This window comes from Microcebus murinus, chromosome 24 (assembly GCF_040939455.1).
Source record: "Microcebus murinus isolate Inina chromosome 24, M.murinus_Inina_mat1.0, whole genome shotgun sequence".
NCBI lineage: Eukaryota > Metazoa > Chordata > Mammalia > Primates > Cheirogaleidae > Microcebus > Microcebus murinus.
The window spans coordinates 2,276,362-2,337,523 of NC_134127.1; the positions used below are offsets into that span (position 1 = coordinate 2,276,362).

The 61,162-nt window shown below is 47.6% G+C and overlaps 1 protein-coding gene across 1 annotated transcript; it reads right to left on the reverse strand.

Annotated features, from left to right (window-relative positions):
* Positions 1-886: 886 nt before the first annotated feature.
* IDO2 (indoleamine 2,3-dioxygenase 2) lies at positions 887-51,087 on the reverse strand. The gene is made up of 10 exons (XM_012777432.3): positions 50,821-51,087; positions 41,213-41,308; positions 27,652-27,771; positions 24,650-24,768; positions 22,797-22,811; positions 21,322-21,421; positions 19,891-20,008; positions 7,407-7,458; positions 2,848-2,996; positions 887-1,592 (listed from the first exon to the last, which is right to left on the reverse strand). Exons 1-10 carry the CDS (start codon positions 50,920-50,922, stop codon positions 1,237-1,239), a joined length of 1,227 nt encoding a protein of 408 aa, XP_012632886.2. The 5' UTR covers positions 50,923-51,087; the 3' UTR covers positions 887-1,236.
* Between the last annotated feature and the right edge of the window lie 10,075 nt (positions 51,088-61,162).

A 61,162-nucleotide genomic window follows, 5' to 3' on the forward strand; every position in this document is an offset into this window, starting at 1 on the left:
GTGAAGACGGCTGCCGCGGGTGCTGGCCCGACGCCCGGAGCCAGTCTTGTGGTCCCCGAACACTCCTGGGAAGGTGGGAGCAGGTGGGGAGTAGCCGAACGGTTTTCTAAGTGGCGGGATAGGCCCCTGAGGGCTGCAGGGCATGAAAGGCCTTGCATGCAGGACAGACACATGCGAGTTCCACTCGACCGGCGCCCATGTGCACAGGAGGACTCCTCAGCAGACACCAACGTGGCCAGTGGCTGCCCGTGGTCAGGTGCCACTCCCTGAAGCCATGACGCTAGATGGGGTCCCTGGAATTTGGAGACGATTCCAGGTTACATGCCTGTGTCCATAGTGGAGGAGGGGAGGAACCTAATAGGATGCATTCGGAACTGGCCTGATTGAAGTTTCCTCATATTCTACTGTCACGCTGAACGAGAACTTGGACAGAAAGTGAGTCAGCAGAGGCGGTTACGTTTGCATGCACACTAAACGTGGGGATTTACCCTTCGTTCCCATTTTGCTCATTTACTTCGCAAAGGGTCAGTTGATTCATCTTACAAATGCAGACTTTCGGGGTAAGAAGAGATCACCATTCTTCCGAAACCAAAGAAAGGAATTACAGCCGACGTCGCAAGTCTGCGCGCCATGTGAAAAGTCTCATCCGTCCCCTACCGTTCACTATTTGAGTTCGCACTGGTGGCCCCCGAGTCTGTTGTCAGCGTCCTCCTCCTTCCGCTCGTCACCTGGGCGTTCCCAACCTCCCGCCACCACCATCCACACATTCAGGGACAAGAGGCCGGTCTGGGGCCACAGAAATCCCTGCTCTCATCTCAGAGGCAGTGCTCAGCAGGAACTTAATACGTTTTTTAAGTGAATTTGTTTTTTAAAGAAATCAACGAGGTTATCTGCACACAGGCCATTTTATTTGGTTTTGAAATTTAGAATGGTTTTCTATTGCTTGGCCGAGAGAGCGGGGCACCTTCCCTCCTCCGTGGGATTCCGAATGAGATCGTAGCCAACGCGGTTTGCTGCTGAGTGGGGATCCGGTAGGGAAGGGAAGTTTCTGGCCGAACCAACTGCCCTCTGTGAAGACAACAGCTCACGTGGAGGAGAATGTCGGGTGTGAAAGAGCAGAAACCTGAAAGAGGGCTGAGGTCCTCCTTGGAGGGCCCCAGGCAGAAATCTGACCCCCATTCCCCGGCCCACCTGCTCCCCAAAGGGGCTCTGCGTTGCTGGGGAGAGGACAGTCTCTTAAGCACGTGGGTGAAGAATAGTCTCCAGGGTCTTATCTCTGACACTCTTTAGGAACCTCAGAACAGCAGTCCCGCCCGTGCCCCTGTCTTCCAGAGCCTGAGGTGGCCCTGGGAGAGGGCTCAGCTTCCGGCTCTTTGCTTTGGCTGCAGCTGTGACGAGGTATTTGGTCACCATGGTGATGTGATAGCTGCGCAACTCTGCCAGGGCCTCCAGACACTGGTTGTAGGCTGTCCGTAGATGGCCGTGTCCCGAGGACAGGATGTAGCCCCTCAGTGGAGGGGCCGAGCGGATTTCCTCTACGAAGGCCTTATGGGAAGGAGGCATGTAGTCCCTCATTCTGTGCAGAAAGTCCGCTGCAAGAAACAGCCCAGAACAATGTCACAGCTCCACATGGAAACGCAGAGAGCCTGCCTGCTTCCCCAGACATGGAGCCACCAGACACTGCTGCTGGTGTCCTACCTCTGTCTGCTCTGCAGGCTCCTGCGCTGGTAGACTTCAAAACCTCAAATGCACATTGCTGACTGTTGACGGGAGGTGTGGAAGACAGAATGAAGCAAGCGCATCTCAGATAACTCAGCTGGAACCAGGTCTCCCAGCCAGTGTGTAAGTACTAATCATTTACGGGGTGGAAACAAAGCATCCAGCAGCTAGCTACCATGCGGAATGGCCACCAAGGCAGGACACGAATCCTTACACTGATTAGCTGAATACACTCGTGAATTTTGTTTCCTAATTCCTTGGGTTTGGAGGGAGTGTTAGGGAAGACGGAAGTTACGGGGCGTATAAGGGGGAAAAAAAATAAGGAATGAGCAACTGTTTTAGGAATAGGCTCTTGAAGCCAAGTTGTTTAAAAATCAAAACAATAGATATTTGTAGGAAATGCATTATGTGTCTAATACGATGCATGGTAAATCAACTATTAACATCACCAAATATAAATATCCATGAAAAATTGTCATACTTCTAGAGAACTGACTTTTGTGGAAGAGGCTGGACTCTACGACACCAAATTCTAGTCATTTTCTTCCTAATCCGACTGGAAAACCCGACAGTATGAAGTGGCTATTTTGCAGCCGTTCGCCAATGGCCTTGACGCTGGCAGGGAAGGAAAGGAGCGAGTTCACCCTCTGACATGATAAACCCTCTTCTGGTCTACAAACATCTGGCTGCAGGTTGCACCACCGTACGGGCAGGGCTTTCCCGTCGGGCTCAGGCCCCGCCAGCCAGCTCCAGGTTTGCCACCATAATGTCACGGCCTCCAAAACTGCACATCTCTCCCCCGTTTTAGAAAAGGGAAACTACCGCCTCAGGATCCAAGCCAAACAGTGAACAGTTGGAAATACAGCGATGTTTTAAGGTTTGGAAAATGAAACTCAAGATCCTGCCGAGATCTGATATTCTGATATTAACTGACTTGAAACGATGACATTTGGCAGGCATACGGTTTCCCGGCTGATTTAGAGAAGTATGGACTTCTTCGAATTTTAATTTATACTTGGTTTTATCAAGTGGTAAAAACAAAACAAAAGAAAAAAACGGTTCTTCCTCCTTCTCCTTTTCTTCTAAAAAAAACAAAAGGAGAAAAAGGAAAAAGAAAGTGTGACTTACCACTCTCCGCGCTGTGCTGAACGCCCAGGAACTCGTCGAAGGCGTGGAGCACCGTGCTCTGGGCCGCACTCCCGCCCGAGAACCTCAGCGGCTCCCGGGAGACGCCCTCGTAGGTCAGCCCTGCGGGCATCGCGGGGTTGTCTTTCCACCTAGGCGAGAGTCAAAGTCGGAGAGAAGAAAGGGGTGGCTGGAGCTGACAGCATGTTTTCTGATGTGGAAGCTGAGAGTGAGCCCCAAAGGGAACACGATGGCAGTGGTAACTTCAGGGCAAGGGATTGGGCATCTCCGTAGGATAAGTACTGAAGCCTCGGCGTAGGCCCAGCTTCGTAACGGGTCAGAAAATCGCAGCCCTTCTCTTCCTCACTGACAGGGTTCTTCCAGGCAAGGCCTGGTTGCTCACTCCTACAATCCCAATACTTTAGGCAGGAGGATTACAGGATGAAAGCAAAACATCGGCGTGAATCTGTCGTGTGAACTCATAGCAGAGCAGATTGCTTGCTCCTGGTCCTAGAAAGAAAAGATTCTTTTCCTTAGTGAAAACAGGAATCCCTCCACAAGCGCCTCCACTGTCGATTTCTCACTTGACCCCTTGTGACCAGGTCAGCGCAGGACTGTTGACCTCACTTTATGGACGAAGACACGAAGACTCAAAGCAATTGAGTCTCCAGTGTCACGCTGCAAAAAAATGATGGAGCCAGAACTTGAACCCCAAACTTGTAGTCCTCTATTTTCACTTTCCCAAGAAGCTCTTATGTGGATTTCTGTTTTCACTAAGGAAAAGAATCTTTTCTTTTTAGGACCAGGAGCAAGCAATCTGCTCTGCCATGAGATCACACGACAGATTTACGCCCATGTTCCGCTTTCTCCCTGTCATTCTAAAAGCCGTCTTGCTCAAGAGAAGGGACAGGCGCACCACACGCACAGACAGCAGGCACAGGGCACTGCCTTGCACGCAGTTCTCGACCCCGCACAAATACGGCCCTGCAGGTGCAAATGCCGCGGGACGGGCTGCGTGGGGCTGGCCGGTCTTTGCTGTCGCTGGACGAGCGGCAGCCAGGCTCTCAACAGTCGGGCAGCCTGGCTCTGACAGAGCCCGGTACAAAGGAGAGATTCCTGCCGCCAAGCCCTAACGCGCTGCCGCCTTGCTGTGTGTGACTGTGAGCCCCGCTCCACTCATTAGCTCTGCGAGCCTCAGTTTCCTCGTCCAAGTGATGCTAGCGTCCGCCTTACTGGGTCACGGGGAAAAGGAAACCAATACCTGCCCAGGGCGGGGAACACGCCGAGCAGTCGATCGGCATTAGCCACCTGCCGTGTCATTCAGAGTGAACTGGAATCCTTGCTCCACCCTTTTGTTATTGTGTAGCTTTGCAAATATTTTTCTGAGCCTCAGTTTCCAATTTGTATCCGCTTCCTACCGCTGTCGAGGTGCCATGTAGGTTCTAAAGAAGTTTTGTGACTTGTTAAGCATCAGGACACTGGTCCCATAAAAATTACTGAGCAACATTTGATGGGGAAGAGACAGAGAAGACATGGCTGCCGCTGGGTGACACACGGAGCCACTGCACGGGGGACACTTGCTGAGACCTTTCTCTGTCGCCTGCCTGACGCTCTTCCACAGCCGTCTCAGGCTCCGACACTGGCTCCTTCCTGTCCTGGCCACTGCTAAGTGTTGGACTCTCACAAGCGTCAGTCCTTGGGCTTCTCACGGCTGTCGCCTCCCAGGTGGTCTTATCTAGCCTCACGGATCTAACACCGGGGGTCTTCTGACTGTCTCCGCGTCTGCGCCTACAGCTGGCCCCCTGTCTTCAGAGGGTGTGGTGCCGCCACAGGAGGCTGGGGAATGGCACCGGCGCAGCTGTCCCGACAGACGACAGGAACACATCTGCTTTCAAAACCCGAGTTCTCCGGCTTGATACGGCCAGTCTGAGGAAGTGACATCGTCTTTCTTTGAGTAGCCCTGTGACGGCTCTCATGCATTCTGAGGTCCTCTGTTTGTGGAAAAAAGGAATTATTTTCCTGTCAAATCTCTGTAGGCAGGGTTATTTTTAGCCTTTTCTTGAAGCATATTTCTAGCAACCCTAAGAAAAGGGGAAGTTCAAACAGAAAAAAAAAAAGAGAGAGAGAGAGAGATGACATTTTTTCCCCTGAGGGGCCAACTTCCCTGAGAAATTTAATGAGAGTGGGAACTAAAGGGAATGTATTTCATCTACACATGAAATCGCCACTCTCTGAAATAAAAAATGATTTTAAAAAAGGAAACAAAAAATAATAATAAACCAAACATAGGATGAATAAAGAACAAACGAGCAAATTCACATTTTTTAAGACAAACTTAATGGAAATTCCCAATAATCCAGATGATTTTGGCCATCTGTACTTACAGAAGCATTTAGGATTAGTACTGGCCTCTTGGTGACAGGGGAAATCTTTTGAGGATCAGAAACAGAAGGGAGGCATTTACACAAATCACAGGTATAATGTGTCACTGACCCAGAACTTATATTTTAATAACAACAGAGTCACACTGTAGTGCTCATCTCATCATAAGGATCTCTGGATATAAAGTCCACTGACATAGGAAGAAAAGGAATTCACTTATTCCCTTGAAAGATACAGGGGTAGGTAGATTTCTAAAAATGGTTCCCCAAGATCCCATCCTAATCCCTGAGGCTGTTCGTGCCATGAGGTATCAGGGCTGTCCATACCACACATTCCGTGGCAAAAGGAACTTTGCAGATATAATTAAGGTTACTAATCAGTCGCCCTCAAGATGGGGTGTTATGCTGGATTTCCTAGGTAAACTGAATCTGGTTACATAAAACTTTTCAAAGCAGAGGGTTTTCTCCAGCTGGAGGCAGAAGGAGAAGTCAGAGAGATTCCAAGTCCTGGAAGGGGTGGAAGGACCATTGCTGGTCCAGACGCCACATGACCAGCAACGTGGGAGGCCTCTGGAGGCCGAGAGCAGCCCCCATGTGACAATCAGCAAGGACAGAGGTCTCAGGTCTAGGACACAAAGCCTGTGTTCTGGAAACAACCTAACCAAGACTTTTTTTTTTTTTTTTTAACCTAACCAGGTTTTGAAGCAGGTTCTTTCCCAGCCCAGACGAACACTTTGGCCTTTTCAGACCCTAAGCAGAGAGCCCAGCTGAGCCTGCCTGAGCTCTAATTTACAGGACCGTGAGATAAAAAACGTGCATGCTTTTAAGCTGCTCAATGTGTGGTCATTTGTTGTGAAACAATGGAAAACTAACAAATTTAGAGAGTAAAGTGAAGCAAGAAGAGACTTTGCAGGATTGGGTGCTTCCTCAGTCCTGGTCTACTTCTGTATTCAGCATGAGCTTGCTATATGGTAGCATGAGATTTTTTTTAAATGACCGTTTTCCCTCTCGTCTATTCCCACCCAAGGTGTGCACAGAGAGCCCAAGTTCTGAGATACGCCTTCGACTCCAGGTTGCCCCTTCTCCCCCTTTACTCAGCTCCTTCCTCCACAGCCCGTCCCCACCGCTCTCAAGTCTGGAAGCTGCCCTGCGCCTGCCCCACAGCGGAGACTCCCCACCCCGGCTGGACTCCCCCTAACGTGCCTCACACTTCAGATCTGCCCAGTCTGGAGCAAGTGCTGAGTTCCTGTGGCCACTCCGTCCCGGCACCAGAGGAACGAGTCCGTGCTGGGTCTTAGCACTTGGCACGTCTCGGGCTGCCTCCAGGCACAGCTTCAGTTCTTTCTATCGCTAGCACTCCCAGCATCTTCTAGCTAGCAAGACGATGTCCATTTCACACTTAGCCCCATCCCTCCACTGCCTCCGCCTTTTTCTTTTCATCCTTTAAAACCTGAAAAAGCTAGAGAGCAGGAAGAAGAGAAAGGCCGAGAGATTACATGCGATGGTAGAAAAGGGGAACTGGCCACATGGAGATGTTATGGTTTGGGCCTCATGTTAGAGATGCGCTTTCCCCCTCTCAGAAACAAAGAGACACAGACAAGAGTCTGGGTGTGATAAACATACACAAGGTCACAAAACTCACAGAGGCCCTGTTATGTGCAGAAGAGAGAGCAACCTTCGAAAGTTGGTGAAAAGAAATCCCTCCCCAGAGGCCCCACCCTTGACCCTTAGGGTCAACACATGCATTTTGGAGGGACACAGGCATTTAACCACAGCAGACGGGCCTTGCAGGAACTTTAAAGAGAAGCTTTCATGCCACTGTCCTGCTTTCCAGCTGCTTTGCCAACAGGGGCAACGATGGATATAAATTAGAGAACTATGTGGGTGACATATTGGGCTTTTTTTAAAACAAAATGTCAGCAAGATAGAATTCTAAGAAAAGTGAGCACAAACAGATCTCAGTGGCCTAAGGACAGTCCATCTGAGCTTACGTGTTCAGCCCTCCCTGTCATCTGTCATGGTGATGGTATCTCGCTTCTTTTAACCGGGAGCGGATTCAATAGGTGACGACTTGGCTAAGTGACCTGTTTCTTACTCTAGGAAGCTTCTGGTTCCTCCCCTCATAAATTTGGGCGATGCTACAGAGACCTCATGCAGACAAGCAATTTGAACTATACTTACCCAGAGAGAAAGATCCGGATGACTGCATAAAATATGTCTGGATCTACATAATCTGGAGAAGCAATCAAAATGTGAACTTTACTACAGGCGAAAGGGGGAAAAAAAAAAAAAGCAATTGGTTTCATGCGCAGGGCCCTGCCGCTCCCCCGGGGGCTGGCTCCTCTCCCTGATCCGCACGGAGGCCTGGAATGGGAGCAGCAGCAGCGGAGGGGGATGGAATGTTCTCCTCTGCGGCCCTCCCTGGCGTGCACGGGATGCTTAAACTCTTCCATGTGCCGCCCTTTTCTATCTGCGGTGCTTCCCCTCTGCGTACTTGATAACAACAACAGAAAAGATATCAAGGCCCTCCCTACAAATTTGATATTTTAAACAGATGATCACCGAGAGAACGTGGGAATGGAGAGCAGAAAAGCGGAATCTCCTCTCCCGACATTCCCTTCCCCACAGCCGCCGGAGCAGGTCGGGGTGGTCAGCCGAGGGCTGCCAGGCCAGGGCGGGTGGGGGCCATGCAGCTCCACGGTTGGCTGCATTCGTGAGTGCCTGGGAGTGTTTCTGAGGCCGTGCCAACGCCGGGAGATCGTCGATTCCACTAGCTTTGTCAGCTTATGTGTACGAGGAAGCGTGTCCTCTTACTTGTACCAGATTTCTTTTCATCAGCTTTTGAAGGCTGCCCTCTCTTCTTCCCATAACGGGGCCTCCGTGAATTTTGTGACCTGGTGTATGTTTGCCACGCCCAGATTCCTGTCCCTGTCTCTTTGTTTCTGAGAGGGAGAAAACATCCTTAATATAAAGGCTGAATAATAACATCTCCAGGCCGGGCGCAGCGGCTCACGCCTGTAATCCCAGCACTCTGGGAGGCCGAGGAGGGAGGATCGCTTGAGCTCAGGAGTTACAGACCAGCCTGAGCAAGAGCAAGGACACCGCCTCTACTAAAAATAGAAAAAAATCAGCCGGGCATAGTGGCGCATGCCTGTAGTCCCAGCTACTCGGGAGGCTGAGGCAGGAGGATTGCTTGAGCCCAGGAGTCTGAGGTTGCTGTGAGCTAGGCTGACGCCATGGCACTGTAGCCAGGGTGACAGAGTGAGATTCTGTCTCAAAAACAACAACAAAAAAAAAAATATATATATATATAACAACATCTCCACATGGTCCGTTTTCCTTTTCTGCTGCCACAGGTCTTCTCCGGTCCTTTCTCTCCTTCCTGCTCTCAGGTTTGCCCCACTGGTCCAGGTGACTTGTCCTCCTCCAGCCTCGAGGCTTCCACATACCCCTCGGTGGTGTCACGCTGTCTCTGCTCAGATGTGACAAAGGCTGTCTGCGGGGTTTTTTCTGGGCCTTTACTTCTGGGTTTTTCCCACGTGCTGCTTTGATCCCACCAAAACTGCTGTGGAGCTGCAGCTCTGTGCTGAAGCAGTAATAACTAGCAATCACTTAGTATCTTACCCAACTTAAACACGCTGAAGTAGGAAAAGCCAAATAATCGTTTCAACACGTGTAAAATATTCTTGACATAAAATATTTTCAATAGATGTAAAAAATTTTGTTCATGATTAAAATAAGCAAACAGGAAACTTCAGCTGATTAGGAACAGGAGGGAGTGTTCTTAAACTGACGCGAGGAACCCACGGGAAGCCTATGGTACGTGTCGTACTTAATGGCGAAATATTGAAAATAGTGTTTTCAATGTGAAACTAAACAAGGGTCAGCACTTCCACTCATTATTGTGTTAGAGGTCCTAGCCAGGAGAATAAGAAAAAAAAAATATTTTGAAAAGCAATAAGAGGCTAGGCGTGGTGGCTCAGGCCTATAATCCTAGCACTCTGGGAGCCCAAGGTGGGAGGATTGCTTGAGTTAGGGGTTCGAGACCAACCTGAGCAAGAGCGAGACCCTGTCTCTACTAAAAATAAAAAAAAATTAGCCAAACAACCAAAACTAGAAAAAAAAAAAAAATAGGTGGGCATGGTGGCTCGTGCCTGTAGCTCTAGCTACATGAGTGTACACGCACATACACACAATGAGGAAATAGTTAACTCACCCAGAATCAGGGAAATGTAAATTAAAATCACGATGAAACACTTACAGACACTGGGATAACGACTGGGTGTTAGCTAGTAAAAGGAAACGTGTACCTACGTTCCACTGACCACTTCAGCTCCTTAACATCTGTCCTAGAGAAATGCTTACACAGGTACACCATCAGCAGTGGCTCTGCTTTTAATAGCGAGACCAACAAAAACCCAAAACAAACAGAAATAAGCAGGAGAATGAATAAACTGCAGTCTATGTATACAAAAAGATGCTACTTAGCAATGAAACGTACTACATCTATGCAACCAATCTGGATGATCCTTAGTGAAATAGGTAAGTTGCAGGAAGAAACATACATTTTAATTCTTTTTATACAAGTTTCAAAAGCATAAAAAACAAATATACTATAATAACATAATTTTAGGAATTCTTTCTTTCTTTTCTTTTTTTTTTAGACAGAGTCTCGCTTTGTTGCTCAGGCTAGAGTGAGTGCCGTGGCGTCAGCCTAGCTCACAGCAACCTCAAACTCCTGGGCTTAAGCAATCCTTCTGCCTTAGCCTCCCGAGTAGCTGGGACTACAGGCACGTGCCACCATGCCCGGGTAATTTTATATATATATATATATTAGTTGGCCAATTAATTTCTTTCTCTTTATAGTAGAGACGGGGTCTCGCTCTTGCTCAGGCTGGTTTCGAACTCCTGACCTCGAGCAATCCGCCCGCCTCGGCCTCCCAGAGTGCTAGGATTACAGGCGTGAGCCACCGCGCCCGGCCTCTTTTTTTTTTTTTTTTTTTGAGACAGAGTCTCACTTTGTTGCCCAGGCTAGAGTGAGTGCCGTGGCATCAGCCTAGCTCACAGCAACCTCAGACTCCTGGGCTCAAGCAATCCTCCTGCCTTAGCCTCCCGAGTAGCTGGGACTACAGGCATGCGCCACCATGCCCGGCTAAGTTTTTGTATATATATATTTTAGTTGGTTGATTAATTTCTTTCTATTTTTGGTAGAGATGGGGTCTCGCTCTTGCTCAGGCTGGTTGCGAACTCCTGACCTCGAGCGATCTGCCCGCCTCAGCCTCCCAGAGTGCTGGGATTATAGGCGTGAGCCACCGCGCCCGGCCTAGGAATACTTTCTTAAATAGTGAAAGTACACAAAAGCGAAAGAGGAAATATGTGGGGGGCGACTCTGAGCACTGTTCCGAGAATTCCAGGAAGAAACTTCCTCCCCGGCCACCGTGGGGCAGGTGAGGGCTGAAGACCACGTGAGACTCTTGCTTTCGATTATTCACTGTGCACATTTCGGCTAAGAAGGATGGTTACTAAAAGCCAGTGACACTGTCCCACAGGGGACACAGTGTGATTAAAAGTCCTCTTTTTCTTTCCATGTGGCTTGCTAGTGACGGGGGAGAAATGGCATCATGGATTAAGGTTTCTGCCCAGCCGGCTGCACCGGCCCGCGTCCGTCTGCGCCTGGCTGGATGTCTTCCTGTTGTATGCGGTTCCGGTCTCTGCTCCCCAGGCTGCAGTGCAGAGGTGTGATCATAGCCCGCTGTAGCCTTGGACTCCTGGGCTCCAGCGATCTCCCTGCCTCAGCCTCTTAACCACTTGGGGACCGCACTTGCCGGCCGCGACACCTCGCTCACAGCCGGCGCTCCCGGTCCGCACGGCGGTCTGCACTGCGCGTTGACCACGCGTCCGTCTTGCTCTTGCGTGATGAGGAAAGCTCGAAAGCGCTGAGAGCTCGTTTCACTTGACAGGCAGCTTTCCTTGTCATGTAAATCAGAACAGGTGACATAGACATGTATGTTTTCATTATGTTATTTTTAACTGTTCACCATTTTATTTTGATAAATGAAAAATTAGAAAAGTCATATCGCGGCTGTTGGCTAAAGTCACTGTGCGCGTCCATCTGTGGCTGTCGGCTACAGTCCACGCTGGTCCCAAAGTGGTTAAGCAGCGGGGACTACGGGCGCACACCACCCCCGACCCGCGGCTTCATTTCCACTTTTAAAGCCCTGTATTTTTATTGGATGTCCCATCCTCACCTAAAAGTTAATAGGTCTTTAAAAAAAAATTCTCGCTTTTTATTTTAAAGAAATTATTTAAAGGAGTAAGACTAGGTAATACGTGTGTTTAGTACGTTTTTTACAATTTACAAAGGTACAACATAATGAAAACTCTGCTTTCCTGCCGTTCCTGCTCTCAAAGGCCACTAACCCTCACCAGAAGCAACCCACTGTCGTGGGGCATCTTCTGCGGAATATTTTTACGTAGGATATTCTTGGTTTGCTCATTAGACAAGACCTCCAAAGCTTATATTTGATGATTCTTCTCAACTTCTTGAGGAAGGATAAAGAAAGTAACATTTCTACAACTATCAAGACATTTTGAGTCATAATCTTCACACAAATTGTCCCTAAGATACCTACCGGGATTACGTTTACTTGCTCTTTCACTAAACCCCAACAACTTGGGATCTCTTGTCGGCATTGACCGGTGTTTTAAATCTGAGAACATTATTGCAAAATGTGACAAGTACCAAAGCAAATTCGGCACCCTTCCCACGTTCCCTATCTACTTTGAGACAGACCAAACAAGCAGAGCGAGATTCCATTACCAACCGACAGGTCTCTGCCAAAGCCGCCATGATCCTCTTCGCTCCTTCAAGCCCTCCTCTGCCTCTGAGCATTCACCCCTGCTCCGTCTCTTCCCTTGATGCGCCTTGTTCCTCTGTTCCCTTCACTGCTCCAGTCCCTCCCCTCCCCCGGGCATGGTGGCGGAGCTGGCATGTGTCCCTGGCTGAGACCCGCCTTCCCGAGGAGGAAGCAGCTCAGCTCGGGCTGAGATCTGGAGCAGGGCCGGGAGTCAGCCGGGCACGGGCTGAGTGGGAGGGAGTGTCTGAAGCAGGGGAAACAGCAGGCCTTGAAGTAAAGAAATAAGATTCCTTTCAGGAACTGAAAGCTAGTACCAGAAAGAGGGAAGGAAACATGGTTTCAAATGAAACTAATGCTGGCTCTGGCAGAACAGGTTTTCGCCTTGTCTCCAGAGTAAGGAACAAACCAGTGCTGCTCGGCAGAAATACCACGTGACTCGCACATGTCATTGCTGTGGTTTGGGCATTCGTCTCCTCTAAACCTCCCGCTGAAGTTGGATCCCCGTGTTGGAGGTGAGGCCCAGTGGGAGGCAGTGGGATCCCCACGCATAGATCAATGTTCTCCCAGCGGTGAGTGCGGGTGAGTGCGGTACTTCCGAGGGAGAGCTGGTTGTTACCCAGAGCCTGGCACTCTCCTCCCTCTCTCCTGCCCTTCTCCCAGGGGTGGGAGCAGCCTGAGCCCCGCTGGGTGCAGTCGCTCCATCTTGAACTTTCCAGCCATTGGAATCACAAGCCAAATAACCCTTTTTCTTTATACATTACTCAGTCTCAGGTATTCTGTGACTGTAACACAAACAAAGACAGTAATTTTAAATTTTCTAGAGTAACATTTTTTTTTTTTGAGACAGAGTCTCACTTTGTTGCCCAGGCTAGAGTGAGTGCCGTGGCGTCAGCCTCGCTCACAGCAACCTCAGACTCCTGGGCTCAAGCAATCCTCCTGCCTCAGCCTCCTGAGTAGCCGGGACTACAGGCATGTGCCACCATGCCCGGCTAATTTTTTCTCTATATATTAGTTGGCCAATTAATTTCTTTCTATTTATAGTAGAGACGGGGTCTTTTTGCTCAGGCTGGTTTCGAACTCCTGACCTCGAGCAATCTGCCCACCTCGGCCTCCTAGAGTGCTGGGATGACAGGCGTGAGCCACCTCGCCTGACCTTAGAGTAACATTTCAAAAAGAAAAAAAAATCAATTAATATTAATATCAATACTATATGTAATTTAACCCCAAATATCCAAAATATTAACCTTTCCATGTGCAATTACGCAAAAATTATTAATGAGATTTTTTTCTGTACTGCCTTTGAAATCCTGCGAGTATACTTACACACCTCTGTCTGGCACTTACAGTGCATTTTAATTTGGATGCTAAGTTTTCAACATTTAAGTGAAATATATTCTTTCCGATAATAAAGGTATATTTAACAAGACAACTATTTTACACTGATTCAGTTTTTAAATTTCAATTTAAATGAATTAAAAATAAGCGCAATCTTGAAAAGATGGATGGTTCCCCAGACACACGGGCCTGATTTCGGCAGCCACATGCGGGCAGTGGCAGGACAGACGCGGGAGAGTTTTAGAAGTGACGCAGCCTCATTCGCCCTTTGAAGAGTTCGTCCTGTGGGGAACGGAGGGAACCAGGCAGAAAGAGCCCGAGGGCCGGTGGCACTCGGGAGGCGACTGTCGCAGAGTCTGGGCCAGCCATGACGGCAGCCAGGCCCCGAGGCCGTGACTGCGGGGACAGAGAAAGGAACAGACGCAGACCATATGCAAGAAACAAAGTCTGTGGTGACGAGTCGCAAAACATTAGCTTTTGCCACGGAGGAAGAACACAGCCCGCTCGGGGACGGGTTCAGCAGCAGACTGGAAGCTGCTGAAGAGAAAAATGGATGAATTAGATCAGAGGAATCAATCGAGAACGGGACAGAGCAAGAAGGTCGTTCTCCTCACCGAAAGTCCCCGCAGGAGGGAAGAAGAGAACGAGCTCAGGTTGTGAAGACGTAATGGCTGAGAACTTCCTGGCGGCGGCGACAAGTGACATCCATTCGAGAAGCGCAAGGAAACCTGAGCGTAGCAAACCGAGCGACACGGAAAGGTAGACAGACACAGGGAACTCTCACGAGCAGTCAGGGAAGAAGATAAAATGGCAGCTAAGGTCTCAACAGTGACGATGGAAACCAGAAGATACTGTGCGACGCATTCAGTATCTAAAAGAATGTAAGTGATAGCAAAGATGCCCTTCAGGAATTGAAGTGAAATAGGGACATTTCTCGATGGGAGAGTTTACCACCCTAGTCGATCCCTGGAGACGATCCTAAGCGATGCCCTGAAGGAGTCCCAGAAGCAGTGAAGACAAACTTGAGACAGTCAACGTGGGCGGGAGGGGAGGTGCGCGCTGGAATCGGGTCCCTGCACGGCGACGCTTTCTCTAAGCCACTTTCTGCCCAGCCAAACGCAGATGGGAGACAGGAGCCGACCAGGGCCGCACCGGCTGGGCGGTGACAGGTCCTCACCCAGGAATTTCTGCAGACTCTCCTGGAGGGAGTCGCAGTGGTACAGACCCTCAAGGTGATGCTGAGAACCGTGTGAATGATCATGAAGACAAAAACGGTCCCCAGGAAGGGTTCAGAGAAGGAGATATATTAGCACTTAGCAAAAGTGGCTAAGATAACGAAAAGTGTCACACCTCAAAGGGAAAACATTGCAAAAGACGCCAAAGATGGCGTTGGAGCGTGTGCGAGTTCATCTGCTCTGTGTGGTCCGAAGCATGTGGACAATGAGGGCCAGGAAACAGTGGGCAGCGGGCGTGTTCTCTTTGCCACGCCCACCTCGGGCTCCGACACTTATGGGGAACCTCTGAAATTACAGCTTCAGAAATTCGGAGAGGCCAGGAAAGTGGAGAAGGGAATTGATGGTGCAGGCACAGCTACAGATGGGCCCGGTGACCAGTTTGCAGAGGAGGCCTTTACTAGGCAGTGGGCAGCTGGCGCGGTGACCTCAGATGGCCAACAGCACGATGCTGTGGTTTGCATGACATTGTATCGACAGGCCCCTGGTGTTCCACACATGCTGTCTTCATGATCGGAAGGAATGACGGCAGGTGTGTGTAGAGAAGGAAGAGTCCGTATGACTCCGGAACATACACACACATACACATACACACCTACACAGCTGCAACCTCTGAGGTGTTAATTCTGACTTGAGAATCTCTTTCGTGATCGATTTTTTTTAAAAAATTTGGATTTTAAAGGTATTAAAATACTTTTGTTTTGTACTGGAATGCGTTGCTCTGTATGCACTGTGTATTGCAATTTATAACTGCCAGGGATTTGTAGTTCCTTATTTTCATATTGGATCATGTTACTTTTATAATTCAAGTAAGCAGCTGAGTTAATTCATGATGCTTGCTCTTTTCATAGAATACAAAGGCAGAGTTCGTTTGGAATGCAAGTCGCCTTTATAATAAATTTGAGTTTGTCTTGGTTTTTTACATGCACGATAACCCAGCTAGATTTTTAGCATTTGCTATATTTATCCACATTAATTTTTGGTAAAACTTTAATAGCACGAGTAGCACCATTTTTTAAATAAAAACATATTTGAATAAGTATGAATGCAGAAGCAAATATCGTCTGCTCTATTAAACTCAGTGCCCATTAATGGTGTTTATACTATTCATTGTGCCTGTTACTGTTGTTTTAGTTACTGGAGCTTTTCAGACTAGATTGTTTTTGAGTTAGGTGATTATGACTGTGGGAATTCATCCAAGTTAGATGTGGGCCTAGTGTGCTTGGAAGGGTGCTCTTTTCAGCTGGTCTATGACTTTTTTGAAAGGACATCTTCAAGTATTACAGTATCTTCTTTGAGAAGAGGAATGTTACAGTCCGATGGTAAATGTCTCATTCTACCTTTTTAATTGAAATATCCAGTTTCCTATTATATTAATACTATGGGACGCAGGAAACATCAGACATTCTTGTATGTACCCACCTTTTGCACGGGTGAGAGAATGAAACAGAGAGCAGAGTGGGTGCTGTGGGTGGGGTGAAGAAGCTGCTGCCAACTCCTACCATACTGTGACAATAAGCTAAACTTAGGACATGTAGCTTTGTACAATTTAGCAGTGTGTACTTGGGTTCTTTATTAAAATGAAGGCTTGCGTTTTCTCACGTCTTAGATGAGAACAAGCAACAAGGCAACAAGCAAGACCCCCATCTCTACAAAAATTATCTAAAAATAAAAAAGTTATTTGAGCTGAGCACGGTGGTGTGCACCTGTAGCCCCAGCTACTCGGGAGGCTGAGGCAGGAGGATTGCTTGAGGCAGAAGTTTGAGGCCAGCCTGGGCAACGCAGCGAGACTTGTCTCTAAAAGTAATTAAGTAAGTAAAAGTAAGGCAAATAAAAAGAAGATTTGTATTTTCTCATCTCTTCTTTTTGGTATTAAGTTTTTTGTTTGTTTTATGTTTTAATGTCAAAAATCGCTATTGTATGGTGTGGCTGAAAAGAAGTCTGAGTGAATGTCATCTTTGAAGGACACTCAAATTCACAAGGCCATCGCCCAGAGACAGGCTGACAGAAACATTTACTTTGCCAGAAGGAGCCTTTGGGGGCACATTCGGGCTAATCTGAGTTTAGTAACTCCCTCACTGCCTACCCCTCGTTAAAAAATAATCTTCATTATAGAAAATTCAAATAGGAAGAAATGAGTGGACAGTTAAGCAAATATATGTATTTTTTATCAAAATGGGTGCATATTGTGCTGCTGTTCTTTTATTTATTTCAAAATGTGTATGGGGGCACGAACATTTAGGTTACACATACTGCATTTGCAGCGCCCTGGGCTCATGCTGTTCTGTAAGCTGCTTTGTTCACTTAGCAATATATCATGGACATCTTTTCTAGGCTAAAAACAACTTTAAAAAGAAACTTTAACCTGATTTTATTATCATAGGGAATTAAATAGAGAAGAATTCCATTCTTAATTACTTTCTAATTGAGTTTAGACAAAATAACCCCACAAGCTAAGATGGAAAATTCCTTCCACAAAATGCAGAGAACTCATCAGGAAGAACAGCAGCAGCAGTTCACAGTACAGTTCAGCTCCAATCTACTCGTAAGAAACCTGATTTAAACACATACACTAAATTGTCAGAAGGAAACATTTTGACTCCTCGTGGCTATTAAGAAAAAAAAAATGCTTAAAGCTGCCAGTGAGTCAGGCAGAAGCTGGAAATTCTGTTGATTCAGAAGGAAATAAAGGCAAACATTTCCCTGGCTTTCGGGAGAGAAAAACATCCCTCTGCTTTTCTGTGGAGAAACGAATGCTCAGGGCACACGCGCCGTCCTCACGCACACGCCATGAAATATGTCCGCCCCTCACCCGAACACTCGAGAACCCGAGAACTGCACAGCAAATGCAAGCAGAGGAACGCAGTTCAGCCAAGCTCTGGCGTGGGTCGTCTCGTCACAGAAGACAGCTCGAGACCATAACCAGAGACGGTCACTGGAGACTCTGTGCGATGCTTTAAAACTTGCAGTTTCTAGATTCCGTAATTATTTTTATAACCTTACTTTTGTGGATGCTATCGCTGCACAGAAACGACTGGAAACGCGGTAGTGGGGTAAAACCACCGCGACGTCCTGCTGGTCAGGAGTCTGCACAGGACAGAGGGCAGCCGGCTCTCTGCGCGCCAGCGTCTGGGACCCCAGCTGGGGGCCCTGAAAAACAGAAAGTGCCTGGGGGGGGGGCCGAGCTGTCCTGCTGCTGCTGCACTCTGTGAGTGACAAGCACGACACACGCAGGGACAGACCGCACCCCCGGATGCCAGGAGGGCCCAGGCCACGCTGAGGAGGGGTGTGTGGACGGCACAGGGGTGGGGGTGTCGCTGTAGCCACCTTTGGAAAACACCGTCCAATCCATTCATCTCTTTGCCACATCCGTGCATGCGACTAGCAGGGGAAAACATTCAAAACAAATCTTACGTGTGTGGGGAAATTTGCCCGTGGGGGAAACAAGGGACGTGGCCCTGGGGACCTCCTGCAGAGGGTGGTCAGGACAGCAGAGGCGTCGGCGGCCTGGGCTTACAAAGTGACTCTGGAAACGAGCCCCAGGAGAGCCCGTGCGGGTCCCATGCTCCGAGGCAGCGTGCTCTGACCGCAGCGGGCACCGTGGCGTCTCCCACCTTCAGAACTGTCCCCAGAGTGGCGCCTGCCTGCATCCCGAGTCGTCTCGGGACCCCGAGGAGTGAACTCGGAGCTTCTTGGCACAGCGAAAACACAGCTCATCTCTTGTTAGCATGGCAACGCCACAACGCAAACTCGGGGCAGCAGTTTGGCAGGAGCGCCACTGATGTGACGACCGTGAGGGCCCTAGAGTGAAAACTCAGGGCAGCGGAGAAAATGCTAATATAAAATAAACGGGGAAGTTGAATGTGAAAGATACACGACGCCGTGACGCCAGGTGGATTTCTGCTAGTGATGACAAATATATTTACTCTTCCAATGCAAGGTAATAAAGCTCTCAGCACCACCTGGCTCGTTCTCCTCCCATCCTGTTTCCTGTAAACGCTCTCTTTCCCCGAAATCTCGCTCTTTCTTTCAGGGAAGCAGGATTCGGGGAAATGGTACTAGACATTCTGCTTGTCTCCTGTTCACAGATCACACCCCTCTCCCCACGCCCTCCTTAAACACACACCAGCTACATTTTCCAGATTCCTCTGACGTGGAGGTTGAGCCTCCCAGATGCTGGAGACCGAGCACAGTGACCAGGGTCAGATATAACCATCCAGGGAGCACGAGCCTCCCCACTGGCCACACCCGTGCCAACCTCAATACCAAACAGAGACGGGCTCTCTGAAAGCAAATGGTATTTATTCCAGAGCAGGGCACTGCAATGGGACTACGCCTGCATGGTAAACTATGTGTGCATCTGGGGAGGTAAAGGAAGACAAAGGTTTTCAAAGGAAAAATGAGAAGGATGACATCATTTGTTAAGATAATTATCCTTGGCTACAAGGAACAATAACAAAGGCGATGCCAATCCGAGCTTGGACAGGCAGTTGCCAGGCAGACGTCCTTGCAAAAGCATTTGTGTGTGTGTGTGTGTGTGTAAGGTTTTGGTGGCTTTTGTACGAGGTTGTGGTTTTTGCAGAGTCTTTTCTGATAGTTTTTATTATCGGGCATGAGAATCCTCTCTTCATTGCCTTCCCTGGCTTTATTTTTTATTTGTCAGGTCTTTTTCTTCCTTTCTTTTCTTTTTTTTTAAACACAAGTGACTCCATTTTTTTTTTTTTCTTTTTTGGTTCAGTTTGGTTTTGTGAAGTGACTCCATTTTGATTGTGACAACTTTCTCATCCATGACACTTCATGCTTGCACTGGCCACAGAAAAGCAGCACAGGCCATCCAGTAGATCAGGCCTAAGGCCACAGGCAGTCATCTCAGGGGGAGGGAGAAGGAAAAACGGGGCATCAGTGCGTAAAGACAAACTGCATCGTCTTGAGTCTGCCCTGCAGCTGCCTAACTTTGCTGGGCGGAGCACACACCACCAATGTTACTGTGCACCCCAGGCCGCCTTCTAAGCTTCAGGCAGGACCACAAGATGCCACAGAAATACCTGGCCACAGAACCACAGAACACAAAGGACAAAACCAGCACAACAGCTCTGCCAAGGAGCAATGGTTCCCTGAGCAGGTGCAGGGCAAGTGCCTCAAAACCAGGACGGTGCACCGGCGCCATCTGGTGGGCAAACGTGTCATCGCCTGTGCAGCCGGGCACAGCCCTCCCTCCGGGGTCCTGCAGGGGCATCCTACCGTGCATTTGTCCCAAGGTTCTGGTGATGGCCTGAATGGAGAGTCTCAGCTGCTGCAGGGCCTGGAGCAGGGCATCCTGGCTGGGCTGCAAGACGGCATGCGTGGCCTGGACAAGGGCCTGCGGACGAGATTCCGCATTCAGTTCATTAGCTGCATCAAAGCACACAGGGTGGAGCGAGCTGGGGAGGGCACCCCCTGACTGCCCACCCTGGGTCCCCCTGAGGGCAGCCTAGCTAGCCCTAGGATTTTCTACACTTTCCACTGGCTGCTACTTCTGGCACCTCTCTGAACTCTTATTATTTTCCTGGTTTCCTCTCCCTGATTTATCACACATTATGATCACTTCTACTTCTGCATCTCCAACCAGGGCAACCTCGCTCCGAAGCCTGTGCTCCTGAGGTCAGGGCCCCTCTGCCACCAAGCCGCCCTTGTCCCAGGGGGGTCTCTGCACGTGGAAGGCCAGCGTTTGAACCTGTGCCTTCCAGCGACTAGACGCGTGAGCGAGAATGAAAGTGACCCTGGAGTTTCGCTTCTGAGAGTGAAAGAAGGTGCTGGAACAATGATGTCAGGACATAGCAGGCACTCCACATTTGCCCACTGGTGAAGGTGGGGAGGGAAGGCATAAATCTGCCTTAAATGTCCTGAGGCAAGGCACAAACACTCGGCCTGATTACGCTGTCTTCTGTCCTGTATCTGCCTTTCTGGCACCTGTCTGATCCCTGCAGAAATTCAAGTTTACAACCCCTGGGCTAGATCATCTGAACAATGCCTCCCAGCTCTAAATATTTTTCATTTATTTTTCCTTTGAGCCTTTTCATAGAAGTTTTCTCTGCCAGGAATAATACCAACCAACCAACCAACCAACCTCCCTCCCTTCCTCCCTCTCTGTCAGTCTGTCTGTCTGTCTGTCTCTCTCTAATAACAACCAACCAACCAACCTCCCTTTCCCTCTCTCTCTCTTTCTATACGTCACTCTTGTTTTCAGGTCATTTCTCTAGGGAAGCTTTGCCTGACCCTTCAAGTCTGGATTAGGTTTTGGCTGTCTTTTCGTGAAACCGCACACTTTTCCCGCTATTGCCCTATTCTAATCCATTTTCCTCCACTGGCTATTTGAAGGAGGCTCCCCCAGGTGGGCGCTGGAGCGGCTGAGACAGTGTCTGCCTGCCCACGGTGGTTTCCCATTGCCTAGAACAATCAATCCTGCGTGTAGGAGGGACCAACAGTGGATTCGAGTTTTACAGGAATTGAGAAAAAGGAGCCAACACTGCGGGCCAGAACCTAGAACTCCTCTCTCAGACTTGAGCTAAGTAGGACGAGGTCTGTGTCCCTCTGCACTGAGAAACCTACCGCAGGGACAGGGGCTGGGGGCGGAGCAGAGCGCAGACTGATTTCTCACTCGGGAGGCTACAGCGCCGTGCAGTGAGCGGATACCTTGATCCCAGGCACTGCGGCTTTCTCCACCAGGGCAGTCACCAGTACAAAACCACGCAGGCTCTCTCCCCCGGGAAACGAGACGATGATCTCCAAGTTCCTTGGGAAGGAGAGGGTCGCAGCGTGAGAGGTGTGTGGACCCGCGGTGAGCACACACTGCCTGCAGGTGGCCCCCTCGCCCGTCAGATGGCTGCCGGCCGGCCCAGCCCTGAGCACGGTCTCCCCTCCATCAGACAGCCCGGAGCATAGCGTCTGCCTTCAGCAACGTCCAGGCAGGAAAGAGAATAGACCGGTGCAAGCTCATCTTCACCCGACTAGAGGGTGCTCTAAGTCTAGCACTGACGGCCCTGACGGTCCTAGCTCATCCCCCAGTGGACCAGCAGAAACAGGGGCGGGCAGTTTTTACCCGATTCTTCACAGGGCTGCAGGGCCGGTTCTATGGCCATCACGAAAGCCACTGTCTTAGAGCCAGATCGACCCCAGGCAACAGCCAAGTCCATGCTCCCTTCTTACGGGTATGAAGCTACGGCCCAGAAAAGCAAAGCAGCTTGCCCGAAGTCACGTAGCTGGACCAGGTTGGGAATAGTTTAATAACGCAGGCTAGAGCTCTTTCTGATCTGTGATACATATATATATTTAACCACAGGCTGTGGAATAGAGTGGGAACTGCAAGGCTGTCACAGAGACATCATTTTTAAATGACTTGCTGTCGTTTTGCAGAGCCAGTCTACAAAACCTCAAAACTCAACTCCGTAGATCACTTTTGCCTTTAACATTTTAAGCATGAGAAAAGATGAAAAACAACCAAACACCAAAACCAAATAAAACAAACACAAGTCGGGATTTCTCTGGTTCCAGCAGGTGCATCAGCTTGGGAAGTGATGTCTCTATCTTCCACGGCCCCCTCTCTGAGCTATAGCTTTTCTCCCGGACCCCTTTATTTGATGGGTTTGCTTATGGGAGAGGTGATGTCATCTCCAGGGCTACTTTTTCTCTCCTCGGGAAGTGGAGCCTAAGGAGACATCTGGCCCAGCTCTGCCCGTGAGCCCCAGCCCGGGTAATCACAGATATCTCAAAGAGATTCTTCTGTACCTGCAGTTACCACTGCCTGCACGCTGGCCTTTCGTAGAAGTTACAGCGAAATGAGGAATCTTTTCCGACCACTAGACTTCAAAGAGTCACAGAAGTTTGATTAAGTTTTATTTTCTTGTATTGCATTTTATTTGTATTATTATGCACAAATTGGAAAATACAGTAAAGAAAATTAATCCCCTATGCCCTGCGAGGCAGAGGCAACCACTGTTAACTTTCGGACTGTTCATTTCGGGCACATTTTCTTCTAGTATTTTTTCATGCATTTCATTTATTGAATATCATACTGTATACAATCTGGTATGCTTTTCTTTTTGTTTTATTGTAAACTTTCTAAAGTTAGCATGGATTCTAAAGTGAGCAAAAGATTTCTGAGAACTTACCTGATTTCCAGGGGTCTGGTCCAATTTCAGTTATTGGAAATCGCCAAGAGAAAAAGAAAATAAAGGAACAATCAATTTGTAAACCAGATATGCCTTCTAGGGTCACATGGACACAGGCTTGCACACTCATGTGCGATGCACACGCAGACACACAAAATCCCCATGTACTCTGAGTGCCACCGGCTGTGCCTAGACTAGGGCCACTGTATGATAAGAACTGAGTCAAGTCTCAGCTGACATATCGGCCCCAGAATATCTGACCTGTGGCCATTAGATTAACTATTTCACTCCCCTTATGTTTTCGTAATTCCCACAGCCCTCATTTTGGTTCTAGTTATTTTACGCCCATTTATCTCTTAGGTCTTGCCTTAGATCGAGTTCTGCCCCCTCACCAAGGCTTTCGCTGATTTGCAAAGCCTGTGCTTGTTATTTCTCCGAAATCCTAAAGGGCATATTGTTTGAGTCACTCTGACATTTGCACACTGCTTTGTCTTGTTATCTGCCCATTTGGACGGGGCTTTGCTTCTATTTCTTTCATTTCTTCGTAGCACTTAGCTCTGTGCTGGGCATAGCATTCATAAGAGATTGCAAAGGATAATTACCAAGAACATCTGGTGAGACCCGGGAGTGTGTCTGCGTCTCTGGGGCTGCACTCGCCTGCACCCTCACCTCCTAGGGCACCAGCTTTTGTCGTGGCATTTTCGACGTTACCCTCCCAGGACGGCTATTTCCCCCTCCATCTTCCTTTCTTCTCTTCGAATCGTAACTCCAACTTGACCAGACTCATGCACATGCATTTACCATTTATTTTTTCATCCGAATTCTAAGCCAGATTCAGCCTATTTTGTCATTAAAGCAGAACTGGTCAAAGATCACAATTAATAATTATAGAAAGCATGAGTTCCCAGGGCTCAGAAATGTGTAGAGAGATGAGGTGGCCCAATCTCATTTCTTCCAAGGGGCACATAAATTAGTCCGAAAGTCTAAGCTCACTATTAAAATGTTTATTCCTTTAAAACAGATTCCCCATCATCTCCTCTGGCAACCCCGAGGCTTCCCACGACCTTTATGCTAAGGACGTTCTTCCTAAGATCTAGCCTCGATGTCCCCTCATCCAGTCACAAAGAAAGCGCTATCTCTTCCATCTACAGCCTCAAATAAACTTGGCTGTGATGGTAAAGTTCAAACGGAAATTTAACATTTCCTCTCTTCCACCTAATTCTGTTTACCAGATTTCTTAGCTGTTAAAAACTCACATGTTGTGCAGGAGACGATTGGAAGCAAAAACAAAACCCGTGCTGTTTCTTCTATAAACAAATGCCCCTATTCTCAGCCCAACTGACAGAAGATGGATGTGAGCTCAGCGGAATGATGGCTTTATTAACCCAAATTTCAAGCCAGTGCACCTAGAGCACTTGCTCTTCATTCGCCCATAATCACTCATTCATAATCACTCTGTAACAACCACTTGCTGAAGCTCCAGGTTCTCCCTTGACTTCACTGGGAGGCATGTCAGGGAACAAACGACTAGTGGAGAAGAACAAATGTAGTCTGAGGGTGCAGGAGCTCAAAGGTCACACTGAGTGAGAAACTCAGAAGCAAACAAGAAACATGGTCTGGGCCAATGTGTTCAGAGTGTGTTGGGAGGAAACATCTGGGGCCTGTGATTTCCCAACTTGTCTTCAAGCTCACCCCTTCTTTGGCATTACGAAAGCAGACAATAAACACGAACATCCCCAAACATCAAATAGCTGAAAAGGCCTGGGCTTGCTGTGGGAAGAGTTGCCCTGGTCAGACGGCCTGCTACCGAGTGCCAGCCGTTAAAGAGTCAAAGCACCCTCTCCCTTCCTTACCCTGCTGGGTCCCTTTTGGTCCAGTTCGTCAGCACCAAGTCTGCGTGGACCAGGATAGGAGGGAGCCCCAAGTTCCTGGAGACTTCCACAAGAGGAAGGGCAAGATTTCTCGGCAGAACCTTTCAGATATAAATCCAGACAGTCAGCATATCCCAGAAAGAATGTGCCTGAGCAAACGGCCGCGGTGGTCTTTCATTCCGTCAGTCCTGTGGCAGAGAAATGACCTGGAGACCAACTGGAATTGCCCGAGTGACCCGTACCTGTACACCTCCCTCACACACACACACACACACACACACACACACACACACACCTTTCTGTCAACAGCCCAGTGGAAACAGTGTTTACCAGCACACAGTGTGATACATGTGGGAACTGCCAATTGGGCCACACACACACACAGAGACCATAAAATAACCTCTGAGAGCTGCCCGGGCAAAGAAGGGCACCACCAAAACGTGCAAAGGACTGAGGAGATTAGCAGTGGGGGAAATCTCTCTCTAGCTCGCTGGCTAGAGATACACAGACAGACGCAGGGACGCGCGAGAATCGGGGGACCAGGGAGCCCTACAGGAATGAGGACAGACCACCTCAGCCTGCGTGGAAACTGACTCTGTCCCTCACTGTCCAGTAAGCCACCTCAAGAGAGACCTCATTCACCCCCTTTTACCTGAGGAGCACTCTACAGAGCTTTGTCTGCTGTACATCCAGAAAAGCTACCCGGGCCATGGGGGTTTCTATCCGTGCTAAAGGTTACACTAGCCTAGATTCAAAAGAAAAACGCAGGGCATGCCTATGCTCCCATTTTCCATCTGTGTCCACCTCCCCTTACGACAGAAGGCTCTATTAAAGACACTCTGTTTCCACCTTTGTTCTCCCTTAGATTTTTAGACCAATTTGAGATAGAATTATTTCTTAAATAGAAAATCATAAAGAGCCTCGAAGAATTTAGAAATGTGAACCTAAGATCCACTTTCTGCAGAAGGCAGTGGCGAGGCGAGGCACTCACTTAGCTGAAAAGTCAAAGGAGGAACAGAGAGTCACGGATGGTGGGAGGTGGGGGGGGGTCGGGTGCCAGGACGAGGCCGCTTGCCACCTCCCCGTCGCTCCGCATCTCTGCGGGCCAGGGCTGCGCGGGGCCAGCTGGAGGGCGCGCTGCTGGGGCCAGGGCCCCAGCGCAGAGAGCCGCAGGACCGCGAACCTGAATGCCTCCAGGCCCACTTGCCGCTGCCAGTTTCCAGCCAAGCTGCTTGCGTGATCCTGATTGGGTAATTTTTGGATCCCACTGTTTTTGATTGGATGTGAAAGCTTGTTGCTGATTGGATGTTAAAGCTTATAGCTGACTGGACGCTTTTTGAGCCCTGCCAAGGGTATAAAAGCAGGAGGAGAATGGGACAGAAAGGTCAGAATATCGGAAGACGGGAAGACAGCTGTAACACTAGGTGTGCTGAGCCTGCTGTGGAAGAACAAAAGGTTGTTCTCTGATTCTTCATTGGGGGTTCTTTCCCCAGAGCTGTAACGCTAGCCGTACACATTGCTGCAGCAGTAGCAGCGCCAACGAGGAGCCTCACCTCACCAGTGGCCGGGAACTACACGGACACACTGGGAGCTGGAGACGTCCTTCCCCCACCCTACTGCTGGTCTGGGATAACGGTCTGGGGAGCAGATGGCAGGGGGGAACCCACTGGGTTGTGCCTACATGTCAAACTTTCTACCATCAGACACACAAATGCTTAACACGAGACGTCCTGACATACAAAAGTCTGCGGCAGCCCCACACTTTCCTTCTCCCTTGGCCTCGTGTTCACCTGCAAGAGAACAGGTAGAACCCGTCAGGCAGCGCCGTGGGCTTGAGCTGCTGCCCTTAACGGCGGCGGCGCTCTAGGGCGAGGGTGACTGCCCGATTTCCGGGGAAAGTGCACTTATAAAAAAAGGAACAGTAACTTAAAACAGTATAGGGAGTGGAACGTGCAGATTTCACCTCCCAAGGTTGGGGTTCAAACTTGAAAGTTATGCGAAAGGTTCAGAAGAGATTTAGATGCATAATTAGGCAACAGACTAATAATTAGCTAGAGAGAAAGCAGTATTAAAAGATAAAGATTAGTGTTGTAAATCTCCTTGTGTCCCTCTGGGGAAAGAAGGCTGCGTTAGCGAAATCAGAAGATCTGGGCTCTGGTCTCGGCTTTTCCACTAATGAGCTATTTCACCGTGGGCAGGACACTCGACTTTGCTCCTTGGTGGTCTGGGTATAGTGTGGCCCTGTTTACTTGGCAGATTGTGAAAAGCAACCAAGATAACTGATATGTATGCTAGTTTAAAATGCTTTACGGTTTTTTTTTTTAAATGAACTCTCAGAATCTGCCTTCAAATTCAGCTCTTCAAACATTCTTGGAAGAGGGTGTCAGAGAAAAATAGATCCAGAATTCAGATATTAATTAAAGGGAGCCACAACTATCAGTTTAAAGGAAAATTAGCTGCTTAGGGGGAAAAAAAATCATGTGAATGGGCCTTCCACCCTTCCTTCCACGGATGCCCATTGAAAAGACCAAGAAAGGCCAGGCGTGGCGGCTCACGCCTGTCATCCTGGCTCTTTGGGAGGCCGAGGCGGGCAGATTGCTCGAGGTCAGGAGTTCAAAACCAGCCTGAGCAAGAGCGAGACCCCGTCTCTACTATAAATAGAAAGAAATTAACTGGCTAACTAATATATATAGGAAAAATGAGCCGGGCGTGGTGGCGCATGCCTGTAGTCCCAGCTACTCGGGAGGCTGAGGCAGGAGGATCGCTTGAGCCCAGGAGATTGAGGTTGCTGTGAGCGAGGCTGACGCCACGGCACTCACTCTAGCCTGGGCAACAGAGCGAGACCTTGTCTCGAAAAGAAAACAAGAGAAAAGAGCAAGAAAGTCCCCATTTTCCAGGAAAACTGCAGTGCCCAGCAAAGAGCACAGTCCCGGGTGCAGCAGACCCGCCCCAGAACAGGGGACGGGCACGTCTTTGTCCCTCACCTGCTCAGGCCGCGTGTCCCCGTCCTGCCAGACATACCCCATGGCGATGCAGCTGAGGACCAGGTGGGCCAGGCGCCGCGCCCGGTGGCAGGTAAGGAGCTGGCAGTCCAGGAGGGGCATCTGTGCAAGAGAGGTTCAGGGACGTGAGCCGGGCGCATGGGGACGGGGCGCGCACTCTGGGACTTGAGAGGTCCTTGGGGCGTGAGGAAACCAGCTGCGTTTCCAAGCAGCAGCTCAGGGCCTGCACGTCCTACTCATCCAAGGGCCGGGCTCTGCGGGGCAGGAGCGTCCACGGGACGTCGCTGGGGCACCTCAGCCCCGCGGAGCCCGCACCCCGTCGCTCGCGGCTGTGCCATCTGGTGTCGCCGGCAGCCGCTGCCCGGCTGGGGGCTGAGAGTGGGGCCACCGCGGCTCCCGGGGACTTCCCCGCGCGTTTGCGGACTCTGGTCCCGCCCTGCTCGGCGGCTCCCCCCGCACGTGCACCTCGCCCCGCCGCACGTGTCTCCCCACCCCGCCCCCACTGCACGTGCACCCCGCCCCACCACACGTGTCTCCCCACCCCCACTGCACGTGTCCCCCATCCCACCCCCACCACACGTGCACCCCACCCCGCCGCACGTGCACATCGCAGCATGTGTCCCCCGCCCCACCACACGTGCACCCTGCCCCCACCGCACGGGCACCCCGCCCCCACCACACGTGCACACCACCGCACGTGTCTCCCCGCCCCCACTGCACGTATCCCCCGCCCCACCACACACACGTGCACCCCGCCCCCACCACACGTGCACACCGCCACACGTGTCTCCCCGCCCCCACTGCACGTGTCCCCCGCCCCACCACACGTGCACCCCGCCCCCACCGCACGGGCACCCCGCCCCCACCACACGTGCACACTGCTGCACCTGTCTCCCCGCCCCCACTGCACGTGTCCCCCGCCCCCACCGCACGGGCACCCCGCCCCCACCACACGTGCACACTGCTGCACCTGTCTCCCCGCCCCCACTGCACGTGTCCCCCGCCCCACCATACGTGCACCCCGCCCCCACCTCACGGGCACCCCGCCTTGCCACACCTGCACACCGCCGCACATGTCCCCCAGCCCCACTGCACACCCCCGCTGCACACCGCGCAGGCGTCCCTGCCGCACATGCTCCCCGCCCCCCCCCCCCACGAGCGCGGCGAAGGCAGGGACCCGACCAAAGCCCGCCGAGGTAGCCAGGCGGGGCAGGGGCTGCAGCCCTCGCAGGAAGCAGCCAGGTCGCCCACACACCCCCTGCCCGTCTCCTCCTCAGGGTCAGGGCGGGAACTGACGGCAGCGTCGCCGTGACGACGGTGACAGGTGGCATCATCCTTGGAAGGACCCCGTCCCCTCCCCTCCCCCAGCTCTGGGCACGACCTGCCCTTCCCGCCCCCTCCGTCGGCGTGCCCCTCCCCCAGGCCGCAGCGCCAGGAAGGGCGACCGGGTGGCCCGCGTTCTCCACGCGGTCTCGGCCTCCCGCAGGCCCCGAGCGTCCCGACCGCGAGTGCCGGGCGGCTGTGGACTCAGTATCTCCGGGAGCCTCTCACCCGAGAGGGCCGGGGCAGGGGGCCGAAGACGCCTGCACGCACGAGGCTCTGCGTCTGCCCGGTGGAAGACAGGCCGGAGGGGGAGGCCCCGCCAGCCCGCCGCCCCTCCAGTCGGCCTGCACGGCAGAAATGTGCACGCAAGCAGACGCTTCCTTTTAAATTTCCCAGTAGCCACATTAAAGAAAAGTAAGAAAGGAACACGTGAAATTAGGTTTGGTGGTATATTTTAAGTTAATAATATCAAAAATACTGCCGATATATAATCGACATAAAAATACTGAGCTATTCGGCCGCGCGAGGTGGCTCACGCCTGTGATCCTAGCACTCTGGGAGGCCGAGGCGGGCGGATTGCTCGAGATCAGGAGTTTGAAACCAGCCTGAGCAAGAGGGAGACCCCGTCTCTACTATACATAGAAAGAAATTAACTGGCCAACTAATATATATAGGAAAAATGAGCCGGGCATGGTGGCGCATGCCTGTAGTCCCAGCTACTCGGGAGGCTGAGGCAGCAGGATCGCTTGAGCCCAGGAGTTTGAGGTTGCTGTGAGCTAGGCTGACGCCACGACACTCGCTCTAGCCTGGGCAACAGAGTGAGACTCTGTCTCAAAAAAAAAAAAATTGCAAAAAAAAGAAAATAATAAAAATAAAAATATTGAGCTATTTTACAGCCAGTCTTTCAAAGTCCTCAAAATCTGGTCGGTATCTTACGTCTTCATTTGTCCTAGCCGCTTTTCGAGTGCTCAACAGCCTTGGCTCTCTGATCTGGAAAATGTGGGGGGCTGGGACACTGACAATTGCCGCCTCCCTGTTGCTCCGCATCTCTCAGGCCAGCGCTGGGGCCGGCCAAGGCAGAGAGCCACCTGGGGCCCCTGCAAGCCGGAATGCCCCCAGGCCCACATGCCTCTGGCCTCGCTGCTTGCATGATCCTGATTGGGTAGTTTTTGAATCCCACTGTTTTTGATTGGATGTTAAAGCTTGATGTTGATTGGCTGTTAAAGTTTGTAATTGATTGGACGCTTTTTGAGCCCTACCAAGGGTATAAAAGCAGAGGAGAACAAGGAAAGGGGACAGAAGGGTCAGAATATTGGAAGATTCGTAGAGAGCTGCAACACTAGGTGTGCTGAGCCTGCTGGGGAGGAATTAAGACTGTTCTCTGACTCTTTGTGTTGCCGCTCAGTTCTTTTCCTGGTCGAGAGCTGTGACGTTAGTTGTACACATTGCCGGGACACTCGCAGTTCAGCCTCGGGGAAAGGTGTAAGATCAAGGTGAGAACTTCCTCTTGGTTAGAGAGAAACTTCTTGCACCTTTCAGAGTCCCTGGCCTCGCCCCTCCAAGCAAACATACAAATAAAAAATAGCTTAAGGGATTAAAAAGAAAGGAAAAAAACAACAAAACACTTTTATAGAGGAACTTCCCACACGAATTAAGGTGACATGGTTAGGGAGTGAGTCAGACACCTAACGTTTCCCTCAGGTTAGGGCACTCAGCTTGATTTCACATTTTGCTTCATTGTAAGATAGTAAGTACTTTGCGGAAATAGTTCAGCTTCGTTTCATCCTGACATAAAACATTTTTTTCTTTCTGCACCGTGCCACAGTGAGCTGGGTCATTTCCTGATTTTTTAAATATTTGTTGTGACCTCCTCCTTTTATGCTGGCATAAGGAGGCTACACTGAGGACACCTTAGTTAGCTCCAACACAGGAGCAAGAGTTGGCATTTGCACAATTTGGTTTCGATAACTCTTCTTTTCCCGGAATTTTCTTAGCTGAATGACTGTTTCTTTAGTCACACGTTACTTTTGCTTTGCTAGTGTGAACACCATGGCATTTAAAAAGGGCCAGTATTAACCTTTTATATTGGCAGCTAGCCTGGCTTTCTAGAGAATATGAATGGTATCTTTGAAACAATGAAAAGTAATAGAATGTCACTGCAAAAAAATTTCAAATACAAATGCATACTTGTACATATGGAATGCATATGGTGTACATATTTTATAAATAGAAAATGGCTTCTATTAGCCTCAATATCACTTATTAGGTATAATCACCATTAAAAGTTTTGTGTGTCTGCTTCTATCTAAATATCTATAAATTTCAAACAATTATGCAATTATTAAAATATATATTAAATGTAAAATTTGTTAAATTTACATGTATATACATTAAATGGATATAAATATCTACATGTATTTGAATGTATATGCCTTGTCAATGGAAAAGAAGCCACACTCTGTAAAATAATTTTAAAGAGATTTATTCTGAGCCGAATTTGAGGACCATAAGCCACAACCACGATCAAGAATCCTTGAGCAAGTGGACTGGCTGTGGCTGGATTACATGAAGCTTTGTCTAAAGGCTTGGGATGTTTTTTGTTTGTTTTTTGAGACAGAGTCTCACTCTGTTGCCTGGGCTAGAGTGCTGTGGCATCAGCCTAGTTCACAGCAACCTCAATCTCCTGGGCTCAAGCGATCCTCCTGCCTCAGCCTCCCAAGTAGCTGAGGCATGCACCACCATACCCGGATAATTTTTTTCTATATTTTTAGTTGTCCAGCCGATTTCTTTCTATTTTTTTTTAGTAGAGACAGGGTCTCGCTCTTGCTCAGGCTGGTCTGAACTCCTGAGCTCAAATGATCCGCTGGCCTCAGCCTCCCGCAGTGCTAGGATTACCATGCTGGCTTGGGATGTTTTGAGATAGGAGGTCTGTTAATCAGAGACAGGCCACAGGTCATATATTTGTTGTGTAAACTGAGGACCTGCAGGGTTGTCTTACACAGCCTTAGGACTGTTAATAGGTTACAAAGGACACCTCCAAGAAGGGAGGGCGGGGCATGATGAGGCCTGTCTGACCTCCCTCCTCTTGTCAGGCAATTTGGCTTTGGGATGTCCCCTTGGCCAGGAGGGGGCCCATTCAGTCAGCTGGTGGGTGGGAACCTTAAGATTTTATTTTAGTTCACAATATGAATTTAGATGTATACACATTAAATTTATAACAAATATCTAGAAAGATAATTATATATGTTTTATATCATTATATACATAGTGTGTATATATATATACATTAAAGATATATATTTTGTTAAGTTGTTTCAGGTGGGAACCCAAAAAGTGTATATGGGACAGAATGTGGTTAATGCAAAACTTGGGCTTGTAAAACAATAGCTGCAGGAGAGTGGAGAATCTCCAGATGTTGTAAATCTAACAGACAGCTGCAGCCAGTGTTCCTTCCCCCTCCCTCCCCGACAGAGGTGAAGTCTGCCCCTGCCTCTGTCTCCTGAGAAGGCCGGGGTGGAGCTGAAGGATGGGTGTGACTGGGCAGGGTTTTCAGACAACCTAGGAGCCGGTTGTCTGAAAAAGAATTAATTACAAGCAGCTGTGCTGGCTTACTTACCTACCCCCCCCCCCCCCCCCGAGAAACCCTCTATAAAACCCAAGGTTCTCCCTTTTTCTCTCGTGGATGCCTTTTCAGCCCCCACCCACCTGCACCCCAGATGCTCAGAATAAACAGCATTTTGCTACACGTGAGGCTGCGTGTGTCTCTCAGCTCCAGACCTAACATATTTATACTGTGACATGCCTTTCTTTCTTCAGTAAACTACATAGCAAAGATATACATACGGAGAAACAGAGAGACGCACACATATACATTGTCATTTAATAGCTGCATAGTTTTCATTCAATTAACAGATCTATTTATTAATGGGAATTTAGGGGGATTTTTTGTTATTTTTTTCTTTTTTGTCTATTTGGCTATTTACAATGGCTATAATAAACACCCTTGCTTAGTCATCTTTCCCTTTTGAGTATGAATATTTAAAATTTGAATGGATGTTATAAAATTGCTTGCCAGAAAGATTTTACTAATTTGCTCTCCTGCTTTCAACATGTGTTTCTTCCTACACATCTTGAATAACAGCATGCTAAATGTTTTTTAAATGTATTACCAATGTGCTAACCCAAACCAGATATTTCATTGTTTTCATTTACAGTTTTGGTTTATTCTTGAGATGGAGTAGTTTTGCCTGTTTATTATTAATTCATATATCTCTCTGTAACTTAACTATTTATCTTTTTTGCCCATTTTTTCCCACTGATTGTACATCTTATTGATTTGGTAGACTTACTTTTGTATTATGGATCTTAATCTTTGAAATACATATTCTAAATTTTTCCCTTATTTATTGTTTGATTTTTAATAATTTATTTTGAACACTATGTAAATATTATTTATACTTTGGTTAGACACATTGAAAATATGCATTATTAAAGAATTATTTTAATTTAATTTTTTTTTTTTTGAGATAGAATCTCACTCTGTCACCCAGGCTAGAGTGCCGTGGTGTCAGCCTAGCTCACAGCAACCTCAAACTCCTGGGCTCTAGTGATCCTCCTGCCTCAGCCTCTCAAGTATTAATAACTGGGACTACAGGTGTTTGCCACTACACCTGGCTAAGTTTTCCTATTTTTAGTGGAGATGGGGCCTCGCTCTTGCCCAGGGCTCAGGCTGGTCTCAAACTCCTGAGCTCAAGAGATCCTCCCGCCTCAGCCTCCCAGAGTGCCAGGATTACAGGTGTGAGCCACAGTGCCTGGCCTGGAGAATTATTATTAATACTTTTTCGCAAATGATTTTTTAAAATATAGATCACATTTTATTCCTCAACCAATTTGTTCTGAATTGGAAATGATTTAGGGGACATGAGCACATAATTATTTGTTCCTTATGACAAGGGTATTAAAGACTCATAAATTAGCATAAATAAGGCTGAACTAAAATCAGCAATAGTAATTTGTGAATTACTAAAAATAGAAGTAAATTAATTGGCCAAGTAAAAATATAGAAAACATTAGCCGGGCATGGTGGTACATGCCTGTAGTCCCAGCTACTCGGGAGGCTGAGGCAGGAGGATTGCTTGAGCCCAGGAGTTTGAGGTTGCTGTGAGCTAGACTAACGCCACTGCATTCTTGCCTAGGGAACAGAGTGAGATTCTATCTCAAAAAAAAAAAAAAAGTATTTTTGTGAATTTATATCACACATATATAAATTAAATACATATATAAATTAAATATATCTATAGCTTAAAGAATATACATAAACACATGAATCCATCAGCTTAAGAAATAGAAACAGATCAAAAGCTTTGGAGTCCTCTTTGTGTCTCTCATAGGTGGTATTACCCTGCCTGCCCCTCAAATAGCACCTATTTGAATCTGGGCATGATGGCTCATGCCTGTAATCCCAGCACTCTGGGAGGCCAAGGTAGGAGGATCACTTGAACCCAGGAGTTCAAGATCAGCCTGAGCAACATAGTGAGACCCTGTCTCTACAAAAAATACAAAACTGAGCCTGGCGTGGTGGCACATGCCTGTAGTCCCAATTGCTCAGAAGAATGAGGCAGAAGGATCACTAGAACCCAGGAGTTTGAGATTGCAGTGAGGTATAATCATGCCATTGCACTCTAGCTGGGCAACAGAGAGAGACCCTGTCTCAAAAAATAATAATAATATAGGCCGGGCATGGTGGCTCACACCTGTAATCCTAGCACTCTGGGAGGCCGAGGCGGGCGGATTGCTCGAGGTCAGGAGTTCGAACCAGCCTGAGTGAGACCCATCTCTACTATAAATAGAAAGAAATTAATTGGCCAACTAATATATATATACAAAAAATTAGCCGGGCATGGTGGTGCATGCTTGTAGTCCCAGCTACTTGGGAGGCTAAGGCAGGAGGATCGCTTGAGCGCAGGAGTTTGAGGTTGCTGTGAGCTAGGCTGACGCCATGGCACTCACTCTAGCCTGGGAAACAAAGTGAGACTCTGTCTCAAAAGAAAAAATAATAATAATAAAAATAATAATATAAAACAAGGGGTGAGTACCTATTTGAATTTTACCTTTATTTCCTTGCTATTTACATATCATTAAAATTCATATATATATGACCACTAAGCAATGTGTTAGTGAATTTAAATGATTTTGAACCTGACACAGCAAAATTATACTGAATACGGCACATTCTGTGATTTGCTTTTCTTAGTCAACACTACACGGCTTTGAGATTCACCCACACCACTGCGCGCAGCGGCAGTTCATTCACGTTAACAGTAGTTTCATGGTTTCATTAGGATAAATGTTAATACTTTTACATCTCCCAGGGTACATACATGCCAAGAAGCTGTAAGATATTTATATACACAAGAATGGAATCCTCAGGGAGTGAAGATGTGTACCTTCAACATCACCAGATAATGACAAGAGAGTTTTTGAAAGAGGTTGCACCCACCACGGTGACTAAGATCCAGGTGCTTCAGATTCCCGCCAATAACCTGGTAATGCCAGACTCTTAAACACTTTGCAGTTGTGTGGTTGTAAAATGTCAGCCCATCATAGTTTCTTCATTTTCTTGATTATTAGTAATAGCACCTTTCATATGTCTATTGGGCACTTATGCTTCCTAGTCCATAAAATGTCGGTTAATGTGTATTGAACCCAGTTTTCCCTTGGTTGTCTTTCTTATTGATTTTCGGGATTCAGCCTAGAAATCTATTTTTTTTTTTTTTTTTTTTTTAGTTGTGACAATATCTTCTCTCGGCTTGTGGCTTAAATTTTCATTTTCTTTTGACCTATTTTGATGAGCAGAGGTTCTATTTTAATGGTATGAAGTTTATCATGCAGATATCCCAATTTTATGTCTTGTTTAAAAATTCTTCCTCAGTCCCAAATACAGAAAGATATTCTCCTAAATTTCCTTCTACCAGGTTTAATTTCTTTTCTTTTTTCATTTAAGTTGTTATCCATCTGTAGAGCTGGAACCCATTCTACTAAGTGAAGTATCTCAAGAATAGAAAAACAAGCACCACATGTGCTCACCAGCAAATTGGTATTAACGGATCAACACCTAAGTGGACATGTAGGAGTAACACTTATCGGGTGTCTGGCAGGCGGGAGCAGGGAAGAGGGGATGGATGTATACAAACATAATGAGTGAGATGTGCAACGTTTGGGGGATGGTCACGCTTGAGGCTTTGACTCGAGGGGGTGGGGGGGCATGGGTAATATACGTAACCTCAACATTTATACCCCCATAATATGCTGAAATTAAAAAAAAAGTTGTTATCCATCTGGAATGATTTTAGTGTTTGTTTGTGTTGAAAGGAATAGACTCAACTTATCATTTTGTGACACGCATGCGATAGGTGTGGACGGTCAGTCATCCGACGCTACTATAGTCCCCACTGATGCACCGTCTCAACTCTGTCATGTATGTAGCTTCCATAAGTACATGGGTCTGGATGTAGGTTCTCTATTGTAGTTTTGGTTCTCTCTGTTTATTGCTGCCCCAATATTGACTGGTCTTAATTTCTATAGTTATAAAGTCATGATAACTGAGAGGGCAAATCTTCTTACCTTGTGGTTATTTATAACAGCATTTGCTTTATAACACAACATATCAAACCAGTACAAATGTGATTTTACTTTCACAACTCTCACACCACCATGTCCTTGTCCCGAGTTTTGTTAAAAAGAAATACGGAGTTTTTGCTCCATCATGTTAACACAGCTTGGTCACAGGAATGTGTGCGCACACACACATACGCACAATGCATGCACAACTTATTTTAGTCATTTGTTTCCTGTTTCACAGTCACATTATCAGTGATTGTTTAGGGATGACCATAAAATTTACCGGTTTCATCGTTTGTCCTTGTATCCTACATACTCAAGTTTCCCTTTTCTGAGTCCTTCATTTTAATTTGTATTCACGTTACTGAAATCATTCCTGAGCAATTGAAAAGTGCTTCTTTTTTTTTTTTTTTTTTTTTTGAGACAGAGTCTCGCTTTGTTGCCCAGGCTAGAGTGAGTGCCGTGGCGTCAGCCTAGCTCACAGCAACCTCAACCTCCTGGGCTCAAGCGATCCTCCTGCCTCAGCCTCCCGAGTAGCTGGGACTACAGGCATGCGCCACCATGCCCGGCTAATTTTTCCTATATATGTAGCCAATTAATTTCTTTCTATTTATTGTAGAGACGGGGTCTCACTCTTGCTCAGGCTGGTTTCGAACTCTTGACCTTGAGCAATCCGCCCGCCTTGGCCTCCCAGAGTGCTGGGATGACAGGCGTGAGCACCTCACCCGGCCTGAAAAGTGCCTCTTACTTCTTGGTTCTTCCTTTCACTCGAACACTTATATACTACGGTAGGGTTATTAATTTACCTAATTATAAAATCATTCTGTCTCAGGGAATCGGGAGGCCCAAGCAGAGGGGGAGAGATGGGGGAGCGGCTGGTTGGTGGAGGAGCAGAACAGGGGGGGCACTCACCAACTAGATCTGCAGTCCATGTGGGCCTGGTTCACGGTGCCCCGAAACAATTACAATAGTAACATCAGAGATCGCTGGTCACAGATCACCGTAACAGATATAGTAACAAAGAAAAGGTTTTGGACGTTGTGAGAACTGCCAGGCATGACGCGGAGACACGAAGGGAGCACGCACAGCTGGACGCTGGCAGCCGAGCGTGGCACGGGCTGGCACGCACCTGCAGTCTGCGCAGTGCGGTGACCGGGCGCGGGGCGGCAAGCCTGCAGGGAGAGCACCCTCAGAAACGCTCCCCTGCGCCCACAGGATCCCAGCTTGCCAGCTAGAGTGCTGCAGTCACGTCACGTTCCTTCCCCTCTAGCCTTACAGATTCCCGTCAGAACGCCATTTTCCAAAGTAACTAGGTCACCTCCATGTCCCCACCCCCCGGCCCTCTTCACCGAGGTCACCTGTAGTCCAGTTAGGGACATTCGCCACAGTCTGCATTCCACCCCGGCATCCCCCAACATGCTGGTCCACTTTTTAAAAATGTACGTACGTGGAAGTCCCTTCTTTGTGACAGACAATTCTGTGGGTTTCACAGTGTGCAGTGTCGTGTCCGCCAGCCCGGGGACCAGAGAGGACAGCTCCCTCACCCGACAAACTCCCCCGGGGAAGCCCCGTGTGGTGAGCTACTTCCTCCTCTCCCGCCTCGGGTAACCCCTGATCTGCTTCCCTCCTTCAGTAATCCCTGATCTGCTTCCTGTGATGTTCTGCCTTCTCCAGAACGTCACAGGAACGGCGTCATGGCATGTGTGGCCTTCTTGGGTCTGGCATCTTTCATTTAGCGAAACGTACTTAAGTTTCATCCATGTGGTCGCACAAACCGATAGCTCATTCATTTTGATCACCTAACCGTATTCCACTATTTTAGGGTGGCTGTAACTCAGTTTGTTTAGTGTATTCATTCCCCTGTTGAGGGGTATCTCGGCTGCTTCAAGGTTTTTGGGGGTTTTTTGGGGATTTTTTTTTTTTTGCGATTGTGAATAAAACTTGTTATTCATACACTGATTGACTATTCAAACCCAGTCGAACCAAAGAGATGACTGGGTTTAGTTTGCAGCCTTCACAGACATTAAAGACAGTCTCTTATTCATCTTTTACAGTGTATGAAACTTGTTATTCGTACACTCAGTTATTCACACACTCAGTTATTCATACACTGATTCCTTTAATAAGTCTGTCTATATTTAATGTATAAGAAACTTTTAAACTGGCTGCACTATTTTGCATTCCCACCAGCAGTGAATGAAAGTCCCTATTACTACACATTCTTTCCTGCATTTGGTATAGCCAGATTTTTTTTTTAATTTTAGCTATTTAAATAGCTATTAATTTATTTTATTTATTTATTTATTTATTTATTTTTGGAGACAGAGTCTCCTTCTGTTGCCAGGGCTAGAGTGCCATGATGTCATCATAGCTCATCATCATCACCTCAACCTCCTGGGCTCAAGCGATCCTCCTGCCTCAGCCTCCCAACTAGGTAGGACTACAGACATGCGCCACCATGCCGGGCTTATTCGTCTATTTTTAGTAGAGAAGGGGGTCTCGCTCTTACTCAGGCTGGTCTCGAACTCCTGAGCTCAAATGATCCGCCGCCCGCCTCTGCCTCCCAGAGTGCTAGGATGACAGGCGTGAGCCACCGCGCCCTCGCCATGTCAGGTATTTTATAAATAATTAGAAGGAGGGATAGAGGCAGAGCGTTCGGTTAGTTTCCTGGGGCTTCCATAACAAATTGCCACAAACTAGGTGATGAAAGCTATTGCCTCACGATGGAGGAAGGTATCAGCAGGGCCAGTTTCTTTGGGAGCCTGCGTGAGAGCCCATCCGTGTCCTCTCCTGGCTTCTGGGGCTTGCTGGCAGCCTCTGGCTCGCCCCTGCACCGCTGTAACTCCGCCTCCGTCTTCCCGCGGTGTTTTCCCCTGTGGTCTGTGTCTCTGTGTCCAAATTTCCCTCCTCTTATAAGGACACCAGTTGTGTTGGATTTAGGGTGCACGCTAATTTATTAGCAGTATGACCTCATCCTAAATTGATCCGCAAGCAGCCTGTTTCCAAATAAGGTCATTCTCACAAGTTCTGCATGCCCATAACTCCTAGGGAGACTCTATTTAACCCACTACCAATGCTTAGGGATTGAATTCAGTGCTGTGCCATGAGGAGCCCCAATTGAAGCAGCTCTTCCTTGTAAGTGTGACAGTTTAATCAAATAAAGCCTGGTCCGGAGGATCAGATAGTTCACCAAGTGGATTCTAATCTGCCTTCCTGCCAACTGTCCCAAACTCCCCATTCTTTCTCTTCTCTACTATTCTTAGATGGGGAAGGAGGACTTGTGAGGGTCGCCTGTTCCTTTGGTTAAGTGCTTGGCATGAGTCCTATAAACTTATTTGTGGATCTAATGCACAACTTGCTTAACATAGTCTAAAAATCCCTAAAGTTTTTTATTCCTTCATGGGTACTTTCCTCTGTTTTCCTGCATTTATGGATTTTTTTTCTTCTTCTTTTTGTGTTTATTTGGTCAGGTCAGTAAAACTTTTTATGCAACAGGCAAAGAGATGACTAGGTTTAGTTGGCCACCTTCACAGACATTAAAGACAGTCTCTTATTCATCTTTTACAGGGTTCTGATCTTGCGCCTGTTTTTAAATGAATTTGTTCCTACAGACATTAAGTATGACTGTGTCAGCAAAGGAAAATTTTAGAAGGTGTAGAACCCTTCTTGTACCTCCCAAATCATGTGGTTCTCCAAACTGAGTACGAGATTAAGACAGATGCAGATAGGAGCAGAGGGAAGTCATGAACATGTGTTCATGGTATTGTAAGGCAAGAACTGTGCAAGGGCCACGTCAAAGGTGATTTCGTCATCACCACAATAGCAACGAGTCCAGAATTTCTCTTGTTTCGTAAATAAGGAAGGGTAATTACAGGATTATGTAACTTTCTCAAGGTTACATAGCTATTACACTAAATAATGAAACCAAGATTTAAGTCCAGGTCGTTCTGAATCAAAATCTGTGTTTTTCCTATACACCTTTTTATTATTCCTTGAGGGGGTAATTTTTTACCTCCTCAAGGAGGTCAGTTTTTCTGGAACCAGAAGTTTCACTATTCCTTAAATATATTTGAGAAAAGTCGCTCATCTGGTCATATAATGTTCATCATATATATAGGTATATGTAAATACATATGTGGTATTTCCAGACTCCTCAATTATCTTTGTAGAACTCATGGCCAATCGTGACTTTGTAACCAGAAACTCTCTGGATTCAGCTGTTCTACCAGACTCATGACAAGCAGGGTAGACCTGCTCAGAGGCAATGACCATGCAATGTGGAATGGGGACCCCAAGAATTTCCACGTCTGCCCTTCCCAGGCTAAAAGTTCTCCATCGGCTTGTTTGAAATTACCACTCAGATTCTTGGTTAATATGTGCCAAGCATGTACTGTCCTGGTTCTGGGAACCTTACGCAAATACGTGTATCATAACAGGAAGGAGACGATCTATTCTTCAGGAAGGCTGAGACAGCTCTGCTGTTGACAAGCTCAATGGCAATGATTACTCTCCCAGTTCAACTGACCCACTTCCACAAGGCTAAGAGAGAAAAGAATGATGAGAAAGGGGCAAGGAGAAGAAGAAGAAGAAAAAGATATACCTTGTTCACATGAGCTCGAAGCTGGTGAGTCTCAATCAAGTGAGGAAGTTTTTTGGCAATTTCCATCCAAGGACTATAATGATCTGGAAGTTCTTTCTGCATGTAAAACAGAAACACGTCCATATTTTAGGCCTCTCTGGGAAGCGGTTTCAGAAAGTGGCTGCTTTCAGATTTCAGCCTTCAGAAGAACTCAAGTCAACTCAGTGCAATGGCACTTGAGGATTCACTATATGCTAGGTCCTGTGCTAGGTGCTGCGGAATTACAGGTGATGAAAACACAGTTTTCGTCTTTAGGAAGTGTGTTGGGGTGAAGAGAAGCCTTCCCCTTCCCTTCCAGAAGGTTTGCTGAAAAATCAACTCACAACAAAGATCAATGAGAGGAAAGGCATACGAAGTTTATCATTACCATGCACACAGGGAGAATCACACAGCGATCACCTGGGATCCCAGCGAGACCCCAATACTTACCCAACCTTGTTTCCGAGGGGAGGGGGGATGGGGAATATGGATAATTCTGATGAGGGGCAATAAATGATCACTGCTGAGAGTGAGAATGAATGCTACCTGGGAGAATAAATGGATGGGGGGAGCAGAGATTGCAAATGATTTTCTTTAGAAGTTCAATGAACCTGAGAGACAGGTATTATTTTGTAAAAGATCAGGCCATTCCAGTTACCTTCTTAGTCTTCTTTCCTGCAATAAATAGGGAGAAAACGGGGAAGGGAAGAGAAGACAACTGTTTTTTTTTTTTATATATATATAAATTATATTAATATTAAAAAATTTTTTCTTCTTTTTTTTCCATCTATGATTGTAAATTAATGGCCGGAAAAAGGACAACTTTTCTTGATGGGCCCCTCTAGTCTTTGTGGAGATGAGAGAAAGTCCCTTCAAGGCCTGTTGCCCTGTAAGGGCTATAAAGTAAAGTAAAATCCTGAGCCCCCTCCCTGACTCAACGGACCTCCTCCCGGCCAAGGGAACCCCAGAAAACTTTAAAACTGAGTTTCATACCATGAAGGGAAGGGAGGTCAGACACATCCTGTTGTACCGCTCCCTTCTGCATGAATGGTTTAGATACAACAATTGACCAGCATTAATGTTAAAACAGAGATCAAAACAGAGTCCTTGAGGCAGTAAGATACACATTGCATGTACTGATTTATGATTTTACCTGCAATTCCTGTCTCCCTAAAATGTGTAAAACCAAACTGAAACCCAGCAGCCTCCAGGCCACTTACTCAAGACTCCTTGGGTCTGGCTCCGGGGGCCATGGCCACACATATTCGATTCAGAAATAAATGTCTTCAAGTCATTTTACAGAGTTGAGGATTTTTCCATTAACAAGACTTTTAAGGCTGGGCGCGGTGGCTCACGCCTGTCATCCTTAGCACTCTGGGAGGCCGAGGCGGGCGGATTGCTCGAGGTCAGGAGTTCAAAATCAGCCTGAGCAAGAGCGAGACCCGGTCTCTACTAAAAATAGAAAGAAATTAATTGACCAACTAAAAATATATACACAAAAAATTAGCCGGGCATGGTGGCGCATGCCTGTAGTCCCAACTACTTGGGAGGCTGAGGCAGAAGGATCACTTGAGCCCAGGAGTCTGAGGTTGCTGTGAGCTAGGCTGACGCCATGGCACTCACTCTAGCCTGGGCAACAAAGTGAGACTCTGTCTAAAAAAAAAAAAAAAAGACTTTTAATTAAAAATATTCTTTATATCAAGGAGTCATATTTTGGGGTGAAAGTTCCTATACTCCTTCAAGCACCTGGTGTAGTAAGGGAGACAGAGATACAGTCAGGGGTACATTTGACTACCAGTGTAGCGTGATATGTCTAATCACTGACGTGCATGTACGTTTAAGAACTTGCAAAGAAGAGGAAGTGGTTAATTCTGTCTGCTGTTAGGGGGAATTCAAGGGAAATATTCATAGAAATATGACAATTGAGCCTAGTTTTGGGGTCCAAATGTGACTTTTTTGGGTGGAAATTTTAAGAAGGGGAGGTAGCAAATGCAGAGGGACAGTGGGCAAGCAGACATGTGTGCCTCTTGGGACTGCACCTGCCTCAGCGATGCCAGAATACGAAGCTCAAGAGAAGGGGTGATGGAAGATCAGGGGTGTAAACTTAGATCAAATGTGCTTTGTGTAGAATATATGAGTTTTCCCTTTATGCGAGTTGGTGACATGGTTTGATTTGAATTTTAGGAAGGTAATTTTGTTTGTGGACTTTAGGATATAAAGTCAGATTACAAAGCCTTTGAAATACTTACGGTTCAAGGGCTAAACTTAGGCAATGACAGTGAATTTGGAAAGGAGAAGGCATGTATTCAAGATATACTTGAGAAATAAAATTGAAATGACGTGGTGATTAAATTTGGGGGGTAGGGGTTTAAGGCAATAAAATCTCTAGCCCCAGTAGCGCTCTTTGCGTGCCCACTCTGGGCCCCGTGGTTTAGCCAAGCAGGACACAGTCTGGATTTTAGTGACCCCCAACTCTAACCCAGGGAATGGCAAACTACATCTATTTTGTGAATTTTTATTGGAACCCAGCCACTCTTATTAGTTGACACACTGTCTATGATTGATCTTGCATTATAGCAGTGGAGTTAGATAGTTGCAACAGAAACCCTATGGTATCCTATGGTATTCAGAGTCTAACGTGCTTACTACCTGGCCCTTCAGAAAGAGCTTGCCAATCCTTGATGTATCTATCCCACGACCTGGGCCTCTTTTTTCCAGTGAACCACCTGCACAGCTAAATGTTGTGTCTCTGGGTTAAGAAGAGGAAGTAAGGATGATTTCCACATTCATGAATTAGGGTGATCATGGGTGGGAGCACAAATTGCAACAGAAATTCAAGTGGAAGTCAGAGAATCACCATAACTATAGTCGATTTATTTCGAAACATATTGAGCTAAAAATGTCTGTGGAATCTAATGGTGCAGCTGTGTACTGAAAAGTCGGACATGCAGCTTAAAGTTCAGGAGAAAAGTCGTATTAGAAATGTACAATTGGACAGCAAAACTGTAGTAAAGTCTATCTCTAGCTTGTGGCTAAAACCACAAGGGTGTCATTTGAAAGAATATGCAAAGTGAAGCGAGAAGAAAGCCTAGATCAGCACGAAAGGGAATATTTCAGGAGGCAAGCAGAACTGAGTCCAGCAATGCGGATCAAAAAGGCGGCTGCAGAAGTTCAATCAGCGGGAACAGGATGACCCTATAGAAGTCAAGACCTCAGAGGATTTCACAGAAGCAGGGAATCATCAGCAGTTCAAATGCATCATTAGGGAGTTCAAGTAAGATTGCCCCCTTTAGAAAACAAAACTAAACTATGAAGTCACTAATATATATATATATTAGTTTATATATTATACATGGCGTAGTTTAATTTAGGTCAAGGTCATGTAAGCAGGGTTCAAATTTTAATGTGTTCCTGAAGTGAAAAAAACCTAGAAAATGTAGTTTACTTCTTTAGGAGAGTGGCCACAAGGCATTAACACAGGGGGAAATTGCATTTGACTGTGATCTTTTAAAATGAGAAACTCGAGCAATTTGCAGTCTGCTGTTGCAAGTGGGAGAAATTGAAGCAAAGGTGAGAGGGGAGTGTGCAATGTAATTCAAGACAGAAGGTCATAGAGGAAGGGAGGGAGGAGACTGGGAGCCCAGATGGAAAGTCTGGCTTTGCAGGGGAGAAGATCTGGAGTGGGAAAGTGTTCACTTTGTGCACCCAATTTCTCAGCACACGGGGGTGAAGATCAGGTTGCAGGACCTGAGGCATAAAAGTAATTATAGAGGGCACGGGGAGCTAGACCTGAACAAATACAAATACTATAGAGGGCACACTAAGAACCCTGAGAAGTTTGAAAACTATAAACATGCAACACCCCCTTCCCAATAAGCAGCTGTTACTGGCCGGGCGCGGTGGCTCACGCCTGTAATCCTAGCACTCTGGAAGGCCAAAGTGGGCAGATTGCTTGAGGTCAGGAGTTCGAAACCAGCCTGAGCAAGAGCGACACCCTGTCTCTACTATAAATACAAAGAAATTAATTGGCCAACTAAGATATATAGAAAAAATTAGCCGGGCATAGTGGCGCGTGCCTGTAGTCCCAGCTACTCGGGAGGCTGAGGCAGGAGGATTGCTTGAGCCCAGGAGATTGAGGTTGCTGTGAGCTAGGCTGACGCCACGGCACTCACTCTAGCCTGGGCAGCAAAGCGAGACTCTGTCTCAATAAATAAATAAATAAGCAGCTGTTACTAACACTGTGCTTCGGCCCGCTCCCCAGGGACAGGCACACGGCCTGAGGCATCTTCGGGGAGCTGCCACCACAGACCATTCCTAAGGAAATTCTTTGCCGGCCTCCCAGAAACAAGGACATGCAGATTACAAATTGGAGTCTTCAGGCTAAGTCTTAGCTCCTAACACCGCTGTGCGTCCAGTTCTACACTCACAAGGTTGACAGGTTTATCTTCCCAGGTGCAGAACAGAGACATCTGCCTCATTCACTCTTCCTTTAATCCCGTCTTCTCCAAACATCCATGTATCACATCTCATATGATATGTGCCTTTCCTGGGCCTCCAAAGAATGTCGCCATCTGCCTCACTGCCCAGCCCTCTCCTCTGTTTCTCCTGCGTGCCTCTGCCCTGAAAGTTTCCAGACCCCGCTTTGGAAAAAACAACCATGGATGCATCTCTGGCCTGTGTTTCTCCCAGGTGTATCCTCGAACTTGGCTTATCAAGCTTCCATTGATTGAGGTCTTGGCCTCAAGTCACTTATTTTGGGGGTCAGCGTAGATCCACCAGCCACACACAAGTCACTCGGTGGAGGCTCCCCCCCCCCGAACCTAAAACAAACCTGGGTCCCGGCTCCTAATGAATTCTTAGCCTGGGTACCCCCAGCACCCTATCCACAATCTCTGACTTCATTTAATCTTCTCCTTCCTGTATCTGACGCTGCATCACTTCAGGACAAATTAGGCACCCCGTGCTGGCTTTCACAACAAATCAGATCGCATCCGATATAATTTTTGTGTTTTTACAATAGATTTGGGTGCTCGCAGGGAGGAAATTGCACCACGCTGACTTCCTCACGTGTTCCTCACACCGCGTCTCCCTCTGCCCCAGCCCCGGGAGAAAACAAGTGTATAAGCGTGGTGGTGCAATTTCCCCAGCAAAACTCAGCTGTAGGTGCAGAAGAAGAAATCTGATAAATAAACTGATACAAGTTTGGGGGTTTGTAGCGTGGTGGCAGAGTGAGACTATTAATGTAGGCACGAAGTCAGAGGGATCTATGGTGAGCTGAGCTGTGAATGGGCAACTTGTTTTATGAACAAAAATTGAATGCAGTTACAGAAATGATGGGGTAGAAAATTCGCAACTAATTCTCTAACAGAAAATCAAGGACGCACAGTCACAGTAGTATTCAGAAGGCCCCTGCAAAATGGGTTTTAAGGAAAGAAACTATAGCCAAGTTATTACCTCTGCTTTTTCCTTCTTTGATGCCTAGACACGGAATCAGATTCCGAGCATTAAATTAAAGCCTCCTGGATCTATGCTTCTTGGCTTGCATGGAAATCCTTAAATGCTTCCTTTTGCATCAAGCCAGGCTGTACTCTATTCTTTAATATCTAATTTTTCTTTTCCTTTAGATTTCTAGAAGAATGCTTTCTTTCCTCCTTTTTTAAACCCTCTCCCTTTCCAAAGATGTTTAACATTTGGACTTCTGTATCACCCCCAATTACAAGAAAACCAGGAGCTTTGAGATCCTCTGGGCTAGCAGCCCCCCAGCCCAGCAGCCTCAGCAGCACCTGAGAACTTGTTAGAAATGCAGATTCCTGGGCCCTGCCCAGTCCTACAGAGTCAGCCACTCTGGAGTGGGGTCAGCAGTATGCACTTTAACATGCCTTCCAGCTAATGTGATGCATCCTGAAGTTGAAAACCAGGCACACAGAGACCACACCTTGCCACTCCCAGCAATTTGGGAGCTAAGGTGGGGGCATCCCTTGAGGCTAGGAGTTCCAGACCAGCCTGGGCAACACAGCAAGATCCCATCTCTACAAAAGTAATTTTTAAAAAATTAGCTGCATGGGGTTTTGTGAGGTCAAGGCACCTGGGAAAATAAGCTTGGAATCAACATCATCAGTGTGAAATTGGACAGACTTCAGTTTTAGGAGCTAGACTTAGACTGCACACCTAAAGCTATGGATTGACATGTTTTTGTTCATAGAGGCCAGCAAAGAATTTCCTTACGAATGGTCTGTGGGGGCAGCACCTCGCAGATGCCTGAGGCCTTGTCCCTGTCCTTGGGGAGCTGGCTGGTGCACACTGTTAGAAACAGCTGTTCATCCCAAGTGCCCATCAATACACGAGCGGATTAATAAAATGTGGTATGTCTTTACCATGGAGTACTACTCAGCTTTAAGAAACAATGGTGATACAGCACCTCTTGTATTTTCCTGGATAGAGCTGGAACCCATTCTACTAAGTGAAGTATCTCAAGAATGGAAAAACAAGCACCACATGTGCTCACCCGCAAATTGGTACTAAGGGGTCAACACCTAAGTGCGCATGTAGGAGTAACAGCTATCGGGTGTTGTGCGGGTGGGAGGGGGAGGGATGGGCATATGCACACATCTTGAGTGCCATGCTCATCATCTGGGGGATGGACGCGCTTGAAGCTCTGACTCCGGGGGGGAAGAAAGGCAACACACGTAACCTAAACATTTGTATCTGAGGGCGGTTGACATGAAGGAACACCAGCCCACTTGACGCTCGTCATCAAACTGAGGGAGCAGTGCCTGGCTGTGCCCGCTGCTCCCGAGCAGAGGCGCTGACCGATTCCGCAGTCTGCGGCTGGGGCGGGCTGGCACGGGTCCCTCCCTGTTTGTGGCACAGCCTGGGGGAGATCCTGACAAACCCGGCCTCTTCCCAGAAAGGAAGAGGAATAACATTTTCACGCAAATGAAAGAAAAATTAAAACTGAAACAGAAAAAAAAACAAACTTCCTTTTGAGGGTTCCGGGGAATATGGCCAGAACAGAGCAGAACCAGTCCGTCAGGGGCTTTTTTATATGAGCCGAAGACGGGAAATTTCTTCTAAGGGGCCAGGATGTCGTGGTAACTTGACGCTGTTATTGTTTCTCGCCCCGTCCCTACGTTGCTAAAAAGGGAACAGCAAAGAGAACTCCACCATCGCAGCCCTGTCTGACATGCTCCTACTCTGTGATACTACTTTTCCTCAGCTCGGATGCATATTCGATCCTCGTAAAACCAAGATGGACTCTCTTGGCCTTTTCTTCCTTGTGAATTAGGCAGGATGGGAAAATTCCCGAATTGGGCTAGACAGCCAGAATGGAGGGTTTTTTTGTTTGTTTGTGTGTGTGTGTGTGTTGAGACAGAGTCTCACTCTGTTGCCCGGGCTACAGTGCAGTGATGTCGTCACGGCTCACTGCAGCAGCCTCCAACTCCTGGGCTCAAGCGATCCTCCTGCCTCAGTTTCCTGAGTAGCTGGGACCACAGGTGCATGCCACCACACCTGGTTAATTTTTCTCTTTCTGGTAGGGCTGGGGTCTCGCTCTTGCTCAGGCTGGTCTGGAACTCCCGAGTTCAAGTGATCCTCCTGCCTCGGCCTCCCACAGCGCTAGGGTTCCAGGCGTGAAGAGTGGCGCTTTTAACGAGCACTGGGCTGAGACCCGGGAGGACTGCCGTCTGGTCCCTGCACGGGATGTATCAAAGTGCTTCCACAGCCACTGTCCACAGCAGTAGTGGAGGCGGCACCAGGTCCCCAAGCAACAAATGTGAAGACGGGGTGGGGGGATGGGGGGTGTCTGGTGCTCCTGATTGACTCAAGGTCACAAGGGCTAGTAAATGCAAATTAGGGGGATTGACACAATCTGGCTTTCCCAGGACTTTCCCTGTGTAGCACTGAACGTCTTGCACCTCAGGACTCCCTTCAGTGCCTGGCAGCCGGGGACACGTAGTCACCCCACTGAAGCTGTCAGAGAACACAGTCCAGGACTCTGGACCACAAGCCTACTCCACACAACACCCCTTGGTGGTGACTTCCATGCCCAAGTGACTTGCAGACTTGCGACTTGGCTCAAGGCCAACAGCTCTCTACAGAGAACTTTGAAAGCAGCAGATAGTTGTTATTGCCATTGATCTCTCTCCAGTAACACTTAGAAGTAAATAAGTGGCAGAGCAGGTATTCAATAAAAGCTCATTGGACTCTAGACCATTGTTCCGTCATCATTAAATGGAAAATTAGGAGGGTGGAGGGAAGGCAGGGAGTTTGTTCTGCTATCAGAGCAAACTGCACCATCAGTTCCCGAGGCTGCTAACCGTGTGGTCTTGGCCCTTGTTTAGGATGTGATAGAAAAATAGGCTAAGAGTCTTCAGTATTAGCTCTGCTTTTGCCACTAATAATGACTTTGGGCAAGTGGCCCAAATGTAAAAAGAGGGAACTGGGACCAGAGGGTTGTAAAAACAAACGCTTAGGGTTTTAGTTGTCTAGGCCTTGGGCTACATTCAATGAGAAAACTGTTGAAAAGGCCCGGCTAATGAACCAGATTTGCATTCCAGGTTAATCCCTAAGTAGAGTTAAGAAAGAGGTACTGCTTATCAGTTCCTTCCTCTTCTCAGAAATTCTTCCCACCACCCTTGAAAGCACCTAAGATCCTTCATGTTCTCTTTTTCGCTCCCAGGAGAAAGTCAAGTTGGCTAATTTACACCAAAATGTCAGAGGTAGTTTGTGAACAAGCCCTCTTGGAAAACTTTGCATTACAGACATATATGCAATGCAAAGGATAGAATTTGTAATAGATAAATTCCAACTGTTCTCTGTTGGAAGACCTTGTGTCTGGCTAATACCTTACAGTGTGTAGGAGAACAGGCCAGGGAATCGCAGTGCAGCTATTGCTGCGGCTCTTATATTAAGGCATATAATTTGTCTTTATCTAGGCTCATTCTTTTTCTTCATAAATACAGATTTGGTTATAATTTTCCTGGCCTAACTGACAATCTAGTAAAAGAAACTGGCACAAAAACCATTCCATTTATTTACATCCTCTGTTGTAGCTGTCACTTCTTTCTCTCTCTCTTTTTTTTTTTTTTTTTTGGAGACAGAGTCTCACTATCTCACTACATTACCTGGGTTAGAGTGCAGTGGCATCAGCCCAGCTCACAGCAACCTCAAACTCCTGGGCTCAAGCAATCCTCCTGTCTCAGCCTCCCAAGTAGCTGGGACTACAGGCATGCGCCACCATGCCCGGCTAATGTTTTCTAATTTTAGTTGTGTTTGCCTAATTTCTTTCTCTTTATAGTAGAGACGGGATCTGGCTCTTGCTCAGGCTGGTCTCAAACTCCTGAGCTCAAGCGATCCTCCCCCGCCTTGGGCTCCCAGAGTGCTAGTTTTACAGGCGAGAGCCACCCTGCCTGGCCTGTCACTTCTCTTTTATTGGTAATTATAACTCTGCTTTATATGTAGCATCTTCCCCAGGTTAGTAACTTGGTATTAATATTGCACCTCTCTTAACAGTCATGCACATTTACAAAAAAACAACCAAAGCAGCATGTCAAGAAACTTGTTTCTGACCTGGTTCAAGGCTCTTTCCTTACCAGAGGATTTGGAAGAAGAAAGCCATACTCTTCAGAAATGTGGTATCTTTCTAAGGACAACGGCAGTGCTGTCTTCACGTCCTGTCTTGGAGGCGCCGTCATTTTGTCTGCAGTCTCTGCACCAGAGCTGTCGCAGAACAGACAACTGCTCCAAGTGTAGCAAAGACCCTGCTAAGGAAGCCTCAACTCCGTACCTTCTGGTTGCGGCTGGCCGCGGTGCAGAGTCTCAGCCGTGGGGGAGAACCTTGCCCTCAGGGTGAAGTCCGGACTGCCTCGAACTTTCTCTGAGACCAGGCTGAGTAAACAGCTAAAGACTGGCTGGGGGCGGGGGACGGGGGGTGGGGGGAGCAGGGGACAGTGAACTCACACCTGACAGGTACAGTGCACACCCACCGCCTAGGGGATGAGCACCCTCACAACTTACTCAAATGGTACAAAAGCAATTTATGTGACCAAAATGTCCATATCCCCATAAAGGCAGGTGATTAAGACAGACAAAACCAACTCTCTCTCTCTCTCTCTCTCTCACTCACACACACACACACACACACACACACACACCCTCTCCTTTCCTTTCACCCATGTGAAAGAGACCCAGAGAAAATTACGTTCTCTTTCTCTTTAAACCCAAAGAAAAATATGTCCTACTTTGGAAAAGAGGAAGTGAACTACACCTTTGGACATGGCTGATCAAACTCATACCCTGACGGGAATCTGGTCCTTGTTGACTTTGACAACTGGGTCAGAGTTATTCCAAAGGGAGTGAACTATTGTCACTTCAGTGACTGATGATGAGGAGGGTGCGAAGAGGACTCGGAGGGCATATCAGAAGCTCAGAAGTGGCCGGGCGCGGTGGCTCACGTCTGCAATCCTAGCACTCTGGGAGGCCGAGGAGGGAGGATGGCTCAAGGTCAGGAGTTCGAAACTAGCCTGAGCAAGAGCGAGATTTCCCTCTCTACCAAAAAAAAAAAAAAAAATAGAAAGAAATTAATTGGCAACTAATATATATAGAAAAAATTAGCCGGGCATGGTGGCGCATGCCTGTAGTCCCAGCTACTCGGGAGACTGAGGCAGGAGGATCGCTTGAGCCCAGGAGTTTGAGGTTGCTGTGAGCGAGGCTGACACCATGGCACTCTAGCCCGGGCAACAGAGTGAAAATCTGTCTCAAGAAAAAAAACAGAAGAAGCAGCTCAGAAGGGTTTGTGTGTCATTGGAACAAAATAGTCTAAGATTATGATTGTTTGTATTTATTGAGAAATATTTTAATAATTTTTTGAAATCTTTGATCATATTAAAGTAGCAAAGTAGGATATATATTTTTTTAAGTTTAACAAATGAGACAACAGATACCAACAAACTTGACAATAGCCTGAACAGATTGTCAGATCCAACCCTTTGCTTTTTATCAGGCAGACTGAGAGGACCTAGCACTGGCAGGCAATTCTGCTTAGGAAGTGGGTACCACCAGAGTTAACAGACCAGCGGGCCGAGACACTCCCGTGTGAAGAGCCCTGTGAGTGTCACCCTGCTACGCATTAGCAGAGGGAGGGCTTGAGCTAAGGTGTCTCGATCTTCAAGCCGTTGCTCTGCTCACCAGAGCAGGCTGCTGGTCTGTCTGTCAAAGGGGCCCTGACAGTTGGAACCCACGCTGACGTGGAGCCCGGCGTAATAATTCCCCGGTCACGGATCTGCACTGGGGACCATTCTGAAGGCCGCGCCCCTTGCTCAGTGGACCCTGAACCTAGGTCGTAAGGTTGTAAACAAATTTGTTTGGATGCTAATTTATCCATGCACACCTCTCCCTCCTTCCTTTCTGTAAGACACTTAGAAACGCTAAGAGCAGGCGGTGCTGTGTGGCTCACTTACCGGTTCCCCTGGAGGTTTCAGTGTGGAAGGCTCTGTGCCCACAGCATCCTGATTGGCGGCTCATTCGGGGGCTCCTAGCAGCCCTTCCCAGTTGCCCGCTCCCCCCACCTGAAGGCTCTGGCTAGGACTCCGGTACTGTGTTGAATAAGGGTGCTAAGAGCCAGCATCATTGTCTTGTTCCAGTTCTTACAAGAAAATATGACAACTTTCCCCCATTCAGTATGATGTCAGCAGCAGATTTGTCATGCATGGCCTTTATTGATTTCAGGTACATTCCTTCTATACTTAATTTGTGAAGAGTTTTTTCTTAAAGAAGAAAAAAAAAAAACTGTCCACTTCCTTTGAGCCCAATATCCAACCAGTTTTGAAGTTCAGTGTCTTATGCCTCTGACATGCAATTTCTCAAGCTGTGTATGTTTGTGTATGTTTAGCCCCCTCTCGTCCTCCCCTTCACTGTCATGTGAACTAAAGTGCTCACCCCCCACCGGCTGACTGAATGGACCCCCTCGTGGCCAGAGGAATATTCAAGGGCAAAGTTGCCTGCCAGGAGGAGAGAGGTCAGACAGGCCTTTTCATGCCCCCTTCCCTTCTTAGAGACTTCCTTTGTAACCCATTAACAGGCCTAAGGGTATGCAAGACACACCTGCAGGCCCTCAATTTGCAACAGATGGTGGCTTACCTCTGGTAAACAGTTTATGTTAAAACATTCCATGTCTTTAGACAAAGCTTCATGTCTTTAGCCAATTACAATCTAAAGAATCTTTGAACCCACCTATAACCTGTAAGCGCCTGCTTCGAGATGGCCCTCCTTTTTGGGCCAAACCAATGTATGCCTCCCACACACTGATTGATGGCTTTACCCATAACCCTTGTCTCTAAAATGTATAAAAACCCAACTGTAACCCAGCCACAGCGAGTCCACTTGCCCAAGGCCTCTTGGCACTGGCTCCGGGTCATGGTCCTCAAATTTGGCTCAGAATAAATCTCTTTAAAATTATTTTGCGGACTTGGCTTTTACCCGTTGACAGTCAGATGAAAAAATATTTTCACCTGATATGCCAGTCCTATTTTTCCCTCCTATTCCCTCTGCACCATCTCAAGAGTTTACTGTGACACAGTAAAACCACGGAATCGTGAAGTAATTAGAACTGGAAGGGACGTGGGAAACGATGGACGCCCCTGATAGACCACTCAGCCCCGCCAGAGCAGGAATCTCTGTTCCGTCAACCACTAGTGGTGTGGCCTTTTTGATCAAGTGGCTTAGAATCTGAGCCTCCTCTTGCTAAGGGAGACCCCCAGCTGTTACTTGGCTCATCAGGCACCTGAGACGCCCACCCCTCACGGCAGACCCACGTCAGCGTAGTACTAACCTGATTCCTGGCCCACCAACTAGTCTGTTGCCCGGCATCAGCGTAACACTGAACCTACTGCCTGGTGCCTCAACATGGTATTAACCTACTGCCTGACACAGCAACTAACCTACGCCTGGTACCCCACCTCCTCGGACCACCCCAACTTAATAAAAGTAGGAAAAATCGGGTAAATGGGGCTCAGAATTTGGTGGCAAGGCCCCTCTGAGCCCGCCTGCGAAATAAACTTTTTTTTTTTTTTTGAGACAGAGTCTCACTCTGTTGCCCAGGCTAGAGTGAGTGCCGTGGCGTCAGCCTCGCTCACAGCAACCTCAGACTCCTGGGCTCAAGCCATCCTCCTGCCTCAGCCTCCCGAGTAGAGGGGACTACAGGCATGCGCCACCATGCCCGGCTAATTTTTTTCTCTATATGTATTAGTTGGCCAATTAATTTCTTTCTATTTATAGTAGAGACGGAGGTCTCTCTCTCTTGCTCAGGCTGGTTTCGAACTCCTGACCTGGAGCGATCCGCCCGCCTCGGCCTCCCAGAGTGCTAGGATTACAGGCATGAGCCACTGCGCCCTGGCCTGAAATAAACTTTGATTCTCCCAATCTCCGTGAGACTCTCTGTTTGTCCTCCGGACCACCTGCTGTGACACTTGCTGTAATGGTCTTGTTCCCACATCTGCCAGAGATAAGCCATGTTCACCCCAGAGACATTTGTGATGAATGAATGAGAAACACCAATGAAGCACCTAACATATGTCAATGCAAAAAAAAAAAAGCCAAACTCTGTAAAATAATTTTAAAGAGATTTACTTTGAGCCAAATTTGAGGACCATGACCCGGAGCCACGCCCAAGAAGCCTTGAGCAAGTGGACTCACTGTGGCTGGGTTACAGTTGGGTTTTATACATTTCAGGGAGACAGGGGTTACAGGTAAAGTCATCAATCAATACGTGGGAGGCATACATTGGTTTGGCCCCAAAAGGTGGGACATCTCAAAGTGGGGGGCTTACAGGTTACAGGTGGGTTTAAAGATTCTTTGACTTGTAATTGGTTAAAGACATGAAGCTTTGTCTAAAGGCTTGGAATGCTTCAACATAAGGAGCTGTTTATCAGAGATAAGCCACCTGACATCGATTTGTTGTGTCAATTGAGGACCTGCAGGTGTGTCTTGCATGCCCTTAGGCCTGTTAATGACTTACAAAAGATGTCCCCAAGAAGGGAGGGGGGCATGATAAGGCGTGTCTGATCTCCTTCCTTCTGGCAGGCAGTTTAGTTTTAGGATATTCCTTTGGCCACAAGGGGGTCCATTTAGTCAGCTGGTGGCGGGCAGGGAGGAGCCATAACATTTTATTTTAGTTCACACGTGTAACAGTGAAGGTTTATTTTTCTCATGTTGTTTTCTCCTCATTCTGGAAATCCTTCATAGGATGAATTTCTGTACCCTTTCTTATTGTTCTGACTATATCTTTTCTGTCATCGACTCATCTTTCTATTTCAGCCCGGACGTATAGGTATTTGCAGAGTAATTAGAACAATTTCTCTACCTCATGTTCTTGTGTGCTTCCATCTGGTCCTAACCACCAGCTCTACCCCCAGGACCCTGTGTCTGCACATTCTGCCTTGAATGTTCTTGCTCCCCAAGTCCAGACCCAAGTTGCTTGGGGGTCTGTAAATGTCTCAGGTTCTGCCACAGCTGGTTTCCAGAGCCCCTAGCAGCCAATGAAATAAAGTCCAACCTTTCTTGCTCTAGCTGAGGACCGAACTCTTGATCTTTTTCTTTCACTAAAAACTCTTTCCCAAGGAGGCCAGCTGGGTCAGGCTGACAAATGGTAAATTCCCACTAAGCGGCTTTTGTTAACCAAATGAAGCAGTGGTTTACTTCCCAACCTGATTCTGGTATGGCATTAACATCACCTAAAAGAGAAGAAGCCCCTGGCTTAACTCAAGCATCCTAGCAGATGCCTATCATAAATTTAAAGCATCCTAGCAGGCGCCTATTGTAAATTTAAAACGTCCTCCTGTCTGGACCTCCCAGAGTGCTCACACCCTTATCTTAAAGTAAGCATATCCTTTCTGGTCTTCTAGATAAAGTCTAACTGTCTCAGCCAATTGTCAGCCAAAGAATCTCTAAATCCACCTATAACTTGTAAGCCTCCCCCCCCCCTTTGAGATGTCCCACGTTTTGGGGACAAACCAATGTATGCCTCTCATGTATTGATTTGTGACTTTGCCTGTAACCCCTGTCTCTCTGAAAATGTATAAAACTGAACTGTAACCCAGCCACAGCGAGCCCACTTGCCCACGGATTCTTGAGAGTGGCTCCGGGTCATGGTCCTCAAATTTGGCTCAGAATAAACTTCTTTCAAATATTTCAGGGCTTGGAATTTTTTCCATCCACACAGCGTTCAAGCATGCCCATGGTCTGACCCTTGAGCACCTTTCTAGCTATACACAAACCCTCAAAAGTGATTCGCTGCTCCTGAAACAACCAGTGGCCAGTTACCATTGTCTGTTTGTTACCGAAAACTCGGCCACTTGTTCAGGAGGCTGAATACCGAGGACAAGTGGTTTAAGGAGGAAGGAAAGAGAGAGTTTACTTTGCCGGCAATGGAGGAAATACGATAAACCTTCTCAACTCAAAATGCCAAATTTCCTGAACATAGGCGGAAATTTGCAGAGCTTTTAAAGGGAGGGTTCTCAGCTTCAGGCAATACTGTTAACTTCTCTAATGGTCACCTCTCGCCAAGACAAGGCCTGTGAACTCCACCTGGGGGGGCCGGTGCCACCTGGGAGTTTTAACTGGAGACTTAACCTGCCTCAGAGATGAGGCCAGAATGCAGTTCCCAAAAGGAGTGGGGGAAGAGACAGAAAACCTCTTTGCCACGCCCTCTGCTACATCTTTAGGCATAGTATCTCCTCTTCCAAAACATTTTCTTGACTGTCACCACATCTAAACTCCACTTATCTTTATTTTATTTTTATTTTTTTTTTTTTGAGGCAGAGTCTCACTCTGTTGCCCAGGCTAGAGTGAGTGCCGTGGCGTCAGCCTCGCTCACAGCAACCTCAAACTCCTGGGCTCAAGCCATCCTCCTGCCTCAGCCTCCCGAGTAGCTGGGACTACAGGCATGCGCCACCATGCCCGGCTAATTTTTTTCTATATATATTAGTTGGCCAATTAATGTCTTTCTATTTATAGTAGAGACGGGGTCTGGCTCTTGCTCAGGCTGGTTTCGAACTCCTGACCTCGAGCAATCTGCCCGGGTCGGCCTCCCAGAGTCACAATTGAAATTTTTAGAATGCCACTTATGATGTGTTTACTGAAAGCAACATCACATGAGCTTAGTTTCATTTTCCATGTTGACAAAGTCCTAAATCTGGGTGGTGGAGAGCAATCAACACAAACAATACTGGCACAGGGAGAATGTTCCTGCCCAGCACGTTAATCACTTCTTTGTTCTGGAAAGTCCATGGGGACTTTTTAGTCCTTTCCTTGATTAAGTCATTCAGGCATTCGGCATTTTGGTCTACTTCCTTTAGTTTATTTTTTAACTCTCTTCTCTCTTTAACATCTTCCATGACATCTATTTCTCCTCCTTTTATTGCAGTTAAAAATAATAATGATATGGGCTGTGTGCGGTGGCTCACACCTGTAATCCTAGCTCTCTGGGAGGCCGAGGCTGGCGGATTGCTCAAGGGTAGGAGTTCAAAATCAGCCTGAGCAAGAGTGAGACCCCGTCTCTACTATAAAAATCGAAAGAAATTAATTGGCCAAGTAATATGTATAGAAAAAATTAGCCGGGCATGGTGGCGCATGCCTGCAGTCCCAGCTACTCGGGAGGCTGAGGCAGCAGGATCGCTTGAGCCCAGGAGTTTGAGGTTGCTGTGAGCTAGGCTGACGCCACGGCACTCACTCTAGCCTGGGCAACACAGTGAGACTCTGTCTCAAAAAATAATAATAATAATGATAATGAATAATAGTTAAAAATCACTGAATTTTCCTCTGTAAATCCTATGGTGTTAGGGCCTGAGACCACAGGTAGCAAATAACCTGCCATTCGCTTCTGTACCATGCTTGCTTGCTTAGGAGCGTGGAACATTTTCAGTTGACCCTTATCTGACTCTGCACCTGCCATCTCCCCTCTGCTAGTCTGTAGGTTTAGAAAATAAGGGAAAGGGCGGTGGGTGTGTTTCAGCTAAGATTAATGTTGTCCGTAAGCAGGCCGCTTCAGGGGCTTCCCCTCGGCTGAATCTTAGCTGCAGCCGGTGACTCCTACAAAACCCATCTCAAGGCTCCGAACCCCCCCCCATACACTCCATTGTGCTAAAAGAAGATAAAAATGTAAGATTAATGCTTTCTCTCGCTTTTGTAAAAGTGCTTGCTAATTGGATTCTTAGAGTGTGGTTTTTGCCTTTTAAAAGGGGGGCCATTTTTCCTAGGCCATCGCTACTTTTCTGTGCCTGGTGGCAGTAGTCCTGGCCAGCTAATAAGGACTCGCAATTTGACCCAGTTTGGTTTCTAAGGTGGTCTCTTCTTGCACTCCGGACCATAGCAGTAAATGTCTGCCCTGGAGTATTTTTTTTTTTTTATTTCGGCATATTATGGGGATACAGATTTTAAGGTTTCAATAAATGCCCTTTCCCCTCCTCCCCTCTGCCCTGGAGTATTTCTTTCTTTCTTTCTTTTCTTTTTTTTTGAGACAGAGTCTCGCTTTGTTGCCCAGGCTAGAGTGAGTGCCGTGGCGTCAGCCTAGCTCACAGCAACCTCAATCTCCTGGGCTCAAGCGATCCTCCTGCCTCAGCCTCCCGAGTAGCTGGGACTACAGGCATGCGCCACCATGCCCGGCTAATTTGTTTTTGGTATATATATTTTTTTAGTTGGTCGATTAATTTCTTTCTATTTTTAGTAGAGACGGGGTCTCTCTCAGGCTGGTTTTGAATTCCTGACCTCAAGCAATCCTCCCGCCTCGGCCTCCCAGAGTGCCAGGATGACAGGCGTGAGCCACCGAGCCCGGCCTGCCCTGGAGTATTTCATTGATCCCTGACGACAGCCCCGTGAGTTAGGTCCTATTATTCCCATAATTCAGTTGAGGACACTGCAGCTCAGCACAGCTTAGTGAAAGCCCCATGTCACACGTTGTGTAAGTGGCAGAGCAGGACTGGAGGCCAGGAAATGTGACGTAAGGCTCCAGCCACAGAGGCTTCCTGTCTGTGGCTCTTCTCCTTTGTTCCTCTGCAGAGGGTTGTTGCTGGTCATCTCCATAGTTCAGGCCTTCATGTACCCTCTCACTTCGTCCCTCTCCCTGGGTGACCTCATCCACTCAAGTCATCTTCTCCAGGCCCATGCCTCCCAGCATTTTATTTCTGGTCGGATCTTTCCGGGTCTCCAGACCCAAATATCCTCGAATCTGCTAGACATCTTCACCTGACCATTCCAGAGAGGTTTCCCACGAAATATCTCCGCTTGGCAAACACTTGCTAGGTGCCGTCCATTAAGGCAGGGGTAGAGGCCTAACCAAAACCCTCGATCGCTGGCTGAAGGCCTTGAGCAGAAAGCCTACAGCCTCGTGACAGCGAAAGATCCTGGGCTATTAGGACAATGGACACCTTCCAGCTTCTGTTCACTGCTTGCTTGGTAACTGCAAGGCATCATGGGTACATTATGGGATGCAGAGGAGAAAGACAAAGAACACGGAAACCAGAGTCTCTCAGCTAGGACCCAGAACAGGTTGGAGCCTATCAGGGGCAGGATGAAATAAGAATCACTGTGGGGGCGGATGCATGACCAGTGTGTAAACAGCTTAGGTATAAAAGGCTCACTAGCACACAAGGGGAGGTCCCTGCTGAAAGAAGAGGCCACTGCGCTGGCACTCTGGGGGCTGGAACCCTAGCTCCAGCTAGACAATAAAACTCCTGTTGATAATACAGCCTTGGTGACTCTGTCTCTCTGTCCTGCGGCCCTGCGAATCTTAAATATAACAACAGGTCTAAGTTGTACTCATCATCTTTCATAACAAGAACGAAAACCCATCTTCTATTTATTTATTTATTTATTTATTTATTTATTTAGAGACAGAATATCTCCCTGTTGCCTGGATTAGAGTGCCGTGGCGTCAGCCTAGCTCACAGCAACCTCAAACTCCTGGGCTTAAGCGATCATCCTGCCTCAGCCTCCCCAGCAGCTGGGACTACAGGCATGCACCACCATGCCCAGCTAATTTTTTCTTTATATATATTAGTTGGCCAATTAATTTCTTTCTATTTATAGTAGAGATGGGGTCTCGCTCTTGCTCAGGCTGGTTTTGAACTCCTGACCTGGAGCCATCTGCCCGCCTCGGCCTCCCAGAGTGCTAGGATTATAGATGTGAGCCACCGTGCCTGGCCCATACTTTATATTGTTGTTTTTCTTAAAAAGTGCACTAAAAATAGACAAATGCGGCCAGATGTGGTAGCTCACATCCGTAATCCCAGCACTTTGGGAGGCTGAAATGGAAGGATCACTGGAGATCAGGAGTTCAAGATCATTCTGGGTAACTTAGGGAGACCCAGTCTCTACAAAAAATAAGAGATAAATTATCAGGGCATGGTGGTGGGCTTGCCTAGCTACTCGGGAGGCTGAGGCAGGAATATTTCTTGAGCTCAGGAGTTTGAGGTTGCTGTGAGCTATGATCTTGCTGTTGCACTCCAGCCTGGGCAATGAGTGAGAATATCTTTTTAAATATATATACATGTGTGTATATATATATATACACACACACACATATACAGACACACACATATATACAGACACACACATATACACACACACACACATACACAAATGCCATAAGTTTGTAGGCATGTCCTAAAAGCAGTTAGGTTGCTTATCTATGTCAACAGAAAAAAAGCCAAACTGTAAAATAATTTTAAAGAGATTTATTCTGAGCCAAATTTGAGGACCATGACCCGGAGCCACTGCCAAGAGGCCTTGCTTGGGCAAGTGGACTCGATGTGACTGGGTTACAGTTAGGTTTTTATACATTTCAGAGAGATGGGGGTGGAGGGGGAGGGAGTAACAGGTAAAGTCATTAATCAATACGTGGGAGGCATACATTGGTTTGGCTCAAAAAAGTGGGACATCTCA

What these genes read in the sequence shown, in the direction of transcription:
- IDO2 (XM_012777432.3), bottom strand. Translation starts at nt 50,922, where the DNA reads ATGACGGCGCCTCCAAGACAGGACGTGAAGACAGCACTGCCGTTGTCC. An exon ending in TTCTTCTTCCAAATCCTCTG is followed by an intron (nt 41,309 to 50,820) that starts GTAAGGAAAGAG and finishes TTTTACATGCAG; the next exon opens with AAAGAACTTCCAGATCATTA. An exon ending in TTCGAGCTCATGTGAACAAG is followed by an intron (nt 27,772 to 41,212) that starts GTATATCTTTTT and finishes TCTCTTGCACAG; the next exon opens with ATGCCCCTCCTGGACTGCCA.